This window comes from Rhinoderma darwinii, chromosome 2 (genome assembly GCF_050947455.1).
Source record: "Rhinoderma darwinii isolate aRhiDar2 chromosome 2, aRhiDar2.hap1, whole genome shotgun sequence".
In the NCBI taxonomy this organism is placed as follows: domain Eukaryota; kingdom Metazoa; phylum Chordata; class Amphibia; order Anura; family Rhinodermatidae; genus Rhinoderma; species Rhinoderma darwinii.
In genome coordinates, this window is record NC_134688.1 from 218,417,010 (window position 1) to 218,489,098 (window position 72,089).

A 72,089-nucleotide genomic window follows, 5' to 3' on the forward strand; every position below is an offset into this window, starting at 1 on the left:
GAGTGCCTATTAGATCAGTTAGGAGATTGGCCATTACTAAACTTGTGATAGATCCTCTTTAAAGTTATTTAAGAAAGAAAAATAATATTCTAGTGAACCAAAGTCTTTTTCCAGAGCTAAAGGGAGCTTTCATATGTAATGACAAGAATGAATAAAAACCTTCCGTTTAAATGTAACAAAAGAAGAGTTCCAAATATGATCTTTGTTTAAATTGTAGTTCTACATACGTTGTATACCTCATAGATTTCAGCTGTGGACGCCGGTATCATGTTTTGGTAACGCCATATTCTGAGAGCCATAACTTTTTTTTTTTCAATAATAAAGGACTTGATCAGGCAAAAAAGGGGATTTTTGTTTTTATTACTTAAAACTTTTATTTTTCTAAAACAACTTGGAGGCCTGAACTTCTGAACGCAGGTATAATAAATTGCACTACTTGTTTCACACTGAGAGGCAGCCTATTAGGCCTAAGTTGTAGAACCTTTTTGGCTATTATTTTTTAATAAAGGCAAAGGTGGTTTAACCCTTGGACGGCGTCCGGCTGGGAATCTGCACTGGAAATAAAAAGAGCAAGACCAAAAGTTATTTTACAATTTAGTTTATGGTTGTTGAGCGATTTGATTTGATAATAGTTTTATGTACTGACTCATTTGTTTATTTATATGTACTACTTTTAGTATATTTATTACACTGAAAGCGTTTTTAGACCAACTTTTTATGTATACGAAGGACATCATCCTTGTCCGTCTCCTTGTCACCATTTTTTTAAATATTCAAACCAAATCTGTCAGGTTTTAATGCTGCAGCCTAAAGTAGTGCACAGAAACCCTGATTGCACTTGTTTAACAGAAATTACAGAACGACTGAACATTACTAAGGCCTTATTCACACGAACGTGTTATACGTCCGTGTGACAGCCGTTAAAACATGTCCTATTTTTTTGCGCTTCACGCATCCCTCCATAGACTCTATTGGGGATGCGTGATAACGCATCCCGCAGGGAAAAGCATGGATGCACCTCGGTCATGAAAAATTTAAATTTTTCACGTCTGAGATGCGCAACGTCCGTGTGACAGACCATTGAAATCAGCGTGTCAGTCACTAATTTATGCTGCCCTCAGACAGGGCAACATAAAAACCTGACAAGTCCTCTTTAGGCCTTATTCACACTACCGTATCAGATTTGCATCTCCAAAAAATGGACCATTTGTCGTGCATATGAATGTGCGTGTTGCGTCCGTATGGTTTGTTTTTATCTCTTCCATGTTTCTACTTTACAAGCACTACCTGGCTTAGGCTTCGTTCACATCTGCGCTAGGGCTCTGTCGGAACGGAGCCCTGAGAGACACAAATGGAAACCATAAGTTTCCCTTTCCATCACCATTTCAATGGTGACGAATCCGGTGCCAATGGTTTCCGTTTGTCCACACTGTGCAAGGTTTCCCTCGTTTTGACGGAATCAATAGCGTAGTCGATTCCGTCAAAACGATGGAACCCTTGCACAACGGAGACAAACGGAAACCATTGGCACCGGATCTGTCACCATCGAAACCAATGGTGATGTTAACGGAAATCTATGGTTTCCATTTGCGTCTGTCAGGGATCCGTTTCGACGGAACGTAGCTCTAGTGCAGATGTGAAGGAACCCTTAACTTTTCTCTTTGTCTGCATTTCAGGAGAAATATAAGAAATAAAATGTGGTAGAAAAGTGTCAGAGAGGCCATTTAAAACACATAACACAAAAGGAGCCCAAATTCATTAATAAAGTATATTACAAAATATATTTATATTACACATGCTGCTAGAAAATAAAAAGTTGATCGAACGTTTAGTTACGCTTTAATGAAATACTAATGTTAAAAGGCATTGCAATTACTAAATTTGTATAATGGTAACATCGGTCTGCCCGCTCTTCAATGAACTGTAGCACAGTCTAATTTATTCTTTAAGTAAGCACCAGTCAAACAGTGGGTTGCAGTCTTTATATTCCTTTAGGGAAGGATTATCTAGATCTCCCCGGTCGTTAAGTTCTCCAGAGTCTGGATTTTCTGATGGGCCACTGGTTGTCCTTACACATACACACCGATGTCCATCATATCCAGCGAGATACAATTTTCTGGGGACACCAACCCAATCTCTTTGTATTCCACCACTACAAAGATAAAAAAAAGAAAAAAGATACTAGATAAGTTATAGCTGGCTTCAAAAAGTAATTGTACAAAAAGTTACACATATAGTCCAGCTGCCCCTGATTTTTAACAACCATGTGCTTTTTGCTGATATTTTTAGCAAACCGCAACGTGTGAACACAGCTTTAGGCCCATTTCAATCTATACAGGAACATTTTAGCGCCTGAACACCGCAGTGCCTGGGCCTCCCACAGTTCCACTGAACCAGACTTCGATAACCATTGGCAAACAGCAGCATAAACTGGTCCCTTCTTGTATTTAATATGCCTTTTATACAAAGTAAAGAAATAGTCATTCTTTTTCATGGCAAACCAAAATATGTGTTGTCATCTTTTATAGGTAGCTGCTTACACTAGAGAAAAATTCAGCTGGATTAAATTTATCTGCAATGGTGTCATGACAAACTGCTTGACCATAAGTTAGGATGTATCATTTTAGGCGGATACAGAGTGCCTACTAAAGTTACGCTCAATCCTGGGTATGAGCACCACTGCTCATTAATTTCAATACACCACCCAAATCATCGATTATTTTTTCGAAATGAACGAAAATAGCTAGTTTGTGATGAATATGGATTTACTGTATATAGGTAGATAAACATGTTTTGTACTCATGAACATTGTTTACAAATGAATTCCTTGATTTCCTTACAATTTTCTCTTATCAAAGATTCTACTCTTAGCAGCGATCACAGTAGTGCAAACGTGGGGCATTCTGTCCGTCAACTTGTCTTCTTTCAGCGCCAGTTGCAGCCCACTTCTTCTGTAGGAACTCCAAAAGGTGATTTCAGCTCGTAACTTGTACATTTCAAACACACCTGTCCAGATGATCCCAAAGGAGTTCAATTGGATTACAATCGGGTCTCTAGGGTGACCAAACCATGTTCTGCAGCACCAGTTGCCATTCTTTTGACTGAACACACTTTTTGCAAAGACAGGAGGTATGTTTTGGGTTGTCCACTTGCTGTACTGGAAACCACAACCAATAAGTGTGCGTTCACCTATATCAGTTGCATCAGCATCAGTTATTTTTGTCTCTCAGTGATTACAACTGATGCAAAAATTTGTCAGTTGCCATCAGGCTTTTTCACAATTTTTTTACTACAGAACCATCAGTTGTTGTTAGTTGTCATCAGGTTTTACCTTCTGTTTTTACCACAATGGTCCACCAAAAAGGGTAGTCATAGTGGTACATAGTTTGTGATAATTTGTATACGATAGATTAGATTGGCGCTACACTGAAGTCTGACACACATTTTAATGTCACATGTCATATTCAGTGCAGTGATTAGGGCATGGGTGGCACTATCTTCAACAGGAGCAGAATCCCAGCCAGAGCGTCGGTAACACTCTGGATTCTGGTCCAGGAGGAACCCTGAAGTCACTGTCTATATATACAGTGAAGGAAATAAGTATTTGATCCCTTACTGATTTTGTAAGTTTGCCCACTGTCAAAGACATGAACAGTCTAGAATTTTTAGGCTAGGTTAATTTTACCAGTGAGAGATAGATTATATAAAATAAAGGACTGAAAATCACATTGTCAAAATTATATATATTTATTTGCATTGTGTACAGAGAAATAAGTATTTGATCCCTTTGGCAAACAAGACTTAATACTTGGTGGCAAAACCCTTGTTGGTAAGCACAGCAGTCAGACGTTTTTTGTAGTTGATGATGAGGTTTGCACACATGTTAGATGGAATTTTGGCCAACTCCTCTTTGCAGATCATCTGTAAATCATTAAGATTTCGAGGCTGTCGCTTGGTAACTCGGATCTTCAGCTCCCTCCATAAGTTTTCGATGGGATTAAGGTCTGGAGACTGGCTAGGCCACTCCATGACCTTAATGTGCTTCTTTTTGAGCCACTCCTTTGTTGCCTTGGCTGTATGTTTCGGGTCATTGTTGTGCTGGAAGACCCAGCCACGAGCCATTTTTAATGTCCTGGTGGAGGGAAGGAGGTTGTCACTCAGGATTTGACGGTACATGGCTCCATCAATTCTCCCATTGATGCGGTGAAGTAGTCATGTGCCCTTAGCAGAGAAACACCCCCAAAACATAATGTTTCCACCTCCATGCTTGACAGTGGGGATGGTGTTCTTTGGGTCATAGGCAGCATTTCTCTTCCTCCAAACACGGCGAGTTGAGTTAATGCCAAAGAGCTCAATTTTAGTCTCATCTGACCACAGCACCTTCTCCCAATCACTCTCAGAATCATCCAGATGTTCATTTGCAAACTTCAGACGGGCCTGTACATATGCCTTCTTGAGCAGGGGGACCTTGCGGGCACTGCAGGATTTTAATCCATTACGGCGTAATGTGTTACCAATGGTTTTCTTGGTGACTGTGGTCCCAGCTGCCTTGAGATCATTAACAAGTTCCCCCCGTGTAGTTTTCGGCTGAGCTCTCACCTTCCTCAGGATCAAGGATACCCCACGAGGTGAGATTTTGCATGGAGCCCCAGATCGATGTCGATTGACAGTTATTTTGTATGTCTTCCATTTTCTTACTATTGCACCAACAGTTGTCTCCTTCTCACCCAGCGTCTTACTTATGGTTTTGTAGCCCATTCCAGCCTTGTGCAGGTCTATGATCTTGTCCCTGACATCCTTAGAAAGCTCTTTGGTCTTGCCCATGTTGTAGAGGTTAGAGTCAGACTGATTAATTGAGTCTGTGGACAGGAGTCTTTTATACAGGTGACCATGTAAGACAGCTGTCTTTAATGCAGGCACCAAGTTGATTTGGAGCGTGTAACTGGTCTGGAGGAGGTTGAACTCTTAATGGTTGGTAGGGGATCAAATACTTATTTCTCTGTGCACAATGCAAATAAATATATATAATTTTGACAATGTGATTTTCAGTTTTGTTTTTTTGTTTTTATATAATCTATCTCTCACTGGTAAAATTAACCTAGCCTAAAAATCCTAGACTGTTCATGTCTTTGACAGTGGGCAAACTTACAAAATCAGCAAGGGATCAAATACTTATTTCCTTCACTGTATATATAATCAATCAACAACTCTCTGGCCGAGGATACCCACGTCAGGTGCTGCCAGAAGGTGTACCCGGCGTTCACGCTGCAAATAGTGCATTAAGATAGGATACGGCGCCAGACCTCCCAGGGAGCCAGACACAAAAACACTGCAGGTAATGTTTTTGGATCCGGCTCATGCACAGGTCCGGCGCCACAACTTATGTCCCATGTGCCAGAACAGATCCCAAAGAAAGCTATGAGAACTGTTTTAGCATCAGTTTCCATCCAGCTTTTCTGCAACACACGGGAGGGAAACAGACAGGAGCAATGGATATATGTGAACAGCCCTTAAGGCAGCTGCCAGAAGGGATGGCATGGTGCACTGGGATGTTGTAGTAGCACTTGGAGTCAATGATTTCTTTGATTTTTAGTATACAATGTTAAATACTTTTGTGTCAAAAAAAGACAAAAGTAATGTAAGTATGATACCTTTAGGCCTCATGCACACAACCGTAATATACGGACCACATGTGGGTCACATTACCAGGGTCGAACATAGTTCAGGGAGCAGGGGCTCCTAGCATCTTAGTTAGTTATGTGAGACGCTGTGAGTCACTGCCTCCCCACGGAAATGTTCCAGTACAGGACAGTGTTGCCAAGAGGAGGCAGGGACACCTAGCGTCATACATAACTATGATGCTAGGAGCCTGGCTCCCTGAACCGTGTTCGGTCCCAGAAATGCGGTACGTATATAATGGACAGAACACGGTTGGGTGAATAAGGCCTTATTGGCGAACGAGAAAAATTATATATGCACACAGGCTCCTTCAGGCGAGTGTATACAAATGAAAGCACATCATTTAAGATGTTACACAAAGACAATTAGTATATGAGGTGATACATCATTAAAGGGGTTCTCCCACAAAACACAGCGATGAGAACAGGGGACCTAAAGTCCCCCGAAGTGTTCCATGAGCATGGGATTTCCGGGGTCTGTCTCCGGCTTGTGTGTTTGGCAGCTCCAAAGAAATGAATGGAGCGCCGGTCGCGCTTGTGCACATTGATGATTGACGCACTGTAGTATAGAACTGTAACACTTTATGCTAATTGAATTGAGAAAAATATTTGCTAAGAGTCTGTATGCGGAAATTTAAGGGTTTTTTGTTCTATAAAACCAGTGATACACATCAACTTTAGATTTTCTTCACTTCTGTTCATTATAACAGAGCCTGACCACATATTAGTGGCCATTGCTTCATTGCTAGTAGGGACAACATCTATGATTGATATGTCATAAAAATGTATTACAGTACAAGCCATTTGTTGCTGATGCAGGGCAGAAGGGATACCACTGTGCCAACAGACGAATGAAGTGGTAGTAAAACCAGACTACAGTAAATTTAGAGTGTATTCCTCTATACCAGGGCAACTTTTTGGCTTCGACATGGCTGAAGACTCTGTGTGCTCCACAATATTGCTCTACTATTGATGCATAAAGCACATGTACCCCTCCACAGGATAGGGGATACATTTGTGAGTGCTGGGGGTCTGACCAGTCTGAAAGTCCCCTAAAATTCTGCATGAGAGTGGAGCACTGGTGTGCATGCCTAACCAGCACTCCATTCATTTCTATAGGACATCCGGGACTGCTGTCTCCGGAAGGTCCATAGAAATTAATGAAGCACTGGTCAGGAATGTGCACAATCGCTCCATTTTCATGAAGCACTTCAGGGGACTTTCGGCTCCCCGTTCTACTTATCGCTAGGGATCCCAGCGGTTGGATCCCCAGCGATCACACATGTATCTCCTATCATGTGGATAGGGGATACAGGTGGTTTGTGGGACAACCCCTTTAAGATAAGCCGGGGCAATAAAACGGAGGTTATAGGGGTGATGACTTAGGAGTTAAGGGATCTGGCGACAGTCTGATGGGTGATGTGACGTGTGTCCACGTAGTGGCTCACAAATCCAGGTGTTAGATTGAGGCCTTGTGTCAATGAATGTTATCAGCTTGATCTCCCAAATTTTTGATCATTCTTAAAATTACCCTTCAATATTAGGACCTTTAAATCGGACATACTGTGGTCTGGTCTAGAGAAGTGTTTTCCCATGGGTGTATCCACCTCCTGTTTTATTGTATGTCTGTGGAGATTCATCCTGGTTTGTAGGTTTTGTTTTGTTTCTCCAATGTAGATTCCTTTATTGATGCACCTTGTACATAGGATCATGTACACATTGGTCCACACATTGGAGGATGTACCAGTGATTTTATAGTCCTGCTGCGTGTTTGGTATCTGGATGGTGTTTGGTGACAAGATGTTGGTACAGGCCTTGCATTTTCTACTGTTGCAAGGAAAAGTGCCAGTCTTTGATGGTGATCAGTTAGGGTATGTTCACACGCAGTGTTTTAAGGCGTATTTCGGGGAGTTTTTATGCATTGAAAAACGCCTACAAACATCTGCCCATTGAAATCAATGGAAAAAACAGCATTTAGTTCATACGGGGCATCTTTACGCCTCTGTTTTAAAAAAAAGAGCATAAAAAGAAGTAGCCTGTCACTTCTTGAGGCGTTTTTTGGAACGGATTTTCCATTGAACAGTATGGAAAAATGCCTCAAAAAACACCTGAAAAGAAGCCTCAAAAGAAGCTCCAAATACGCCTGAAAATCAGAGGCTGTTTTCCCTTGAAAACAGCTCCGTATTTTCAGACGTTTTTTGCTAAGCGTGTGAACATACCCTTAAAGTCCCAACACCAGAAATGATTGGTCTCCCTGGATTGCCTTTTTATTTTTTAAAACTCTTTTTATTGAAAAGTAAGTGATACATGTATATGATACTCATAACGTGTTGGGTGACATACAAGAAACCCATTTTTTTTTTTCATGTAACAAAAAAACAACGTTGATCTCCTTGTACAATACGAATGAGATGTGGAACATCAATATACTGCACTTCACAGAATATAAACAGTACATTTAGAGGGAGAAGTTAGACAAATGCAAACATCAATACATTAAAAGAACTGTACATTCCAGGTCTGATCTCTCTTTACATCCAGACGATGCAGCCGCCCACTCTATGACACACATCCTCACCACTTCAACCCACATATATCTCCCCTGTATGGAGAGGGAGGCCCACGTTAAAAGATGCAAGGGGCGATGAGCACCTCCGGCCCCAAACCTCCATAAACTTATACTGACATCCCCGATGTTTATACACTAGGTTAGCATAGGATAGTACCGAGTTAATCAACTTCTTCCATTGTGGAAGTGTTGGATGGAGGTCTCCCATCCAGCGAAGTGAAATAGCCTTCCTGGCCATGAACAGGGCCTCACGTAGAAATATACCTTCATAATGTGTCCAGGAGTCCAACGGGAGCAAACCCAATAAACATATACCAGGCTCGCAGGGGACTCGTTTATCCGTTATGGAAGAGAGGAAATCTGTAACCCCTCTCCAGAAACTGGCAATTACCGGACAGTGCCACATCATATGGTCAAAGTCCGCCCGATCATGATGGCATCTTTTACATTTTGCCGAGGAAGTTCTACCCATATGCAATAGCCTGGTTGGGGTAATATAGCATCTATGAATGATATATAGCTGCGTCATTTTATTATTCGCCGCAGGCGATACCAAAAGGTGTGAAGACATTGCTTCAATCCAATCCCCCTCAGTCAAGGTAGGGTTCAGCCCCTTCCATCTGAGTTCCACCGCACATTCAGCGCGAGCTAACCTTCGAGACAGAAGGAATGTACATACTACAGATGTCAACCCCCGTGGGCCTTGTGTTCGGAGTATCCCTATAAAAGTGGTAAGGAAGATATCAAGGTCTGAGCGTGCCTAAATTGGGACCCAAGTACATGGTGTAGTTGTACGCATCTAAATGTGTCCCTCTCTGGTACCTGGAATGCGTCTTGTATCTCCCTAGCTGACAAAGCATGACCATCATCAGTACTCAAATGTTTCATTTGTCTCACCTCTAGACCTTCCCAGAATGCATGATCCTGAAAACCCACAAAGTGCAGCAGACCGTGGTTGGACCAAATAGGCATTTCAGCAACAGTATCAGTATAATTCAACAATGTTTTTGCATGAGACCACACATGTTTCGCTAGTTTAATCAGTGGTAGAGTATGTCTAGGACTAAAAGTCATGTGGTTCTAAAACAGGCCACAAATTAGGAACTCTGAGGAAATGGGCTACATGATATTCGGCGTTGGGCAAAGGGTCATCTAAGAGCCAAAGCCTAATATATCGTAGCTGGCCTGCCAAATAATAAAGAAACACATCCGGTAGTGCCGCACCAGCCATCTGTTTAGGTCTCTGCAGGGTATCAAGTTTGAGTTTATGCCTACTCTTACCCCAAATAAACGGAGAGAATAGAGAGTTGACCAAATGAAAGAACTTTTTAGGTACCAGTGTGTCCACATGTTCCAAGATATATAACAGTTTAGGTAACACAACCATTTTAAGGAGGTTGATCCTACCCGCTACCGATAAGGGGAGGAGTCTTCCAGATTGCAAATTTATCTTTCAAATAGGACAGTAAGGGGTAAACATTTATATCATAAGAATGTGAGCTATCCCAAGCTATCCATATACCCAAATATTTGAAACTATGCACAACCTGTAGGCCCTGAAAATGTGAGTCCCACCCACAGTTATTAGAATGGAGAGGCATGAGGTAGGACTTACTCCAATTAATATGTAGGACAGAAAAGCTGCTAAACACCTCCATCAATTGGCCAAAAATAGCAACATATCATCGGCGTATAATCCTATGCGATCTTCTCGCGGGCCAATCCGAATTCCCTGAAGGGCCGCATCACTCCGGATGCAGATAGCCAAGGGTTCTATGGCTAGTGCAAACAGCAGAGGTGACAATGGGCACCCCTGCCTCGTGCCTCTATGGAGAGAGAGAAGGAAGGGGACAAAATCCTATTGACCACCACCGAAGCCCGAAGGTCTTTATATATGATTTTAATCCACTTAATAAAAGTAGTCCCAAACCCAAATCTCCTAAGCACCTCAAAAAGGTAAGTCCACTCAACAGAGTCAAACGCCTTGGCTGCGTCTAAGGATGCCAATGCCCAATCCTGCTGCTCCCACCATCCTATCTGAGTAACCACCTGAGCTCTACGTATACTATCCGAGGTGGATTTCCCCGGTATAAATCCAGATTGATCCGAGTGTATTACTTCTTTTATAACCCGAGCCAGTCTATTGGCCAGTAGTTTGGTCAGTATCTTATAGTCTATGTTAAGCAATGAAATGGGTCGGTAAGAGCCACATTCCTCTGGGTTCTTTCTTGGTTTTAGAATAAACTACAATTGTAGCATCTTTCATAGAATCCGGCAGGTCACCCGCCATCAAGCACGCCTCAAACAGAGATAAGAGTTGGGCCGACAATGTATCAATATATTGAATGTAAACTTCCAAAAGGAATCCCATCAGGGCCCGAGGCCTTACCCTTAGTCATGTCCAGTATGCACTCCGAGATCTCTTCCACTGTGAAGGGAGACTCGAGCAAAGTACTTCCATCAGCCGACAACTGTGGATATTGAATGCCATCTAGATAACCCTCCAGATCTTCCATAGAGTGTCCAACCCTGGAAATATATAGGTCCCTATAGAAAACGGCAAATTGCACCATAATCTCCTGGGAGGTATTAACCAGATCTTTCTAGGCATTACGAATACCCAGCACTGGTGGAGACATAGTATTTTGTCTCACAACTTGAGCCAACAATTTGCTGGATTGCTTTCCCAATTCAAAAAAGGATTGGCCAGTGAAGAAAATTCTACAGTCAGCCTTCTCCTGCAATAACAGCAGATATTCCCTACCCGCCAAGAGCCAAGCCTCTCTGTTATGTGAAGAGGGGTCACCTACAAACACGGCCTCCAATCCCCACACCTACCCGCCAGATCAGTTTCCCGCTGAGCTGAGGAACTCTTCACGTAGGATATCGATGATTTCAAACAGCCTCTTAAATATGCTTTCAAAGTATCCAACAATAACAACCCATTCTGCTCTTGCCTGTGTACCTCTAGAAAAACATCGAGTTGATCTGGGATCCTATCATTCGGTTTAATTAATTGAAGCCAAAATGGGTGAATCTTAATAGCTCCCATCCTGCCCACATCTGGTGTCAGCAGTTGGAGTATCGGGCTGTGATCAGATATCGCTCTAGGGAGATGTTCAATGTTTTCCATAGAATAAAAGACAGATGGTGTACCAAAAATATAATCTATACGTGCATCAAACAGCGGTGTGTGACATGTGTATTCACGAACACCTGGATGACTACTTCTCCATAAGTCTATCCAGCCCATCTCATCCATGAGGGAGGCCAATGGAGAGGTGCCCTGTCGCACCTCAGCTTCCCCCCTCAGCATGAACCTATCAATAGAATGATCCATTGTAAGGTTAAAATCTCCCAGGAGGATCACTCTGGCCTCTTGATAAGCAGAAACAAAAGCAACAGCTTCCCCAATTAGTGCCAAAGACCCTGGTGGTGGGTTATATACGCCCATTACAACATAAGGTGTGGAGTTCATGTTAGCATGAACGAATACTTATCTCCCCTCATGATCAATTTCGGTATGCAACTCTTCCCACCTGAGTGTTCTATGTATTAATAAAGAGACCCCCCTAGAAGCAGAGGATCTTATAGAGTGTCTGCTCCACTGAATCCAGGGCTTACATAAAAATTGTACTGTGTCGGCTGTCAAATGAGTCTCCTGTAGACATATTATATGCAGATTCACTTTCTTAAGCATAGAGAAAATCATATTACGTTTCTTTGGAGTCCCCATGCCCCTCACATTCCAGGACAAAAACTTAAGTGATGCCATACTGAGCAATCTTTCTATATAGTAATGTCAGCCCTATTTCTACCCATCTCCCCCTCCCCCAAAGTAGTACCTGCCTCGCATATTCAAATCCCAATCTGTATCGTACCTGTCGCCTGACAAATTCTAGTACAGAGATCAGAAACTTTAAACATACAAACACCCAGTAAACCATCAGGAGCTCAACAGGAGCTGTAGAATAAATATATATATATATATATATATATATATATATATATATATATATATAGGTAGTATCCACCGTTAAGGAATACACACAGTGAATTCACAAAACAGCCTGCGTACTCCAGCAGATTCCCCCCTATAATATGCTTTAGGCCTCATTTACACGAGTGTAATATACGCGCGTGCGACGCGCATGCTTTTCACGCGTGTCGTACGCACCTATATTACTCTATGGGGCAGTGCAGACGATGCGTGAAATTTGCGCAGTGCGTGAGCGTTGTGTAAAACTCAGGACATGTTCTATAATCGTGCGTTTTTCGCGCATCACGCACCCATTGAAGTCAATGGGTGCGTGAAAACAACACATGCCACACGGACGCTCCTGCGTTGCATGCGCGAAAATCACGCATCCCTTGTTATGTCCATGAAAGACAGTCTATAAAGCTTGACAAAGCAAACAAAAACCAGGAAGTGCTTGCGTTTCCACTGCGAGTGGGCAAGGCTAGTGACTGGAGACTGAAGTTATCTTTCACTGAACATCTGCTGCCATGCCGCGTGGGATGGACGTGGAGCGCCTCTTTGTCCTGGTCCAGGGACATCCTGCAATTTGGGACACTCGCTCGGAGGCGTACCACGACCGCACGGTCAAGGAGGACGCCTGGGAGGAGGTCGCGAGGGAGCTGTTTGGCTAGGAGTGGGAGAGTGGCCAAACCCGGGACCGCAGTCGGTTGGGTGAGTACCAGGCTTTTTCTGTCAATGCATGACATCCCTATTGAAGAACTGGGGCCCTGTATGTGTCTTCTGCGCATTTGCCCGAGGAACTTTGGTGCAGCAGGCGCATCACCGTGGACCACGTAATTGGCAGTGCAGGGCCCCTGATTTAAGTGAGAGGGCATAGTTCTAATCGCGTGATATTTGTTTTTTACTCCAACAGTCCAAGAGATCAAAACACGGTGGCGGAGCTGCCGTGACCAATTCCGCCGTGAAATGGGTGAAAAGGGACGCAGCGGAGATGGCGGATCTCGCAAGCGACCCTATATGTACACAAAACAGCTGATGTTCCTGAAGGATATCATGGAGATGCGCACGTAAGAGTTTCTGCTTTTGCATGTGTCTAATGTGTGTTCGCCCATGTCCTGTTTGCCATCGTGTTGTTGTGGGCATTGTTCTATATTCTGTTCTAACGTAATTTTCTCATTATAAAACAACCGACAATTTGGAGGATACCACAGAGGAGACAGACGTTGGAGAGTCTCTGCCGGAACCTCCTGCTGCCCATGTCCTGCCCCCTAGCCCAGAGCCGACACCCCTGGAGCCCGCCCCTGGCCAGTCTGCACGGGCCGTCGCCTCTCCGGCAGAGGAGCGCCCCGTGCGTGCCCGCACTCGCCGGGCCGGTGCTCAACAGGCCTCCGCAGCTGGGCAAATAGATACCCGGGTCCTGGAGTATTTGAGGCGAGCCGCAGATGAGGACGGGAACGACGCCTTTGGGCGAAGCATCGTTCCCCTACTCCGGCTGGTCCCCATGGACCGTATGGGCCGTCTGCAAGCGTCGATCGTAACGTTGATCGAAGCTTCCAGACCGCCCCACAATCCCAACCAGTGCTTCACGGCCATTGAGCAGTGGCGCAGTTCAGCCATGCCGGCCACCACGCCCCAGGTGCCGGGCCCATTCCATCCAGCCCCCCAGATGCCACATCCGCATCCTTATATGCGCCCTATGGCTCCCTACTTCCCTGTCCCAACATACCACGGGCAACATCAGCACCACTATGCTGGCGAGGAACAACCTCCACAGCTCCAGGTCCAGCATAGTGGTGCTGAAATGCCGGCGTATTCGTCCCCGGGCCACCAGTACCAACACATTTGAGTGTGTTGGAGGACTGAATATTTGACGTTAGAGTTGTTTTTGCTGCAGGGATGGCAACTCGCCGTCCTCCGTTTTTTGGATGTATATTAGACACCATGTTGGCGTTTTTGGGTTGAAGCAAAATGTTTGTGTTTTTGCAAAACACAGTATTAAAAAATTGGATGTTGATTGGTTAGATTTCGTGTGGTTTTTCATTGATACCCCTCAACACAATGTTTGTGCCACATTTCATTTGCCTATACCCTCTCACACTTCTGGGCTTTGGGTCCAATGCATACACACGTGATATGAGGTTTTAGTTAATCAATCGGGGTTTGATATGGTTTGCAAGAGGTGCGAACGTTTAGGTGCGGTCATGGGCCCCGAGGCAAACTATGTACACTAGCAATTGGACTTTCCAAACTTTAGCCCACACAACATTCTATCTCCAGAAAGAAGGTTGCCAAATTGCAAAAGTCCTGCTCAAACCCCGACAGATGTAAGCTCGCAACCCGCGTCAAGACTCCTCTTGTTTTGCAAGTCCCTAACCCAACACAAACCCCTAAAAAAAGAAAAACCACAGGCCACATGTGACGTGTGTAGGGAAGCCGACAAACAACAGGGAAGCCGACAAACAACAGAGAACCCTTCAAAGGTCATCACGCACCCATGGTGCGGCTCCAGTTCGACACTCAAAATATGCCACCAAAGTATCCCTCACGCGAAGGCCGGATGAGAGAGATCGGCCGAGAGGAAGAACCGGGACAGTGAGGCTGCTGCCTGCATGTGTAAGAATATATTCTGCATCAAAGGTAGCATCATTAATGCGGCAGAAGTTATGCAGCCCGACACACAATTCTATAACACGTGTCACATTCTGCATGGACAATGGCATTGTCGTCAGAAAGACACGCCACCTGCTCGACATAATGCCAAAGGCACATTTTACACATCGGCGAGCTCGGCAGAGGCGGAGATTAAGGTGCTAAACCTGCTTCTCCTAGCAAGCAGGGGTTGGGCCAGCTGGCCTATTTGTAGGCGGGCTTGCCATGAATCCTCTCTGCGTTTTTGACGTGCGTGGCAAACGCTAGTCGTGCGCGCATTAAAAACGCAACAACGCAGCGTATACGCTGTCAAAACGCAATGCCAACGCGCGCAACACGCTGCGTTTTTGCACGCGCAAAACGCACACGCTCGTGTAAATGAGACCTTACTGTGAGTAGACTTCGAGGGGAAACGTCCCCCTAGTCAGACTCCTCCCGATGAAGCCAGAGGAACCTTATGCGTGCACAAATTCTTACAGGCGCTGTACATAAAATTGCAACCATTCTGATCATAAGGAAGCAAGCAGAGGTATATGACAACATCAGAAAGGTAAGACAATATGCATTAAACAGAGAACCTTGTCCTCCCCATGTGCAAAGGCCACAAATATATAACAGCGAATGTCCGTTCAGGATACATATTCACCATTCCTGTGCGTATGTCCCCAAAAATTTTCCTTCAGCGTCTAGGCGATCTCTTATTCCTCAGCAGCCATTCATCCGCTTCCTCAGGGTTGGTGAAAAATACCGCTCGATCGCCATCTACAACTCTCAAGCGAGCCGGATATGCCATAGAATAGGCTATTTGTCTGTCCCGCAGTTTCCCTTTAATCATCACAAATGATGCTCGTTGGCGTTGTAACTCCGGGGAGAAATCGGGAAAAATCGAAACCGTGGCGTTATCCACCTTAATCGCTCCCTTGCGTCTGGCAGCTTGTAGGACCAGGTCCCGGTCCTTGCAATTTAACAATCTCGCCAGGAATGGTCGAGGATTCGCTCCTGGAGGTGGCGGCCTAGCTGGAACCCTATGCGCCCTTCCCACCGCAAAAGCCTGTGAGGATTGCCTTCTTTATGTATTTTGAGTAACATGTAGAATATACCTATTCTGGGATTGTGCGGTATAAGGTCCAGTATGCTGTCTGACACAGCATTGAAACTATTGAGGCTATGGACAAGTTCCTCTGTATATTGTTTGGTGGGGTCTTCTTTAACCCCTTAATGACCAGCCTATTTTAAACCTTAAAGGGGTATTCCGGAACTAAAAAATTACATTTATTTAAATAAAACAATGAAAATGATATAACTTTACAATGTACTTACGTTTCATCAGATGGCTGTAGCGTCGTATATCCTCCTCCGTCACCGCCCCCTTAGTGAAGCAAAATCTGCACTTCCTGTGCAGACCCGTCCATTTAGTCTTCTGCCTTGCTTCCGGTTTCCGGCTTTCACACTGTACGGTTACGTCACAAATGACGTAACCGTACCACGTGCTTCTTTATCTCAGAGCATGCGTGGTTAACACACTCCACCGCGCATGCTCTGTGAAATTATAACCCCTTATAAATTACCGACGGAATACGAAGTTGCGGGAATAACGGCCGTTTCGGCCGTCTTCCCGACAGGTGCAGGAGCTGTGACAGCTGCTGTCTCGTACAGCAGCTGCCGCAGCTCCTACAGCGGGGACCGATCGCTGTGTCCCCGCTGTCTAACCCCTTAAAAGCCGCGTTCAATAGAGATCGCGGCTTTTTAGGGGTTAAGTTACCATCGCCGGCCTGCTACACGATAGCGGCCGGCGATGGTTACTATGGCAACCGGACACCAAACAATGGCGTCCGGCTATGCCATCGACGGAAGCCTAATGGGTCCTGACAAAGTCAGGACCCACTATGCTTGCTGTCAGTGAATAGCTGACAGTTCTAATACACTGCACTACGCATGTAGTGCATTGTATTAGAATAGCGATCAGAGCCTCCTGCCCTCAAGTCCCCTAGTGGGACAAAGTAATAAAGTAAAAAAAAAAGGTGTAAAAATAAGAAAATAAAAGTTAAAAAAAATCCCCTTTTTTTCCCTTATCAGTCCTTTTTTATTAATAAAAATATATAAATAAATAAAATATACATAATTGGTATCGCCGCGTCCGTAACGGCCTGAACTACAAAATTATTTTGTTATTTATCCCGCGCGGTGAACGGCGTAAAAGAAAATAATAATAAACCGTACCAAAATCACAATTGTTTGGTCACTTCACCTCCCAAAAAATTTATTAAAAATAGATCAAAAAGTCGCATGTACCGAAAAATGGTCCTGATCGAAACTACAGTTCGTTACGCAAAAAATAAGTCCTCGCACGGCTTTATTGATGGAAAAATAATAAAGTTCTTGCTCTTAGAATAAGAGAACACAAAAAGTGAATGATTTTTTACAAAACGTATTTTATTGTGCAAACGCCATAAGACATAAAAGAACTATAAACATCTGGTGTCACCGTAAGGCCGAGTTTACACGAGCGTGTGCACTTTGTGCAAGCAAAAAGCGCGGCGTTTTGCGTGCGCAAAAGGCAATTAACAGCTCCGTGTGTCAGCCCTTTATGATGCGCGGCTGCCTGCCATCATTATGACACTCCGTTTGGATGTTTGTAAACAGAAAAGAACGTGGTGCTTTTCTGTTTTCATTCATCCTTTACAGTGCTGTTGCGCGAATCACGCGCGTCCCACGGAATTGCTTCCGTGCCACATGCGTGGTTTTCACGCACCCATTGACTTCAATGGGTGCGTGATGTGCGAACAGCGCACAAATATAGGACGTCGTGCGCTTCACGCAGCGGACATACGCTGCGTGAAAATCACGCACCTGGCTGCACGGCCCCATAGACTAACATAGGTCCCTGCGACGCGCGTTGCACGGATGTATAACACGCTCGTGTAAATGAGCCCTAATCGTATCGCCCCGCAGAATAAAGTGAATATGTCATTTATAGCGCACGGTGAACGCTGTAACAAAAATAGAATAAAAAAACAATAGTAGAATTGCTGTTTTTTTAGTCACCACGCCACCTAAAAATAGAATAAAAACTGATCAAAACGCCGCATGCACCCCAAGAAAACTACAATGAATTCCTCAAGGGGTCTAGTTTCCAAAATGGGGGCACCTTTTGGGGGTTTCCACTGTTTTGGTACCACAAGACCTCTTCAAACCGTTTAACCCCTTAATGACCGGGCCATTTTGCACGTTAATGACCAAGGATTATTTTTGTTTTTTTCACGGTCGCATTCCAAGAGTCGTAACTTTTTTTTTATTCCGTCGACATAGCCGTATAAGGGCTTGTTTTTTGCGGGACGAGTTGTATTTTGTAATTGTACCATTTTTAGATGCATATAATATATTAACTTTTATTAACTTTATTTTAGGAGAGAATTGAAAATAAGCAGCTATTCCAGTATTGATTTTCACGTTATAAATTTACGCCGTTTACTATGCAGCGTAAATAACATGTTAACTTTATTCTATGGCTCGGCACGGTTACGGGGATACCAAATATGTAAAGGTTTTATGTTTTGCACAATAAAAACCCTTTTAGAAAAAAATTACTTGTTTTTGCATCACCGCATTCCAAGAGCCGTAACGGTTTTATTTTTCCGTCTATGTGGCCGTAAGTGGGCTTGATTGTTGCGGGACAATGTGTAGTTTTCATTAGTACTATTTTGGGGTACATAGGACATAGGAATTTTTTATGGTGGGAATGGGAGAAAAGAGCGAATTTTGCCGTTGTTTTTTTGGACGCCGTTCATCCAGCGGTTTAATTAATGTGTTAATTTTATTGTTCAAGTGGTTACGATCGCGGGGATACCATATATGTGTATGTGTGATTTGTTTTGACACTTTTACTTTAAAAAAGTATTTCACTGTTATTTTTTTTTTGTTTTTTCACCAACTTTATTTAACGGATTGCCATTTTTTTTTTAGTCCCACCATGGGACTTCACTATGCGATGTGCCGATCGCATATATAATGCTTTGGTATACTTCGTATACCAAAGCATTATTGCCTGTCAGTATAAAACAGAGGGAGCTCCCTCCCTCTGTCAAACACATTAGATGCCGCTGTCACTATTGACAGCGGCATTTAATGGGTTAAACTGCCGGAATCGGAGCGCGCTTCGATTCCCGCAGTTGCAGCAGGAGCCAGGCTGTGTATAACAGCCGTGCTCCTGCCGCTGATCGTGTGGGTACACTGGCAGTACCCGCGCGATCACAGGACGGATATATCCCTCCTCCTGCGCGAACTAGCAGCTGCAGAGGACTGATATATCCGCCCTTCGACGTTAAGAGGTTAAAAACGCAGATATCCAGTGATTTCAGCTTGTGCTATCAGTAATAGAATGAGAGCACCAAAATGAAGACTGAGATTGCAGAAGTTAGTAGAGCTGGGTGTAGTAGGCGGAGCAAGTGCACTGCTGCATGCACATTGCATGCTGGGACTAGAGCAGTGCATGCAGGGATGAGAAACACAGGAAGAGAAGAGGAATGAACTTACTGAGCAAAACAAACCTCTCAAGGTAAACAATAGGGAGTAATGTTACTAAAACCATTTATTATCAAGAAAAAGATAGTCAGAGCGCACTAATATATTAATAGAGGAACATTGCATTGATTTAAAAAAAAAAAAAAAAGGATTGGAAAACCCCTTTAATGACCAAGCCATTTTTTAAGTTTTTCCATCGTCGCATTCCAAGAGCTATAACCTTTTTATTTTTGCGTCTACATAGCTGTATAAGGTCTTGTTTTTTGCGGGACAAGTAGTATTTTTTAATAGCAACATTTTGGGGGACATATTTATTCATTAACTTTTATTTGGGGGGGGGGGGGAAATAGAAAAAAACCTGACATTTCGCGACTCTTTTTCGCGTCTTAAATCTACACCGTTTACCGTGTGATATAAATAACACAATAACTTTATTCAGCGGGTTGTTACGATTGCAACGATACCAAATTTGTATAGTTTTTGTATGTTTTACTACTTTTACACTGTAAAAACGCTTTTTTTTTCAAAATTATTTGTTTTTGTGTCTCCATATTTGAAGAGCCGTAACGTTTTTATTTTTTCGCCGATGCGGTTGTATGAGGGCTTTTTTTTTGCGGGAAGACTTGTAGTTTTTATTGGTACCATTTTGGAGTAGATGCAACTTTTTGATCACTTTTTATCACATTTTTTTAAAGTCAGTATTCACAGAAAACAGCAATTTTTCCATAGTTTTTTATTTAATTTTTTACGGCGTTCACCGTGCGGGTTAAATAATGTAATAGATTTATAGTCGGGGTCGTTACGGACGCGGCGATACCAAATATGTGTAACTTTTTAACTTTATTTTGTTTTTTTAATAGTAAAGCATTTTGTAAGGGGAAAAGCTGGGTTTTTCATTTTTTTCACATTTTTTTTTTTTAAATTAACTTTAATAAACTTTTTTACTAGTCCCACTAAGGGACTTTAATATGCGATTCTGTGATCGCATTTATAATACACTGCAATACTAATATCGATCTCACCCGGCAGAGCAGGTACACCCCCAGCCCTCAGCTGCCTCTGGCAGCTGAGAGCAGGGAGATTTGACAGCTCCCTGCTCCGTTTACTTATTCCGATGCCGCGATGTAAAAAGACTATGGCATCGGAATAAGGCCCGTTAGTGACCGACGTAGAAACACGATGGGCCGGTCACTAACGGGTTAAGCAGGGTGTAGTATTTTCTGTCTGAGCATTGTCTGTGTGCCTCCTGGATGTAATCGGATGTATTCAGAATTACTACAGCGCCTCCTTTATCAGCGGGTTTGATGCTGTTGGATTTTAGTGATTTTGTTGCATTCCTTTCCTCCATGCTGAGATGGTGTGTTACTTTGTGCTGTTGGTCCAAGATCTCCGATTTAACTTTTTTTTTTTAAACAGTCAATCTAGTAATACATAGTTTGATTGTATCCAGGTTGTGGGGTCCAGTTTGTCTTCTTTCTTGATTTTTAGTAGGTCGCCAACTTTACCATCTCCGAAACATCCCCCGACCATAATGAAACCCCCTCCATGCTTGACTGCGGACTAAGTACAAACAGGAAGAATGCGCTAACCTGTCAAACGCTTGAACCCACACCTCAAATTTTGATTCATCTCTGAAAAAGAACCTTCTTCCACTGACTAGCAGTCCAGCTCATGTGCGGTCTAGTCTACAATAGCCTCTTATGTTATTTAATGGGCCTAAGCAACGGTTTTCCCTTCAAGCCACTGGCTTCAAGGCAGCATTTGACAAACGCGATCGACACATTTTTCTTCCTCGTTTCCATCTGAGCCTCACAGATCTGACGAGCTTCAATCTGTCCCTTTTGGAACACAATCTGATAAATTTGTCCTCCTGTTTTGTGGTCACACAAAGTTTTCCAGGACGTGATCGATCATGTACACGTCTGTTTTCAGCGTATTTCTTGAGGGTACTCTGCATACCACCAAGAGAAACCTTCTCCAGGCAAGCAATTTACCACAGTCTATGCCCTGCATGTCTCAAAGCGACTACGACATATCGCTTTTTGATTGAGAACTCCTTCCTAAAACAGTAGATAGACTAATTTCTGTGCAAAACACATTCATCCTTTACATGGAAATCTTCAAATCTTTTCCAGTTTGTCCCTCTACAGTAATGTAAAAAATTAAATAAAAAATTAACAAAAATGGTATTGCCATGTCCTTAAATGTCCAAGCAATTAAAATATAACTTGGCGGATGAACGCTGTAAAAAAATAAATAGTTCCCAAAGCCAGAAATGCTGTTTTTTGGTCAAGCCCTCACTCCACTCCATCGGCGAAAAAATAAAAAAAGTTATGGCTCTCAAAATATGGCGACAGAATTGTTTTTAACAAATTGCTTTTTCTTTGTAAAAGTAGTACATCATAAAAAAAAAAAAAACAGGATAAAATGAAAGGCTATGTATACCTTTGAGGGATTTTTTTTTTTTTTAATAAATAGATATCTGTGTTTAGTGTAACTTTGTAATTACACCATGTTCCAAATTATTATGCACATTGGATTTAAGTGTCATAAACATTTAATTATTAGTTTTCAATTACACTCATGGCTGGTATTGCGTCTTAGGGCTCTTTGGATCATTGTGATAAATCTCAGACACCTGTGATAATTAGTTTGCCAGGTGTGCCCAATCAAAGGAAAACTACTTAAGGGTAGGTTCACACACACACTAATTACGGACGTAATTCGGGCGTTTTTGCCCCGAATTACGTCCGAAAAATGCGGCTTGAAAGAGTTGATAAACATCTGCCCATTGAAAGCAATGGGCTGACGTTTGTCTGTTCACACGAGGCGTATATTTACGCGCCGCTGTCAAATGACGGCGCGTAAATAGACGCCCGCGTCAAAGAAGTGACCTGTCACTTCTTGGGGCGTAATTGGAGCCGTTATTCATTGACTCCAATGAAAAGCAGCGCCAATTACGTCCGTAATGGACGCGGCGTTCAAGCGCCTGCACATGCCGTTACGGCTGAAATTACAGGGATGTTTTCTCCTGAAAACATCCCCGTAATTTCAGCTGTTACGGATGCTGCCGTGTGAACATACCCTAAGAAGGACGTTCCACATTATTAAGCAGGCCACAGGTTTCAAGCAATATGGGAAAGAAAAAAGGAACAGGTTGACTGTTTGCGGGTCCTGCGTGTCTGTGGCATGCAGAATCCACCTGTAAACGATCGATTACAGGACCTGCCGACCCTGAACCCGTCAGGTCCGCGGGACTGACTGATTCAGTGTAAAACAAGCAAAACAGCTGTTCTGTATAAAGAATACATTATAGCTGTATCTCCAAAATTAAAACGATCTATTTATTAAAAAGTTCCCTCAAAAGGTGTTCATAGCCTTTAGGCCTTATTCACACGAACGTGTATTAGGCGCGTCGCACGGACCTATGTTAGTGAATGGGGCCATTCAGACAGTCCGTGATTTTCACGCAGCATATGTCCGCTGCGTAAAACTCGTGACATGTCCTATATTTGGCCGTTTTTCACGCATCACGCACCCCTTGAAGTCAATGGGTGCGTGAAAATCACGCACTGCACACGGAAGCACTTCCGTGTGACGCTCGTGATTCGCGCAACAGTAGATAAAGAAATTAAGGAAAAAATAAAAGCACTTCCTTCATTTATTTTTCTAAACGTCAAAACCGCGTGTCATAAGCATGGCATATGCGTGACAATCCCGCAGAGACGCAGCACATACTGATGACACACGCAACTGCAACACGCACACGTTCGTGTGAATAAGGCCTTAACGTGTTGTTTTTACCGCATGGTGAAAGACTATACAAAAAAAAATTAAAAATAAATAAACTATGTGGGAATTCGGTTTTTTTTAATTCTACCTCGCCAACATATTTTTTTTTTCGTTTCCCAGTACATTATGTGGTACTTTAAATGGTGACATTAAAATCTACAACTTGTCCTGCAAAAAACAAGCACTCATAAGGTCGAAAAATAAGGCTGGGTTCACACGACCTATTTTCAGACGTAAACGAGGCGTATTCTGCCTCGATTTACGCCTGAAAATACGGCTCCAATACGTCGGCAAACATCTGCCCATTCATTTGAATGGGTTTGCCGACGTACTGTGCAGACGACCTGTCATTTACGCGTCGTCGTTTGACAGCTGTCAAACGAAGACGCGTAAAAATACAGCCTCGTCAAAAGAAGTGCAGGACACTTTTTTGGACATAATTTGAGCCATTTTTCATTGAATTCAACGAAGAACAGCTCCACATTACGGCCGTCAATGACGCCTCGCAAAATGCGAGGACGAGCAATTACGGAGCTGTTTTTCGGCCGTATCGGACGCTGCCGTGTGCACATACCCTAAAAAAGAAAGTTATGGCTTTTGGAAGGTGGGGAGGAAAAAACAAAAATGAAAAACCTGAAAAAGGCCTGGAGTGCCAAGGGGTCAAATCTGCTGCTGGTAAAGCAAAATGTTTAAATTTGCCACAAATTGTGTCGTTTGATAAATATACTACTTTTCATACAGGACATAAACAATCAGCCCTCGTGCACACGACCGAGTGCCATTTGGGCCGTTTTTTTCACAGCATCCGACAGCTTTCACTTTAGTGGGTGAATCAGGTCCGTGAGAACGGACCCGGATCTCCGATCTGTGGAAAGATGGAACACATCCTATCTTTCCACGGATCACGGACGGGACTCGGGAAGCAGACACGGTCATGTGCATTGGGGCTAAAACTATTTATAGCAAGGGCCTGACAGGTCCCTTTGAAACCTCATTATCATATGGGACATCAAATTATAGTGGATTTCCTTACCTATTTTTGGAACACCACACTCTGCTGGTACCAGAGCTAAATTCCGAGTTACAGGGTGGAAATTGCTTATTCTCTTCATGTCTCTGCTCTTTTAATCTTAACCCAACATCAATGACTGCTAATGCATCTTCTAAAGCTTTGGTCGGATTTCCATCGTCATCATAAAAGTGTCCCATTAGTTTACCTTAAAGAAAAAAAGACAAAAATTACTATTTTCTAGAAAGATGTACCCAAGAGCTGATGACACAAGAGCCAATGTTATAGCTCGCTAGAACAACATTATTATCAGCACCGCAGTCTCGTATTGCCAAAAAGTTTATTTGACATTGCCAATCTAAAGACATACCAACGACTGCATAATTCTTATGATAAAAGCGCAGCCAGTTGTTGAGGTGTAGCATCTGCGAGGGTGAGAGTTCGGACACATCATCTACGAGGCCGCCTTCTGTGAAGTCACCGGTCACGTAGGCTCGAGAGGCATCTCTTGCTGTATAAAAGAAAAGTCAATTTTGGCTGTTTTAAGTTTGAATCCATAGGATTTCTACCTACGGTAAGTTTGTTTAGTTAGAAAAATCTCATTATCCCCTTAAAAAGTGTAGCTAAACGTTTGACAAACTTCTGACATGTCATAGTGACGTGTCAGAAGTTTGGATTGTTGGGGGGGGTCCGAGCATGGAGACCCCCACCAATCTCTAGAACGAAGAAGCCGAAGCACTCGTGTGAGCGCTCAGCTGCTTCATGTTTGTTTGGCTTTTTCCGGAAAGCCGATGTATCGGAGAACAGGCTCATAAACTTTCTATTGAGTCCGTACACCGATACATTTATTTCCGGAAAAAGCCGAACAGACACGAAGCGGCTGAGCACTCACACGAGCACTTCAGCTGCTTCCTTCTAGCGATTGTTGGGGGTCTCAGTGCTCGGACCCCCACCAATCCAAACTTCTGACATATCACTATGACATGTCAGAAGTTTGTCGAACGTTTAGCTACACTTTAAGGTCGCAGATAATTTTGGCCTGCAGGACACAGTATATTTTCCTGTTTTAGCCTTACCTCATTCCAAGAACTTTTTACTTTTTGTTGACATAGTTGGTTTTGTGGGACGAGTTGCATTTTTCAATGACATTTTAAGGCACATTAGCATTTAACTTTTAGAAAAAAAATATATAACAAATCTGTAATTATGTTTTGTTTTTTTTACTTTGTAGTATAAAAAAAACAAGTCAATTTGTTCTACAAGTCTATACGGTTGCGATGAACTCTAATATATTTTCTTTTATGTTTTGTTGCTTTTATTGAATAAAAAAATATTTTATTGAACAGAAGTGTTTTTTTCAAAAGTTTGTTTTTTCTTTTTTTGTCTGCCTTAAAGGGAACCTGTCACCAGCATTTTAGCTATAAAGCCAGCAATACTTGGTGAAAGTGGGTGAAAAATCATTGTCATCTAAGCTATAAATATGTTCTAAGGAAGTTCTGTACCTTTAGTATTCCGTTTTTCAGTGGTCCCACGCCGTATGCAAATGAGCAGAAGAGTCAAATCTTCATCTGAAAAGAGTCAGATTTTCATTCCTCCAGCATCTCAGAGTGGACTCCACCTCCTTCTTTTTGATTGACAGCTCCTTAGCCAGTCAGGGCCTGACAGGTGCCGGCGGTGGGCGGGGTTAAGAAGCGGAGTCCCAGAGGGAAAACTAATTACCATAAAAGGCGGGAAAAGTTTAAACGACTATATTTACAGACAGAGGAGGACTTCAGGAAAGAAGAGAACAGGAAAGAACTCTGGACAGCTGCGGCCATTGAGGGGTCAGGTGAGTTTGACAGGTAAGATGTTGATAACAGGATCCCTTTAACCCCTTCCCTCTTTAGCCACTTTTGACCTTCCTGACCGAGCCTCATTTTTCAAATCTGACATGTGTCACTTTATGCGGTAATAACTCCGGAATGCTTTCACCTATCCAAGCGATTCTGAGATTGTTTTCTCGTGACACATTGGACTTTATGTTACTGGCAAAATTTGCTCGATATGTTCAGTATTTAATTGTGAAAAACACCAAAATTTAGCGAAAAATTGCAAAAATTAGCATTTTTCTCAATTTAAATGTATCTGCTTGTAAGACAGGCAGTTATACCACACAAAATTATTGCTAATTAACATCCCCCATATGTCTACTTTAGATTGGCATCGTTTTTTGAACATCCTTTTATTTTTCTATGACGTTACAAGGCTTAGAACTTTAGCAGCAATTTCTCACATTTTCAAGAAAATTTCAAAAGGCCATTTTTACAGGGGCCAGTTCAGCTGTGAAGTGGCTTTGAGGGCCTTATATATTAGAAACCCCCAAAAAGTCACCCCATTTTAAAAACTTCACCCCTCAAAGTATTCAAAACAGCATTTAGAAAATGTCTTAACCCTTTAAACATGTCACAGGAATTAAAGCAAAGTAGAGGTGAAATTTACAAATTTCATATTTTTTTGCAGAAATATATTTTTAGTACAATTTTTTTTATAACACAGAAGGTTTTACCAGAGAAATGCAACTCAATATTTGTTGCCCAGTTTCTGCAGTTTTAGGAAATATCCCACATGTGGCCGTAGCGTGCTACTGGACTGAAGCACCGGCCTCAGAAGCAAAGGAACACCTAGTGGATTTTGGGGCCTTATTTTTGTTAGAATAAATTTTAGGCACCATGTCAGGTTTGAAGGGCTCTTGCGGTGCCAAAACAGTCAAAATCCCCCAAAAGTGACCCCATCTGGGAAACTACACACCTCAAGGAAATTATCTAGGGGTACAGTGAGCATTTTGACCGTACAGGTTTTTTACAGAAATTATTGGAAGTAGGCCGTGAAAATTAAAATCAACATTTCTTCAAAGAAAATGTAGGTTTAGCGATTTTTTTTCTCATTTCCACAAGGACTAAAGGAGAAAAAGCACCGTAAAATTTGTAAAGCAATTTCTCCCGAGTAAAACAATACCCCACATGTGGTAATAAACGGTTGTTTGGAGACACGGCAGGGCTGAGAAGGGAAAGAGCGCTATTTGGCTTTTGGAGCTCAAGTTTAGCAGGAATGGTTTGCGGAGGCCATGTCACATTTACAAAGCCCCTGAGGGGACAAAACAGTGGAAACCCCCCACAAGTGACCCCATTTTGGAAACTACACCCATTGAGGAAATTATCTAGGGGTATAGTGAGCGTTTTGACCCAACAGGTTTTTTGCATAAATTATTGGAAATAGGCCCTGAAAATGACAATCTAAATTTTTTCAAAGAAAATGTAGGTTTAGCTAATTTTTTCTAATTTCCACAATCACTGAAGGAGAAAAAGCACCGTAAAATTTGTAAACCAATCTCTCCCAAGTAAAACAATACCCCACATGTGGTAATAAATGGCTGTTTGGAGACACGGCTTGGCTTAGAAGGGAAAGAGCGCTATTTGGCTTTTGGAGATCACATTGAGCAGGAATGGTTTGCGGCGGCCATGTCACATTTGCAAAGCCCCTGAGGGGAAAAAACAATGAAAACGCCCAAAACGTGACACCATTTAGGAAACTACACCTCTTGAGGAATTAATCTAGGGGCGTAGTGAGCATTTTGACCCCACAGATGTTTCATAGAATTTATTAGAATTGGGCAGTGAAAATAAAAACAATCCTTTTTCTTCAATAAGACGTAGCTTTAGCGCAAATTTTTTCATTTTCGCAACAAAGAAAAAAAAGAACCCAACATTTGTAAAGCAATTTCTACCGAGTACGGCAATACCCCATATGTGGTCATAAACTGCTGTTTGGGCACACGGCAGGGCTCAGAAGGGAAGGACCGCCATTTGGAGTGCAGATGTTGCTGGATTGGTTTCTGGGCGCCTGTGGGCCCAAAACAGTGGAAACCCCCCAGAAGTGACCCAATTTTGGAAACTACACCCCTCAATGCATTTACCTAGGGGTGTAGTGAGCATTTTAACCCTGCAGGTGTTTTGTAGAAATTAGTGTGAACTCGATGTTGCAGAGTGAAAATGGGATTTTTTCCACAGATATGTGGACAATATGTGGTGCCCGGCTTGTGCCACCATAACAAGACAGCTCTCTAATTATTATGCTGGGTTTCCTGGTTTTAGAAACACCCTACATGTGGCCCTAATCTCTTGCCTGGACAGTCGACCAGGCTCAGGAGTGAAAGCGTACCATGTAAAATTGAGGCCTAATTTGGCGATTTACAAAGTATTGGTTCACAACTGCAGAGGCTCAGATGTGAAATAATAAAAAGAAACCCCTGACATCTGACCCCATTATGGAAACTGCACCCCTCAAGGCATTTATTAAGGGGTGTAGTGAGCATTTTCACCCCACAGGTCTTTTCCATAAATGAATGCGCTGTGGATGGTGCAAATTAAAAATTTATATTTTTCCCTAGATATGCCATTCAGTGGCAAATATGTCGTGCCCAGCTTGTGCCACTGGAGACACACACCCCAAAAATTGCTAAAAGGGTTCTCCCGGGTATGACGGTGCCATATATGTGGAAGGAAACTGCTGTTTGGGGACGCTGTAGGGTTCAGATGGGAGGAAATGCAATTTGGCTTTTGGAGCGTGGATTTTGCTTGGTAGTTATTTTTGTTTGGAGTCTTACTGGTGTTTCCGTTTATAATGTAGGGCATATGTAAGCCGGGCGGAGTATATAAGGGGCATAGTCAGGTGGTATAATAATGGGGTAAAAAAAACAATAAAATAATCCATAGATGTGTGTTACGCTGTGAAGCAATCCTTTCTGCACAGGCCGGTGTCGCACTGATATATGGCGTCCTTTATTATCCCCCTTTTGATCCACGCTCCGCGCCTTTGTAGTTTGGGGAATTTTGCTAGGAAGTGTTGTCCTGGTATAATACGGGCACCGTCGCTTCCAGCGGATATGTTTGGGCCCTCCCTTTCCTGGTTCCCTAATTTTAGGTCCTTGATAAATCGCCTCTTGAAACAGAAGAAATGTTCCCCTCGGGCACAACTGCATATTTTTTTATTTCCTGACTTATTGGAGCCATAACTAATTTTATTTTTCATAGACGTAGCGGTATGAGGGCTGGTTTGTTGCGGGACGAGCTGTAGCGATTATTGGTACCATTTTGGGGTACATGCAACTTTTTGATCACCTTTTATCCTATTTTTTGGGATGCCAAGTAAACAAAAAAACGCAATTCTGGCACAGCTTTTATCGTTCTTTTTTATACAGCGTTCACCACGCATTATAAACTACATGTTACCTTTATTCTGCGGGTCAGTACGATTCCGGCGATACCTAATTTATAGCACTTTTTTATGTTTTACAACTTTTTGCACAATAAAATTACTTTTGTAAAAAGAATGTCTTTTTTCTGTCGCCAAGTTGTGAGAACCATAACGTTTTAATTTTTTTGTCGACGGAGGTGTATGAGGGCTTGTTTTTTGCGGGACGAGCTATAGTTTTTATAGGTACCATTTTTCGATACGTGCAACTTTTTGATCACTTTTTATTCTAATATTTGTAGGGCAAAGTGACTAAAAAACAGAAACTCTGGTAAAGTTTTTTACGGTTTTTTTTACGCTGTTCACCGCGTGCAATAAATAATATAATATTTTGATACCTCAGGTCGTTACATATGGTTTATTATTATTTTTCAATAATAAAGGACTTGATAAGAGTAAAAGGGGATTGTGTTTTATTTGATTACTTGAAACTTTTATTGTTTTCAAACTTTTATTATTTGCACTTTTTTTTTACTTTTTTTTACACTTTTTCTCAAGTCCCACTAGGGGACTTGAAGGTCCAACGGTCATATTTTTTTTTTTCTAATACATTGCACTACCTATGTAGTGCAATGTATTAGATCTGTCAGTCATTCACTGACAGCAAGCCGATTAGGCTTCGCCTCCCGGCGGGGCCTAAATCGGCTTCCGTAATGGCAGAGCAGGAGACCACTGTGTCTCCTGTTGCCATAACAGCAGTCGCCAGTCCTGATTGCCTGTCAGGGCTGGCGATCTGCTAGTAACCGCTACGATGCAGCAATCGCTTTCGATTGCTGCATCGAAGGGGTTAATGGCAGGGATCGGAGCTAGCTCCGGTTCCTGCCGTTACAGGTGGATGTCAGCTGTACAGTACAGCTGACTTCCACCGCTGATGACGCCGGATCAGCTCCTGACCCGGCGCCATCTTGCCGGCAGCTACGGAAGCCGATCAGGCGGATCTTGACCGGCTTCGGTGCTAGGCAGACCGGGAGGCCAGTATTAGGCCTCCGGTTGCCATTGCAGCCACCGGAACCCCGGCAATTTCATTACTGGGGTTCCGATGAGCTGCAAACACCTTAAGTGCAGCGATCGCGTTTGAGCGCTGCACTTAAGGGGTTAATAGCGGGGATCTAAGCTAATTTTGGTCCCCGCCGTTACAGCCGGATGTCAGCTGTAAGATACAGCTGAGATCCGGTGATGATGGCACCGGCTCAGCTTCTGAGCCGGTCCCAAACATTCGGCGTACATGTACGGCAAGATGCGGGAAGTCAATGCTTTCCATGACGTACATGTACGGCAAATGTCGGGAAGGGGTTAATAATCACTTTAAATGTAATTCTATAATGCATTGAAATACCTTTGTATTAAGGCCGGATTCACACGAGCGTGTTTGGTCCTGGATATACAGTCCGTACGTCGGCCGCATTTCCCGCACTGCAGGGAGCCGGGCTCCTAGTATCATAGTTATCTATGACGCTAGGTGTCACTGCCTCTCTGCAGAACTACTGTCCCGTACTGAAAATGTAATATAAATCACTGTATAAATCCATATGTGAGAAGCTCTCCCTGGTGGTGGGTGCAGGCTTCCAGAGTGTCATCATTTAAAGGGGGTTCTGGAATTTTCAGATAAGGATCACATGGCTAAAAGTGGATAACAAAACAACTCAGTGTTGTTACCGCACCAACAGTCTTCGCTGTTCCCAAGTCTTTTTATCATTTTTTGCGATGACGAGACGTCATGTCACATGACTGTGGCAACCAATCACTGCTGTATAATGCAACATCCCCATGGAAAGACCATCGTAATGACATCATTGTGTGCAGATGACAAAAAGGTAGGATTGGAGAGTGGCGGGAATTACCCAGTTTCCTGCTGCATTGCAGATCTACTAGGCTCTGTTCACACTGGCCGAATGGATTTCATCTCTACAGGATACGTGATAGATATAGCATATTTGTTTTGCAACTGACTAAACATACCCTTGTCAGGAATCTGGCATTTTTGTTTTTTTTACAAGGAACTAAGAATAGTGCACTTTACTATATTATTCTGTCCACAAGGGACAACAAAAGCCTGACAGAACCGAACCATGACATGTGAACAGAGCCCTATAGAAATTGACTCTACATTGACCATACCCTGCTGACTGTCCCCTATAGCGAGTGACATTTACACTGCAGGATTCACCCATATAACTAGAGCCAGTAATAAAGATTTGTACCTGCAAAGAAGCTGTAAGAACCCCCAGGACCGTAGTGCTTTATGCCCTTCTGCACATTAAACACCTGCCCCAGCACAGCCAGGTACAAGCCAGGGCTGCCATGCCCCCCATGATAGCTGGACAGCTCCTCCTTACTCAGCAGTCTTCCTTCGTTCACCCTGCACTTCTCTGGAAAGATATAGCTCAACCCAGGGACTTCAACGAAGGACCATGGACCCGTCCACGCGAGTAGCAGCGCCGCCAGGCACAAAGCAGCGGCTGCCAGGTACCCGAGCATGGGTACTGCTGAGGGCACTGCACGCACACTTCACCCGCCTAGTGCAATGCGGCTCATAGCTTCTTCCGGGCGCCAGAGGGAGGAGGTAGAGTATTACATATACACATTGCGTGTGTGGACACTGCCCTCTTGTGGTGTCGATATGAATTACAGCTTGCATCAACGTGACGCTCTACATGGGCACATTTAGGGTATGTTCACACGGCGGGGGTCCGTAACGGCTGAAATTACGGGGATGTTTCAGCCTGAAAACATCCCCGTAATTTCAGCCGTAACGGCATGTGCAGGCGCTTGAACGCCGCGTCAATTACGGCCGTAATTAGCGCGGCTATTCATTGGAGTCAATGAATAGCGGCTCCAATTACGGCCAAAGAAGTGACAGGTCACTTCTTTGACGCGGGCGTCTAGTTACGCGCCGTCATTTGACAGCGGCGCGTAAATATACGCCTCGTGTGAACAGACAAACGTCTGCCCATTGCTTTCAATGGGCAGATGTTTGTCAGCGCTATTGAGGCGCTATTTTCAGACGTAATTCGGGGCCAAAACGCCCGAATTACGTCCGTAAATAGGCCGTGTGAACATACCCTTAGGGTATGTGCACACACACTAATTACGTCCGTAATTGACGGACGTATTTCGGCCGCAAGTCCCGGACCGAACACAGTGCAGGGAGCCGGGCTCCTAGCATCATAGTTATGTACGACTCTAGGAGTCCCTGCCTCCCCGTGGAACTACTGTCCCGTACTGAAAACATGATTACAGTACGGGACATTTGTCCTGCAGAGAGGCAGGGACTACTAGCATTGTACATAAGTATGATGCTAGGAGCCCGGCTCCCTGCACTGTGTTCGGTCCGGTACTTGCGGCCGAAATACGTCCGTCAATTACGGACGTAATTAGTGTGTGTGCACATACCCTTAGGGTATGTGCACACACACTAATTACGTCCGTAACTGACGGACGTATTTCGGCCGCAAGTACCGGACCGAACACAGTGCAGGGAGCCGGGCTCCTAGCATCATAGTTATATACGATGCTAGGAGTCCCTGCCTCTCTGCAGGACAACTGTCCCGTATTGTAATCATGTTTTCAGTACAGGACAGTAGTTCCACGGAGAGGCAGGGACTCCTAGCATCGTACATAACTATGATGCTAGGAGCCCGGCTCCCTGCACTGTGTTCGGTCCACTACTTGCGGCCGAAATTCGTCCGTCATTTACGGACGTAATTAGTGTGTGTGCACATACCCTTATCAATACAATTACGCGAGTTTTGTGGCATAATTGTTTTGAGGAGAATGACAATGCCTAGAAAATAGTAAACAATCCCAAGCAGTCACTACTGACTGACGTATACCAGCCCATCTCAATACAGCTTTATGGTATCAAAGCCGTGGAGTCCAGCTTTCATTAATTGAAGCTCTGTTTGCATGACGAGCAATTCTGCAGTATAACGTTCTCACTGGAATTACATCCTATATTTAGCGGCATAAAGATATTGTCCATGGCAGCCTGTATTCTGTGAATTAAATGCTCAAAGGGGACGCTGGGACAGCCAGCTCACAGAAAGTGGCATCAAAATGACTTCATATCACTGAAAGAGGCCAAGGCATAATGTCAAGTTTGGCAATATTTTGAGGAAAAAGACATGAACCGCACAATCCACAATATATACATTGATCTGAGCCGCTAGGCATAATTTAGAAATATGAACATGAGGTTCTTTGTAAACATTTTGATCAAACTGTATAAGCCCACTTGCCACTTCACGGCAACCTCTCTAAAGTGGGTCACTACTCTAGCGGTTGCAGCACCGCATGGCGGCTACTGCCACCACAGCACCGCTCCTGCAGAGGGAGCAACCCAAGGGCCCAAAAGCACCCATGCCTTCAGACCGTGCCAAGCCTACCACAGAGAGAGTAACAAAGTGCAGGGATTGTGAATAGACATCCCGTGGAATGTCTATTCACTGTCTAAACACTTCAGTATTGTTAATGTGTTAGTATAAGACAGCACATAGCGATCTAAAAGGATCCCTATGTGCTGAGGAAATCAATGGAGAGGAGTGCATGATGCTGATTGGTCAGTGTCATACACTCCCCTGTACAACGCCCACTTGGTCTAAAGTAAAAATACGCCCACTTGGGCATTAAGCAACTCATTAGCATAAATCTAGAATCGCTAATAAAGTGGTAAAAATAGATCGTTTTTTTAAATAAAAAACATTACTGTCACCTACATTACAGCGCCAATCTCCTTATGTAGGAAATAGGACACTTATAATGTGGTGACAGAGTCTCTTTAAATAGTCTATCTACCTTGCACTAAAATATGGCATAATACCATTAAACATGAATGATGGTATAGGAATTACAGTGGGGTACATTAGCCATGATCCTGGACCTTTGCACCGCGCCATGCCCCAATACGCGTTTCACGTCACCGCTTCCTCAGGGGGTACGTGTAAATTCTATTGAGAGCATTATTTCGGCATAGTGTGAAACTTATGTTGGAGCAGTATGGAAGTAAGTCAGTATTTTTTGGGCCCTGTATGGAGGTATTCTTTGAGCACTGTATGTTGGGATTATGTGGTTTCCGTGTGACAGTATTATTTGAGCACTATATTATATGACTTAAAGGAAGGGTGTTGCAAAAATAATTTTTTTTATATCAATTTGCTTTTAGTGTTTAATTAAAAAATGTTTTATTTATTTGTGTGTTTGTGTTTTACTTATTTTTCTTCCCTATGGGGGCTGCCATTTTATTTTCCATCTCTGTACGTGTTGATTAACGACACATACAGACATGGAATACGGCACATACAGCCCCATAGAGAATGCGAACGGGAGCCGTTCCATTCACTATGCTGTACGCCGTCTGTGTGGGAACGGCGCATGCGCCGCTCCCACACAGTCCAAATGGAAGGTCTTCGGCCGAGCGACGTCCGGCGCCATTTTCTTGTGGACCGGAAGCCGCGGCCGGACAGTAAGATTACTACTTCCGGTCGCGGCTTCCAGACATGTGTTCTGATGCAAGCACTAGGAGCGGAGGGAGCAGACGGAGCGGACGGACCGGAGGGAGCGGCAGCGGCAGGAGCAGGTAAGTTATGTTTGTGTTTGTTCATGTTTTAGTGCGTGATTACTACTGTATTTAAACCTACTACACTGTGTATTCGCTCAAAAAATGGCGACACACAGTGTAGGAGGTTTGACCGTTCAATCCCCTCCTTTCTCCTGGCACTAGCCTGGATAAGGGAGGGGGGATTCTGAGAGCTCACTAGAGCGAGTGTGTCTTCTCAAATTTTCCAGCATAAAGCAATGTGGTTGCTTTACCACATGCCAATGCTGCAATTTTGGGAATTGCTCCCTCTAGTGACCAGCACAGGGAAATATTATAAATTAGAATCGAATTTATAATATTTCCTGACTCGTGAAAAAATTAAAAAAATTAGAACAATGTTGAATCATTTATACACTAACTGTTTAACAAAAAAAAATTTTTAGCGACACATTCCCTTTAGGAACTGCGTACCAGGTTTAATTGATCTCTGTACAGTGGTATTATTCAAGCATTGTATGGCAGTATTATGGAGATATTGTATAAATAAGTTGATAAAATACCAAGTTTCACAACTTATTAGGTGCTAACCATGGTCGGAAGCCTTTTCACTGCTGTATACTGGGAGAACTGACAACTGTCCTGAACAATTTTTTCAGCTTCTCCCCAACCAATGCCAAGAAGATACCACAATGCAGTAAAGAAATTGTAGAAAAGATTGAGATCATACGGAATGTTTTGCTCGTGACTCACTGCTGCTGTAATGACCATCATTTTGATTCTGCTCACTAAACGTAGTTTACTTGACGCTCGTTGTTGGTAAAGCACTTATTCATAATACACAATTTTAACACAGTTGTCCATGCTTGAGAAATGTCACGTTGAAGTGAACTGGTTTTTGAAAGAGATGCACTGGCTGCACTTGCTGCATCTTTTAAAACTGGGTCATATCCCAAGAATTTTCCCAGAACTGCTTTTTCAAGAACTGCTACTATATAGTCTCATATCATATGACTTTTACAGCAATTTTTTATGTGTGGTTGTGACTGTGCGCATGCCAACCAGTATGATGGGGCAAGGGTGGATTATGACACCATTAATGAAAATAACACGACCGACAACCAATTCGAATTTTAAACATGGGTTGACACCAGGGTCGGCCACAGCTTTATTAATATAACCATAACAATTTGTTTTCCATTATTACCCGAATGCCAGCCCGCCTAAGGAAGGGCATGTGGGTAATACCTTTTACTAGACAATGCCACCTGCTGTGACATAAATTTCTTAAACAAAATTATTACTTCATGACACGAAAAACCACAGCCAAATGGCTAAATTTATATATACATCAATTAACAACATTGCACTGCCTCTAAAAGAAGCATATAAACGTATGTAAGTGCTTTCGTTTCTCTCTTCTTTTTTTTTTTTTAACTTATAGCATATATATATGTTTTGTTTTTTGTTTTGTTTTTTTGTTTTTATTTTTATATAAAAAATTCCAAACAAACAGCAAGTAGGGAGGGAGGGTGGGACAAGCAACGGCCAAAAGAGAAAGATGTCTTCCCGACCTCCCCTTATAAACCCAGAACGAGGAGGGTGGGTAAGACTGCCCCAGATCACCTCAAAAAACGCCCTGTAGGCGGGTACCCTATGTCCTATAGGCCCTTTTATATAAACAAGAACTTGAACCGTCCCCCTAGCAAAACGTGACTTCGTTAACCCCTTAAATGCCCCCCAGTCATGGGTACAACGGCTAATAAGCCTGAGTGCCTTCAAAGTACACTAGACCCATCTGTAAGCCGTCTTTATTCCCAATATTCATGAAGACATGCTTTCACTTTATAAATCTTAAGATAAGTCATTACTCATGCAGATTTTGTTTTAAGAGTCTTAGAGCATTGTAAGACTTTGACCCATACAACTATTATGACATATGCTAGGAAAATAAAAATTTGTTTCATAACCATAACAGCTGCTCAACAAGTCCACATACATAGTAGTAAAGTCCAAGTCCCCACCTACTAAGTCAGCAAACGTTCTGCTTTCCTCCGATATTTTATGACTTCAGATATTTTAGGTATCAAATGTCTATTCAAGTGAATAGAAATGATACACCTATTTATTAATCTTCTTAGAAAATGCTGTTATTAAGAGCCATATTTATGATAAGAGCATATAATCAGATCCTTATGGCGGCATTCTGCTTGCAGTGTGCTTATTTCATGTAAAAAGACAGCCTGTGTATGTTTTAAGTTATATATAAGTCTCATGAAATTCAGTTTGCGACCATGAAGAATTATTTGGAACAAACAGTATAATAAAGAACAGTAAAAGATGGGCTTATGGACATCATAGAGAGAGTCGTCGTCGTCCCCCTGCTCGGGACAGCTCTCTATGAGCCGGATTACAGAGCTGCTATAAAAGAGCAGCTCCTGATCTGGCAGACTCAGCTAGTCCATTTATCACAGTATATGGTTGGCCATTTGAGTAGCTAAGTGTAATAACGAACACTCACCCAGTGATAACAGCTTCAGCAAGTTTATATGATCTGCCAATAATTAGTGGTATGTCATGTACACCATACAGCCATACCATTAAACCCACTAACAGGTAAAGTGTATGACATTGATTATCTTGTTAAAATGGCACCTGACAAGGAAGGGGCAAGTTTAAGGATCATAGCGGCTTTGACAAGGGCTACATTGTGGTGGCTAGACGAGTGAGTAAGAGCATCTCCAAAAGGGTAGGTCTTGTAGGTTGTTGCCAGTATGCAGTGATTAGTACCTACCAAATGTGAACCAAGAAATTACAATCGGTTGAGCGACAGCAGGGTCATGGGCAACCAAGGCTCATTAACGCACGTGTGGTGCAAAGGCTAGCCTGTTTGATTCAACAGAAGAGCTACTGTAGCACAAATTGCTGAAAAAGTTACTGTTGGCTATAACGAAACATGTCAGAACACACAGTTAATCGCAGCTTGCTGTGTTTGAGGCTGGGCAGAAGCAGGCCGGTCATAGTGCCCATGCTGAGTCCTGTTCACCACCGAAAGCAAAATGGGCACATAGGCATCAGAACCGGATAATAGAAGAAGGTGACACCCCTAAACAATGCTCACAAGCAGAAACGGTTGCAGTGGGCTCATGAATACATGAAGACTAATTTTCAAACCGTGTTGTTTACTGATGAGTGCCGTGCAACCATGGATGGTCCAGATGGATGGAGTAGTGGATGGTTGGTGAATGGCCACCATGTCCCATCAAGGCTGCGACGTCAGCAAGGAGGTGGCAGAGTCATGTTTTGGACTGGAATCATGGGGAGAGAGCTGGTAGGCCTCTTTAGGGTCCCTGAAAATGTGTGAAAATTACCTCTGCAAAGTACGTAGAGTTTATGACTGAACACTTTCTTCTGTGGTACAAAAAGAAGAACCGTGCCTTCCGTAGCAAAATTATCTTCATGCATGACAATGCACCATCTCATGCTGCAAAGAATACCTCTGTGTCATTAGCTGCTATGGGCATAAAAGGAGAGAAACTCATGGTGTGTCCCCCATGTTCCCCTGACCTCAACCCTATTGAGAACCTTTGAAGCATCCTCAAGCAAAATATCTATGAGGGTGGAGGCAGTTCACATCAAAACAGAAGCTCTGGGAGGCTATTCTGACATCTTGCAAAGATATTCAAGCAGAAACTGTCCAAATACTCACAAATTCAATGGATGTGTGATGGCAGGAAGGAGGTGAAGGGAAAGTGAGCCCTAATCTACCCACCGCCCTGTCCCTGCCTACTTGCAACGACCCGCCCTAGGCGACGAGGTACAACTGGGCGGCGGTCCCTACGCTGTCTAAGTGCACAGGAAAACAAACAGGGAACACGCAAGGGAAGGGGCAGTAGCCACGGAACGCCACGAGGAAACGGAGCGGCGAACGAACAGTCAGGACCAGGACGAAGTGAGTAACCCGAGCGGGCACGGAGACAGAAGCAAGCCAGGGGCAAAGCAAAGCAAGCCAGTCAAGTCAAGGAGAACTGCAGCAAGGCAGAAGCACGGCAGAAGCAGGCTGGAGCAAGCAGCAGTGGGGCCAGGAATCCAAAAGAATAACAAGCAATGAGGAAGAGAAAACTGCAGGTATAAATGGACAGGGGGCGGAGCTAACTCTGACTGACCAGGCCGCGATAGGCTCTCCCACTCCTGAGCCTGCCACCCTGATTGGTGGGAGCCGGTGTCAGTCTAAGAGGTCTGGCCTCAGGTGTCGACTGATTAACCCTGGGAGTCTCCACAGACGTAGTGCCTGGCAGATCCTTTACAGTACTCCCCCTTTTATGAGGGGCCACCGGACCCTTACTAAGAGGACCCGGTTTAGTGGGGAAGAGAAGGTGGAACCTCCTGACCAATACCCCAGCGTGAACATCTCGAGCAGGTACCCAAGTCCTCTCCTCCGGCCCGTATCCTCTCCAATGGACCAGGTACTGGAGGGAGCCCTGGATCATCCTCTACCTCAGGATTATTGGAACAACCAGGGGAGACGGAGGAGAACCTTGGGTTAAACCCGAAATTACAGAAAAACGGGGAGACCCCTGACGAGTTACTGACCCGGTTATTCAGGGAAAATTCAGCAAGGGGAAGGAATGAGACCCAATCGAATTGACAGTCAGAGATGAAACACCTTAAATATTGTTCCAGGGATTGGTTGGTCCTTTCCGTTTGGCCGTTAGTTTCGGGATGGAAGGCGGAGGAGAAGGACAGATCAATCTCCAACTTTTTACAAAAGGCTCTCCAAAATAAGGAAACAAATTGTACCCCTCTGTCCGAAACGATATTGACTGGGGCCCCATGGAGACGCAGGATGTGTTTCACAAACAAAGAAGCTAACGTCTTGGCGTTAGGTAGCTTCTTAAGGGGCACAAAGTGGCACATCTTGCTGAAGCGGTCGACTACCACCCACACCACCGACTTGCCCTGAGATGGAGGCAAATCGGTGATAAAATCCATGGAGATATGGGTCCAAGGTCTCTGGGGAATGGGCAAGGGACGTAGTAGGCCCGCAGGTCGGGACCTAGGGGTTTTGGACCTAGCGCAAACCTCACAAGCGGCGACGTAAGCCCTAACATCTTTAGGCAACCCAGGCCACCAATAGTTTCTGGTAATGAGGTGTTTGGTGCCCAAGATGCCAGGATGACCAGATAGAGCGGAGTCATGGTTTTCCCTGAGTACCCTCAGCCGGTATTGCAGGGGAACAAACAGTTTGTCCCCAGGGACGTTCCCGGGAGCTGCACCCTGATCAGCCGCGATATCAGAAGCTAAATCAGAATCCGTGGCAGAGACGATTATACCAGGGGGTAAAATACAAGCGGGATCCTTCTCGGAAGGAGGATTGGCCATGAAACTACGTGACAGAGCATCAGCCTTAATATTCTTGGACCCAGCCCTATAGGTAACCAAGAAATTAAATCTGGTAAAGAATAGTGCCCACCGAGCTTGTCTAGGATTAAGCCTCCGGGCCGATTCTAGGAAAACCAGATTCTTGTGATCCGTAAGGACCGTTACCTGGTGTCTGGCCCCCTCCAGGAAGTGCCGCCACTCCTCAAAAGCCCATTTAATGGCTAGAAGTTCGCGGTTGCCAATATCATAGTTACTCTCCGTGGGCGAAAACTTCCTAGAGAAGTAAGCACAGGGGCGGAGATGGGTGAGGGAGCTGGTACCCTGGGACAAGACGGCCCCCACTCCCACCTCGGAAGCGTCAACCTCCACAATAAATGGCTCCTCTTGGTTGGGCTGAATCAGCACGGGGGCCGAGATAAAGCACTTCTTGAGAGTCTCAAAGGCCTGGACGGCCTCAGGGGGCCAATGGAGGACATCAGCACCCTTGCGGGTAAGGTCCGTAAGAGGCTTAGCGACGACCGAGAAGTTGGCAATAAATCTCCTGTAATAGTTGGCGAACCCTAAAAAACACTGTAACGCCTTAAGGGAGGCAGGTTGGACCCATTCCGCCACAGCTTGAACCTTGGCAGGGTCCATGCGGAATTCATGAGGAGTGAGGATTTGCCCTAAAAATGGTATCTCCTGTACCCCAAAGACACATTTTTCAGTCTTAGCAAACAGATTATTCTCCCGAAGGACCTGGAGCACCTTCCTGACATGCTCCACGTGAGAGGACCAGTCCTTGGAAAACACCAGTATGTCATCAAGGTACACAACAAGAAAATTACCCAGGTACTCTCTCAGGATTTCATTAATAAAATTCTGGAAGACAGCAGGGGCGTTACACAACCCAAAGGGCATGACCAGGTATTCGAAATGACCCTCGGGTGTGTTGAACGCAGTTTTCCACTCATCCCCCTCTTTGATGCGGATAAGGTTATATGCCCCCCGTAGATCGAACTTAGAAAACCATTGGGCTCCCTGAACCTGATTAAAAAGATCCGGAATCAAAGGAAGTGGGTACTGGTTCCTTACAGTGACCTTATTCAGGTTACGATAATCAATGCACGGCCTAAGACCACCATCCTTCTTCCCCACGAAGAAGAAGCCAGCACCTACAGGAGAAGTCGAGGGGCGAATGAAACCCTTGGCCAGGCATTCCTGGATATACACCCTCATGGCTTCACGTTCAGGACATGAAAGATTAAATATCCTACCTTTAGGAAGCTTGGCACCAGGCACCAAATCGATAGCGCAATCGTAATCTCTATGGGGGGGCAACACCTCGGAGGCCTCCTTAGAAAACACATCGGCGAAGTCCTGAACGAACTCAGGAAGCGTGTTTACCTCCTCCCGGGGAGAAATAGAGTTAACAGAAAGACATGACATAAGACATTCATTACCCCATTTGGTGAGATCCCCAGTATTCCAATCAAACGTGGGATTATGCAACTGCAACCAGGGAAGGCCTAAAACCAGATCAGACGATAATCCCTGCATTACCAGTACAGAGCACTGCTCCAAATGCATGGAGCCAACCAGGAGTTCAAAAACAGGAGTATGCTGAGTAAAATAACCATTAGCAAGGGGAGTAGAGTCGATTCCTACTACAGGGATAGGATAAGGTAAATCAATACAAGGCATCTTTAGAGACATAGCAAATTCCACAGACATGATATTAGCAGATGAGCCAGAATCCACGAAAGCACTGCCCGTGGCAGACCGGCCAGCAAACGAGACCTGAAAGGGAAGCAAAATTTTATTGCGTTTCACATTAACGGGAAATACCTGTGCGCCCAAGTGACCTCCCCGATGATCACTTAGGCGCGGAAGTTTTCCGGCTTCTTATTCTTGCGCCTGGGACAGGTGTTCAGTAGATGCTTGTCGTCCCCACAGTAGAAGCAGAGACCGTTCATTCTGCGAAACTCCCTACGTTGTCGAGGGGACATGGAGGCCCCGAGTTGCATAGGTACCTCCGAGTCCTCCGTGGAGGGGCGAGGAGGCGGGACCTCGGGGGGGATCTCAGAAAAGTCAGAGGGGAGCACACTGAAGCGTTCTAGCTGACGTTCCCTGAGACGTCGGTCAAGTCGTACTGCTAGGGCCATAACCTGGTCAAGGGAGTCAGACGAGGGGTAGCTAACCAGCAGATCCTTCAGGGCGTCAGATAATCCTAACCTAAACTGGCACCTTAGGGCCGGATCGTTCCACTGAGAAGCTACGCACCACTTCCTAAAATCAGAACAGTATTCCTCAACCGGTCTCCTACCCTGACGTAAGGTCACCAACTGACTCTCGGCTAAAGCAGTCCTGTCAGTCTCGTCGTAAATGAGTCCGAGGGCAGAGAAAAAACGATCAACAGAGGAAAGTTCAGGGGCGTCAGGAGCCAAGGAGAAGGCCCACTCTTGGGGCCCTTCCTGGAGTCGGGATATGATGATACCCACCCGCTGGTTCTCGGAACCTGAGGAGTGGGGCTTAAGGCGGAAATATAGTCTGCAACTCTCCCGGAAGGAGAGAAACGTCTTACGGTCCCCTGAAAACCGGTCAGGTAACTTGAGGTCGGGTTCTAGAGGTGAGGTGGTGCGCCCAACCCTTTGGGCCAGGGCCTGGACCTGTAGGGAGAGGCCCTGCATCTGCTGGGTCAGGGTCTCAAGGGGGTCCATGATAGCGACAGCGTAGGAGAAATGGTAGACTAGGTAAGGGCTTGTTATTCTGTGATGGCAGGAAGGAGGTGAAGGGAAAGTGAGCCCTAATCTACCCACCGCCCTGTCCCTGCCTACTTGCAACGACCCGCCCTAGGCGACGAGGTACAACTGGGCGGCGGTCCCTACGCTGTCTAAGTGCACAGGAAAACAAACAGGGAACACGCAAGGGAAGGGGCAGTAGCCACGGAACGCCACGAGGAAACGGAGCGGCGAACGAACAGTCAGGACCAGGACGAAGTGAGTAACCCGAGCGGGCACGGAGACAGAAGCAAGCCAGGGGCAAAGCAAAGCAAGCAAGTCAAGTCAAGGAGAACTGCAGCAAGGCAGAAGCAGGCTGGAGCAAGCAGCAGTGGGGCCAGGAATCCAAAAGAATAACAAGCAATGAGGAAGAGAAAACTGCAGGTATAAATGGACAGGGGGCGGAGCTAACTCTGACTGACCAGGCCGCGATAGGCTCTCCCACTCCTGAGCCTGCCACCCTGATTGGTGGGAGCCGGTGTCAGTCTAAGAGGTCTGGCCTCAGGTGTCGACTGATTAACCCTGGGAGTCTCCACAGACGTAGTGCCTGGCAGATCCTTTACAGGATGCAAGAATTGTGGAGGTGATATCAAAGAAGGGGTCCTATGTTAACATGTAACTTGGCCTTTAAAAAAAATTTTCATTTGATTTCTGTAAATATGACCTCCTGATGCTGCAAATTCAACAAATTACCATTTTAGTTCTCATTACAACCTTTAAAATGTTTTGATCTCTGTTGTGCATAATAATGTGAAACAGTGCATTTTGAGTTTTTTACTTCTAAAAAAAAATCTGTTATCATTAGGAGATTTGTTCAATAAAATTCACATTATACTCCAACGGTTGATGGCTTGAAGATTATAGTGACTGTCATTTGCATCGACTATTTAGGAAAATCAGCGAAAAATAACATTTGCATAATAATTTGGAATGCGGTGTATACATACCGTACATACACACATATATATATATATATACACATATATACATACACCCCACCCCTCCATCTCCACTAAAGGGGGAAACAAATTTCCTTTTACAGGGCCACTATGTACAGAGGGTGTATGGGGAGCCACTATCTACAGGGGGCCCTATGTGGGGCATTATCTACAGGGGAAACTATGTGCGTGTGTGTGGTGCTTTATTTTACAGTGTGTGGCACAATTATATTCAGGAGTGCAGTGTATAGTGTTATTATATTTAGGGGTACTGTATTACTATAAGATGCATGTGACTATAAGATGCACCCAGGTTTTAGACAATAGAAAATAGGGAAAAACGATTTCATATTTTACTACTTTTACAAAGAAAAAACTATTTGTTAACATTTTGTTTGCTCTGTTTCACCATAACTTTTATATATATTTTATATATTTTCATCATTTGAGTGGTGTGAGGGCTTATTTTTTGCGGGACGAGCTGTAGTTTTTATTGGCACCATTTTTTGGTACATACATTTTGGTCACTCTTTAGTTAATTTTTTTTTAGCCCTAAGGTGACCAAAAAAACAATGATTCTTGTGTTTTAAATGAAAATTTTTTGATGCAGTTCGCTGTGCGAGTTAAATAATGGTATATTGTAATAATTCAGGCTTTTACGGATGCAGCAATACCAATTTTTTTATTTTTTTACATTGTGCTTAGGGAAAAATGGGAAACGTTTTTTTTAAAATAACTTTTAATATTTTTTTTTTTACACTTCGGAAAATGTATCTGTTTTTTTTTACACATTTTATTAGTTCCCTTAGGGGACTTAAACCAGCGATAATTAGATCGCTGGTACGACACTCTGCAATACAAATGTATCGCAGTATATTGTCATTTCTACAGGCTTCTGATAAGCTCTGCCTTAGCAGAGGCAGACAGAAGGCAGACCTGGGGGTCTTCATTAGGCCCCCGGGCTGCCATGACATCCATTGGCGCTCCCCGATCACATTGCGGGGGGGGGCACGTTGGGACCTCTGGGACCCACACCTATGCCTAGAATGGGGCCCCCGTAAACCCTGTTCAATCTTTTTGTGCTCACGCTGACTCCTGGCCATTTACTAATTACATGGTCCAGAGCTACGGAAACAGCGTGACTCGCTGAGCTATGCTGTTTCCGTAACTCCCATAGAACTGAATAGTAGTTTAGTAGTTACGGGAACAGTGTAGCTCGCATGCTACGCTGCTTCCGTACTGCCATTTGCTACTATGAAAGTTCCGGAAACAGCGTAGCTCAGCGAGTTGCGCTGTTTCCGTAACTCCCGACCACACAATCAGTAAGTGACTAGGAGGCAGCATGAGCACAAAAACCTAGAATGGGGTTTAGGGGCCCCGTTCTAGAGAGAGTTGCGAGTCTCAGAGGTGGGACCCACATCTATCTGACATTTATGACATATCCTGTGGGAAAACCCATTTAGTTAAACAGCCAGGAACATCGTGATCGCTGTTCCCGGCCGTTAGAGCAGTGGGTCAGCTGTAAAACACAGCTGATACATGAAGTGTATCAAGCCCGCTCCAAAAATCACAACCCCTCCATGCCATGCCAGCTTGTCATGGGTTAGGATGTGGTTAAGGAAGCGGTCAGGGGGGTGTGGCGCCGCCGTGCCCCTTGACTGCCGACTATAAGACGCAGGGACTTTTTAGCAAGATTTATTCTTGCTAAAAAGTGCATCTTATTTTCAGAAAAAGACGGTAATTTGTGTGGCTGCATGAGAATTTTATCTGTTTATAGGTATGGAAATGTTTGAAAGTGAGGTCATAGACATCTGAGCGGCAAACTCTGCAGAAATGGGTCATGACTGGGAGAAGTTGTCATGGAGGTCTGGATCGGATGGAGAAGAAAAGGGAAGAAAAACGATGAGAATTTGAGAAGATGTCACCTGTGAGACACTAAATGTAAATGTTTATTCTACCTCTGACGTAGTTATGATCTGCAGCGAGATGATGGGTGATATCATTCTTTTTTGTGGAACAGCAATTCCCAGCATATCCTTACCATTGTTAAGACCATACTGAGAGCTATAGTTTTATGCCATACAAACCTATATGGCAGGGGTAAAACGGAATTTGCAAATGATCTCTTTACGGGGCTGTATTTGTGCTGGTGCTGTATATAAGTACTGAGCTTTGTACTTTAAAACATGTACTGAGCTTGGTGCTAGATATATGTTCTGAGCTTGGTTCTGGTGCTGTATTTATGTTCTGAGCTTGGTTCTGGTGCTGTGTTTATGTACACCTCTTGGTTCTGGTGCTGTATTTATGTACTGAGTGTCACAATCTAGGGGTATGTGGACCCACTAGGCCACTCCGCCATAGCGGAGTGGCAGCTGGCCAAATCACAGTCTATATAAAGTCTATTCAAAGTCTTTAGCACAAGAGTACCTGTAAGATTCCAGACAGCAGCAGAGGCTTTGGCTCAGATGGAGCTTGACATGGCAGATGATGCCAGATGTGGCGGATGATACCAGACGTGGAGGATGACAGCAGACGTGGCAGATGATAACAGACATGGCAGATGACAGCAGACGTGGCAGATGACACCAGACATGGCAGATGATACACATGACTCCAACTAAAGGCTTAGGTACAGGAAACAACACAGGATACAGGATACAGGGAGCAGGATACAGGAACACTGGGAGCAGAATACAACTAAGGGACCATTTGCAATACGAACATGGGTAGACCACAACTACGTTCAGGCAAGGATTGGAACAGCGGAGCCCTTTTTATAGTCCAGGGTGATCTGGGGTTTGGTTAGGGAATTTTTAGTATGCGCGCGCTGGCCTTTTAAGGCTAGGACGATCGCGCCCACCTTAGAACACAGCCCAAGGCAAGACGGTCACGCAAACTGACATTTCCAAGGAGGGACGTCAGCAACCACAGCCATTAAAGTAGAATTACAGTACATTACAGTACATCTTCTTAGGTCCAGAGGGTAAGAGGAATTTTAATGAGGGTAGGAGCATTAAGATTCTCTTTTTGGCTCCCAGGACCTCTCCTCAGGACCAAACCCTTTCCAGTCCACTAAATAGAAAGTCTTTCCTCCTACTCTCTTGTAGTCCAGAATCGCTTTCACCTCTTACACATAAAAAGAACGGGCAACTGCAAAACTAAGAGCTTTACTGTAGCAGTTCAGAACCAAGGCTAAAGGAGAGACATGTGGAATGAGTTGGGAATCCTGAGAGTAGGAGGCAGCTGAAGTTTATAGGACACAGGGTTTATCCATTGCAGAACTTCGAAAGTACCGAGGAACCTGGGAGTGAATTTGTGAGAGGGCATTATGAGACAAATGTTTCTCGAGGATAGCCAGACCTTGACTGCAGGAGAGAATTGTGGAGGAACTTTTCTTTTTTTTTTTAAGACATCCGAAAATGCAGAATAACGACCGGGCAATCCTGCCAAGGACCGTGACAGAGGAGACTGAGCCGAAAGAATCCATACCAGGCAACGGTTGAGACACTCGGAGCCCCACTTGAGAACCTCTCCAGAATTCCAGTCCAGGACTGGGACATGTAGTCGGAGCCAGGGCAGGCCCAGCAGCACAGGATGGATGGCATTAGCCAGGACAAAGAACGAGAGGAGCTCGGAGTGGAGGGCTCCCACTTGAAGCCTCAGTGGCTTGGTCACAGCTACAACTGGGTCTGGCAGATGCAGTCCGTTCACAGATGCAACCATCAACGGCCTCTCCATAGGGGTAGTGGGCAATTGGAGAAGATCCACCAGGTCTCTACGAATAAAATTAGCAGCGGATCCAGAGTCCAGATACACGTTTTTTCGCCAGACACTATGGTCACGGGAATGGATAATTTAGACAAAAGTACTTCTTTACCCAAGGTTGTCTCTCCCACCAACCCTCGGCTCTGGGGCTTTTGAGATCACAGACGCACAAGATAGACAGAGTCCCGAGGTGGGTCTGCCTTGTCTCTCCTGGGTAGACAGCATAAACTGGTCCGTCCTCACAGACTCCTTAGGAGGATCGGCATCTGAGGACAGCAGGGGTTGCTGCAAAGTAGGAACCGGGCTGGCTAGTCCTCCCTCCCGATGAGCCTCTTGGAGCCATTCTCGGATCCTTATATCAATCTGGGCGGCCAGAAGGATGAGGTCATCCAGGGTAGACGGTAGATCCTGGGCGGCAAGCTCGTCCTTAATCTTAGGAGACAGTCCCTGCCAGAATGTAGCCACCAGGGCCTCATTGTTCCACAACAGTTCTCCTGCCAGGGTGTGGAAGTGGATGGTGTACTCGCCCATGGAGGTCTCTCCCTGGCGTAGGTTCAGCAAGGAAGCGGCTGCAGACGAGACTCATCTAGGCTCCTCAAACACCATGCGAAATGTTCGTAGAAACCCCTGGAAGTCACGAGTTTCTGGTCCTTGTCTCTCCCAGATAGGGTTCGCCCATATAAGGGCCCTGCCAGTGAGTAGAGAGACGATGAAAGCGACCCTTGCGCCATTAGATGAAAATGCCCTTGCATACAGGCTAAAGTGGATCTGGCACTGGTTCAAAAATCCACGGCAGGTCCTTGCGTCTCCATCATAGCGGTCAGGAAGTGGCAAAGAAAATTGGGGATCAGCACTGACAGGAGGTGTAGTCGGAGGGTCCGTACTGCCAGGAGGTGTAGTAGGAGGAACAGCAGCTTGCACCTCCAGCCGACGTGTAATAGTGTTCAAGGTCTGGAGGAGTTGGTCCTGTTGAGACCGGAGGTCTAGCATCTCCTATGACGTCATCATGGTCTTGGATTGACCAGCGGGGTCCATGGCCTGAGTGTACTGTCATGTTGGGTACGTGGACCCACTGGGCCATACCACCTATATGTATGGCAGCTGGCCAACAGGACACAGGACACAGTCTATAGCTCATATAGTGTACCTTCGGTAGCTCAGACAGTAGTAGGGCAGGCTCGGCTGGGATTAGGCAGCAGGCAGGCCCCAGGCGTGGTGTAGCAGGATAGGCGTGGTATACAGTACAGCTCAACACGGTACTTGACCAGGATAGCACGGAATACAGGTTACAGGTAGCAGGAACGGGCAGGAACGGGAAACACTGGGAACTGGAAAACACTAGGAGACTATTTGCTTAGACAGACTAGGGTAACGACAACGAGGCTCAGGCAAGGCAGGAAGGGGCTTGGCCCCTCTTATAGTCCAGGGTGCTCATGGGCTAATTTTGTACATTAATTCAGGTGTGCACGCTGGCCCTTTAAGGGCGGGTACGAGCGTGTGCATGCACCTTACGGGACCAGGCTGGAAGAAGCGGAAGTGAGCGCTGGCGTCTCCTGAGGAGGAAACGGGGACCAGCGCTCACAGTTCCATGGCTGCGGGTGCCAGGAGGTGAGTGAGCCTGACGGCCCACGGCCATGACAGCACTCTTGAGGTTGGTAAATGCTGACTCTGCCTCCGGAGGCCAAACCTTGGCATTTGCCCCCTACTTTTCGAGTTTAGCATATAGGTGATTCCCTCAACCGCAACAGAACTTGGCGAACATGCTTCCGATGCGTCGTCAAATCGGGTGAGTAGATCAGGATGTCGTCCAGATAGACCACCACAGTCATACAGCAGATACCGGAAGATGTAATTTACAAATTCCTAGAACAAAGCTGGAGCGTTACACAGTCCAAAGGGCATCATAAGATATTCGTAGTGACTGTCTCGGGTGTTGAATGCGGTTTTCCACTCGTCACCTTTGAGGATATGGATCAAGTTATAAGCCCTGCATTGATGCAGCTTTGTTAACACCTTGGCCCCACTAATTCAGTCAAAGAGTTCTGAGATGAGCGGCAAAGGGGTATTTGTTTTGACCGTGATTTGATTCAAGAATCCGGCTATGGCCGGGGAGGAAGACTTCCAGATGAACCCTCTCTCAAAGTTATCCTTAACATAAGCAGACATGGCTAGGGTCTCTGGCAGTGAGATAGGATAGATTTGTCCACGAGGTGGTGAGACCTCAGGAACCAATTCAACAGGGCAATCGTAGATGCGATGGGGAAGAAGGGTCTCTGCCTCCTTCTTGCTGAAGATGTCTGCAAAACTGGCATAATGTGAGGGTAGATTGGAGAGAAACAGAGGCAGTGGAGGGAAAGCAGGATGAACCTGTGGCAGATGGCGGTGAAGGCAGTTGGACCCCCATTGGAGAACTCCGGAACTCCAGTTGAGTACCGGAGCATTTAGACGAAGCCAAGGCAGGCCCAGCAGAATAGAGTTGATAGCTTTAGGCAAGACGAGAAAGGCAATCTGTTCCTAGTGAAGAACTCCGACTTCTAGTTTCAGAGGTTCAGTGAGGGACACAATAGGATCGGGGAATGGAAGTCCATTCATAGAGGCAACAGCCGAAAGTCTCTCTTAGGTAGAGGAAACAAAACCGCAATAGGATACAGGAAGCATGCCTATGATGCTGAATGTGCACAAATAGGTCTATAGCAAATAAATGTAATATAGTGAGTGGAGGTAGTGCAATGTATACACTGCAGATTATATGCAGCGTCTGATCAGGAGTTTTATAAATCCTACATACTTGTATTAAACAGATTTGCATAACATGTGAACATAAAAACATTTTATTTTTTTTCTTTGCTATCCGTCCTCTATCACCCTATAGGGCGTGTGGAGGCGCGATTTCACTGTTCACCTCAGGCAGCAGAAAGGCTAGGTGCACTCCTGGCGCCACTGATACATAGTGACGACGCCGCTGGCGCAGGGATCAGCTATACAATGCAACGGTCAGTGACCCACCGCGGTAATGCACCCTTTGTCCTGTCCTCCTTCTCCTCTCTCCCTTTTGGACTGGAGGCGAAGGCGTAGAGGAGATAGTGAGGAGAGGACTCTTGCGTCCTACCCAGGCCGGACATTTCTACACAGCAGCCTTAGCCCACTACTAAACAGGACTAGATTTGCAGAGTAAGAAGAAATATTTCCTAGTTGCGTATACTTTTTTAAAGAAACACATTAAAATGACGGTCCAGGATTAGAAACAGCACCATTCTTGCCTTTGAGCTATGTATGTGATTTCAGTCTATCTTTTATACACAGGTGCTTGCTCTGCTCTTATTATTAATGTTGTAAGCATTATTTGATTTTTGAGAGAGAGAGAGGGGGGGCGCTTTTTTGATGTTTGCCCTGTTGGCCAAATTCCCCTTGAAACTGCCCTACTCCCTTTAAGGTCTTATTCACACAAACGTGTTATACGTCCGTGATACGTGCATGATTTTCACGCGCGTCGTTAATGAATGGGGCCGTTCAGCCTGTCAGTGAATTTCACGCAGCGCATGTGCGCTGCGAGAAACTCATGACATGTCCTATATTTGCCCGTGTTTCGCGCTGCACGCACCCATTGAAGTCAATGGGTGCGTGCAAATCGCGCTCGGCACACGGAAGCACTTCCGGGTGGCGCGCGTGATGCGCGCAACAGTAGTAAAATAAATAAATGAAAACAGAAAAGCACCACATGCTTTTCTGTTTGTAAACATAAGACCAGAGTGTCATAATGATGCCGGCTGCGCGAAAATCATGCAGCCGCGCACCATATGCTGATGACACACGGACCGTTTGCGCGCGAAAACGCAGCCTTTTTTTGCGCGCGCAAAACGGACACGTCCGTATGAATAAGGCCTAAAGCTGATCGATGTATATAATACTAGCTTTAGGACTATGTTGCCATTTTTAGAAAATTCCAGCTTGTGCTATCCATTGTTGGGATGTTACTTATCTTATTAATGTGGCAGCAAATGTTGTTGTTTTTTCTAGGAGATTTACATTTTAACCCCTTCCCGCCACAGCCATTTTTCAGATTTTCATTTTCGTTTTTTCCTCCCTACCTTCCAAAACTCATAACTTTTTTTATTTTTTTCGTCGCTATAGTCCTATAAGGGCTTGATTTTTGCGGGACAACTTGTAGTTTTTCATAGCACCATTTATTGTGCCATATAATGTACTAGAAAACGGGTAAAAAAATTATTTGTGGGGTAGAAAATGAAAAAAACAGCGATTCCTCCATTGTTTTTTTCGTTTCGTTTTTATGGAATTCACTGTACAATTAAAACAACATGTTAACGTTATTCTGTGGGTCAATACGATTACGGCGATACCAAATATATATAGTTTTTTCTATAGTATACTACTTTTGCAAGTAAAAACCAAAGTGTAAAAAATAAAAAAAGTTTTGTGTCGCCGAATTCTGAGAGCCATAACTATTTTATTTTTCTGTCGATTAAGTGGTATGAGGTTTATTGTTTGCGGGATTAGCTGTAGTTTGTTAATGATACCATTTTAGGGTGCATGTGACGTTTTGATCACTTTTTATTTCATTTTTTGTGGGAGATGAGGTGACCAAAAAATAGAGATTCTGGCGTTTACAATTATTTATTTTTTACGGCGTTCACCGTGCGGGTTAAATAATGATATATTGTAATAGTTCAGACTTTTACGGATGCGGCGATACCAATTATGTTTATTTATTTATTTTTTTACTATGCTCTAGGGGGAAAATGGGAAAAGTTTTTTTTTTTAACTTTTAATTATTTATTTATATTTTACATTAAAAAAAAACCTTTATATTACTAATTTTTACTTTTTTTATTAGGGGACTTCAAACAGCGATGGTTAGATCGCTTGCACTATATACTGCAATACTAATGTTTTGCAGTATATCGTAATTCTGACAGGCTTCTATTAAGCCCTTCATTAGGCCCCCAGGCAGCCATAGCAACCATCGCCACCCCGCGAATGCATTGCGGGGGGGGGGGGGTGCGATGAGCTGTTAGAGGGGGTCGCCCACCTATATCTAACGATTTAAATGCTGCAGTCGCTATTGACCGCGGCATTTTATGAGTTAAAGGAGCGGGATCTTGCTCAAGCGAGATCCCACTCGTTACTTTGAAGTGTCAGCTGTAACATACAGCCGACACCGTATGGAGCGGGTTCACTCCGTGAGCCCGTTCCATACTTCCCCTACCCGACTTTGGCGTATGGATACGTCAAATGTCGGGAAGGGGTTAATGGTCAATAGCCGTCAAGATAAAAACTGTCGCTTCACACTTCAACGCAGTAGCAGCTGTTGTCAAAACCCAAACTCCCTCAGTAAGTGCTCTGCAGTTATTGGCTATAGCTACAACCACCGCAATCACTCATCCGCTATGGCGCCTGCCCACTCTATAATATTATGGACAGTGACATCAGGGGCTCCTCCTGAAGCGTAATACCCGACTAGAGCGTTGCCGATGCTCTGGCTGGGGATTCCGCTCCTAGAGGGAGCCCCTGACGTCACCTTCCATATATGAACATTGAAGTCAGGGGCTCTTCCTGGAATGGAATCCCGGGCCAGAGCGTTGCCAACTGCCCGTCCGCTACGGCGATTTCCCACTCTGTATAATATTATGGACAATGACCTCAGGGGCTCCTCCTGAAGCATAATCCCCGGCCAGAGCGTTGCCGATGCTCTGGCCGGTGATTCCGCTCCTGGAGTAGCACCTGATGTTACTGTCCATATATACACTCTGGCTGGGGATTCGACTCCTAGAGGGAGCCCCTATGGCACTGTATACAGGGAGGGAGGGGTATGGCACTATCTACAGGGTTGTGTGTTGGTCACTATCTACAGGGGTGTGTGTGGCACTATCTAAAAGGTGGGGTGTGGCACTATCTACAGGGGGTTGTGTGGCACTTGCTACAGAGGGCACTGTGGAATTATTTACAAGGTGTGTGTGTGTGTGTGGCACTATCTACAGAGGGCACTGTGGCACTATCTACAGAGGGCACTGTGGCATTATATATATGGGGGCACAAACTGAGGCCTAACTTCTATATGGGGACATAACATGGGCCTAACATTTATATGGGGGCACAAACTGGGTGCCTAACTTCTATATGGGGGCATAAACAGGGCCTAAATTCAATATGGGGCCACAAACATTTTACTGACGCCATGAGTTCCCACGCAAAGAAGCTGGCCCTGTGTAATAATAATATGTTATATTTACATACCTCCCAACAATCCCGGATTCAGCGGGACAGTCTCACTGTTTGGAAACATCCATCTCCCTTTAAGATTGCCATGACTACTAGTCTAGCTTCTGGGCGGCTCTGGTTTTAGTTGCAGAACTTATCTCACTTCCTTGTCTTTCTTCCTATCAGATTGAAGGGTGGAGTATTTAAATCTGGGTTAATTCTGTATTTTTTGCTTGTGATTCTCCTTGTTTGCATGTGTTTGATCAAGCTTCTGATTATACCCTTTACATTTGACTATATGGACTTTTGGAACTGGACCCCGGCTTGTCTCTGGATTTACACTTTGATTACTGATTTGGACATTCTGCTCCCAGCTGGTTTTGACCTCGGCAATTCCTCTAGCTTTGTGATTTGGGTTTTCTGTTTTCCCTCTGGCTGTCTTGTTATCTGTTCTGGTATTGCCTGCATTGCATCTCTTGTCCAACACCGTACTCTGTTAAACCAACCTGGGTTCTATGCAGCCAATTCCAACCTGCCTTGCAGTGGGCTCTGGTGAAGACCATGGAGTAGCCTTAGACTCTGCTGATCAGAGTTGTGACGGATTTGAGGTAGTGAATGTACTAGCACGCTTGTTCCAGTTCTCCAGCTGCCTTTGGGGAATTGCTCACATAGCAGTATCAACACTCACATCAACGTTAACTCTGGGAATTGCTCAACCAGTGATTCCATAACAAAATAATAAGCCTTTAAAAATGATATTTTTTCACTATGGAACCTATGCACACCCTGGTAGAACAGATGCACAATCTGACACAGCTGGTACAATGTCTGGCCGAAAGGGTTCGTCATCATGAAATTGCACAGGTCCAAGCAGTCGTTCCAGTCGCAACTCCGGTTGAACCTAAAGTGAACTTACCTGATCGTTTCTCTTTTGATCGTAAGTGTTTTATTAATTTTCAGGAGAGTTGTAAGTTGTATTTTTGACTAAGACATTTTTCCTCTGGAACTGAGCAGCAGGGAGTTGGTCTCGTTATGTCACTTTTGCAGGGAGATCCTCAAACCTGGGCCTTTTCGCTGAGACCTGATGCACCTGAACTTTTTTCTGTGGTCACCTTCTTTGAGGCCCTAGGTGTAATGTCAGGATAGGGAGACAGACAGGTGAGCCCTACTCTACCCACCACTCAGTCCCTGCCTACTTGAACAGCCCGTCCTAGGAGACGGCATACAACTGGGTGACGGTCCCTACGCTCAATATGTGCACGACAGACAAACAAGACAAGGGAACACAAAAGCAAAGGAATGTGGGGGGTTGCCCACGCCAACACCGTGAGCAACAGAGTGGTGGACGAGCCGAGTCAAACCAGGAGTGTACGTGGTAACAAATGCAGAGCAGGAGAATAGTCAGTCAAGCCAGGGTCAATATGAAGCAGAGGTCAATAGTAACAGCAGGAACAGCAGAGCCAGGAAACGGAAGAATCACAGGCAAAGGACAAGCAGCAAATGAAGGTATAAGTGGACCAAGGGCGGGAGCTAGAACTGTCTGGCCAGGCTGCGATAGGCTCTCCCACTCCTCAGCCTACCAGCCTGAGTGGTAGCAGATCGAGTCACTCTAGCAGACCTAGGAACAGATACAGGCTGATTAACCATTGGTGTCGGCACAGAAGCTGTGTCAGGCAAATCCTTCACAGTACGCCCCGTTTTATGAGGGGCCACTGGACCCTTCCTAGGTGGACCTGGCATGTTGGGGAACCGAAGATGGAACTTCCTGAGTAATAACCCGGCGTGAACATTCCGGGCGGGTACCCAAGTCCTCTCCTCAGACCCGTATCCTCTCCAATGGACCAGGTACTGGAGGGAGCCTTGGACCATCCTGCTGTCCACAATCTTGGCCACCTCGAATTCTATCCCTTCAGGGGTAAGAACAGGGACTGGAGGTTTTGCTCGAGGTAGCCAAGGACAGGGAGCAGCGTTTCAGGAGGGAGGCATGGAACACGTTGTGTATTTGAAAAGACAGGGGTAACTCCAGCCGGAAGGAAACAGGGTTAATGACCTAAATGACCTTGTATGGCCCTATATACCGGGGATGGAACTTTAAGGCGCACATTTTTTTAAGACAGCCACACCCGATCCCCGACCACAAACAAGGGGTTAGCAGAACGTCTCTTATCTGCCTGAGTCTTTTGTATGCTCTGGGACGCCACAAGGTTCTTCTGAACCTGGGCCCAGACTGTGCACAGTTCCCGATGAACGACATCTACCTCGGGATTGTTGTAACCACCAGGAGAAACGGAGGAGAACCGTGGATTAAATTACAAAATTACAGAAAAAGGGGGAGACCCCTGAAGAGTTGCTGACCCGGTTATTGAGGGAAAATTCGGCGAGGGGAATGAAGGAGACCCAATCATCTTGGCAGTCAGAGATAAAACACCTTAAATATTGTTCTAGAGACTGATTAGTCCTCTCAGTTTGGCCATTAGTTTCAGGATGGAAGGCTGAGGAGAAGGACAGAGCAATCTCCAACTTCTTACAGAAAGCCCTCCAAAACAATGAAACAAACTGTACCCCTCTGTCAGAAACAATATTGACAGGAACCCCATGGAGACGCAGGATGTGTTTGACAAACAAGGTAGCTAACGTCTTGGCATTGGGTAGGTTCTTGAGAAGCACAAAGTGGCACATCTTACTGAAGTGGTCTACTACAACCCACACCACCATCTTGCCTTGGGATGGAGGCAGATCGGTGATAAAATCCATGGAGATATGGGTCCGATATCTTTGCGGAATGGGCAAAGAACATAGTAAGCCCGCTGGTCGGGACCTGGGAGTCTTGGACCTAGGACAAATTTCACAAGCGGCGACGTAGGCCCTAACATCTTTAAGCAACCCAGGCCACCAATAGGTTCTAGAAATGAGGTGCCTGGTACCCAGGATGCCTGGATGGCCAGATAGTGCAGAGTCATGATTTTCCCTGAGTACCCTTAGCTGGAATTGCAGGGGAACAAACAGCTTGTTCTCAGGAAGGTTCTCGGGAGCTGAACCTTGATCAGCCGCAATTTCGGAGACTAAGTCAGAATCAATAGAGGATATGATTATACCTGGGGGCAAAACACAAGCAGGATCCTCCTCCGAAGGAGAGCTGGCCATGAAGCTACGCGACAGCGCATCAGCTTTAATATTTTTAGACCCAGCCCTATAGGTGACCACAAACTTGAATCTAGTAAAAAAACAACACCCATCGAGCTTGTCTCGGGTTTAACCTCTGGGCAGATTCTAGAAAAAACAGATTCTTGTGGCCGGTAAGGACCGTTACCTGGTGCCTAGCCCCCTCTAGAAAGTGGCGCCACTCTACAAATGCCCATTTAATGGCTAAGAGTTCGCGGTTGCCAACGTCGTAGTTACTCTCAGTGGCGGAGAACTTCCTGGAGAAGTAGGCACAGGGACGGAGATGGGTGAAAGACCTAGTACCCTGGGACAAGACAGCACCCACTCCCACCTCGGAGGCATCAACCTCTACGATGAATGGCTCCATCTGGTTAGGCTGAATCAACACTGGGACAGAGATAAAGCACCTCTTAAGGACCTCAAAAGCCTGGACCACCTCCGGAGGCCAGTGGAGGAGATCGGCACCTTTGCGGGTAAGGTCCGTAAGAGGCTTAGCGATGACCGAGAAGTTACCAATAAATCTCCTATAATGATTAGCAAACCCCAGGAAGCACTGTAAAGCCTTCAGGGAGGCAGGTCGGACCCATTCAGCCACAGCCTGAACCTTGGCAGGGTCCATGCGGAATTCATTAGGAGTGAGGATTTGACCCAAAAATGGTATCTCCTGCACCCCAAACACACACTTTTCGGTTTTAGCAAAGAGTTTGTTTTCCCGAAGGGCCTGGAGCACCATCCTGACATGCTCAATGTGGGAGGACCAGTCCTTGGAAAACACAAGTACATCATCAAGGTACACTACAAGAAATACCCCCAGGTAGTCTCTCAAAATCTCATTTATGAAATTATGGAAGACCGCGGGAGCATTACACAACCCAAAGGGCATGACGAGGTATTCTAAATGACCTTCGGGCGTGTTAAATGCAGTCTTCCACTCATCCCCTTCTCTGATTCGGATAAGGTTGTAAGCCCCCCGAAGATCAAACTTAGAGAACCACTGGGCCCCCTGAACCTGATTGAAGAGATCAGGAATCAGAGGAAGAGGATATTGGTTCCTTACAGTGACCTTATTCCAGTTTCGGTAATCGATGCACGGCCTAAGACCACCACCCTTCTTCCCTACGAAGAAGAAGCCAGCACCTACCGGAGAAGTAGAGGGACGAATGTAACCCTTAGCCAGGCTTTCCTGGATATATTCTCTCATGGCTTCACGTTCGGGACAAGAGAGATTAAATATCCTACCTTTAGGGAGCTTAGCTCCTGGTACCTAATCGACAGCGCAATCGTACTCTCTATGAGGAGGTAACTCTTCGGAAGCTTTTTTTTAGAAAAAAACATCAGCGAAATCCTGAATAAACTCAGGTAGAGTGTTCACCTCCTCAGCGAGAGAAACCAAATGAATGGAAAAACAGGACGTCATGCATTCATTACCCCATTTAGTAAGATCCCCGGTATTCCAGTTAAACGTGGGATTATGCATCTGCAACCAAAGAAGGCCTAAAACCAAATCGGACGATACTCCCTGCATCACCAACACCGAACACTGCTCCGAATGAATGGAGCCCACAATGAGTTCAAAAACAGGGGTATGCTGCGTAAAATAACCATTAGCAAGTGGGGTGGAGTCGATACCCACTACCGGGACAGGTTTAGGCAAATCAATCAAAGGCATGGCTAGAGACATAGCAAATTCCACAGACATAATATTAGCAGAAGACCCTGAATCCACGAAGGCACTGCCGGTGGCAGACCTACCGAAAAAGCAGACCTGAAAGGGAAGCAAGATCTTATTAGGTTTCATGTATACGGAAAATACCTGTGCGGCCAAGCGACCTCCCCGATGGTCACTTAGGCGCGGAAGTTTTCCGGCTGCTTATTCTTACGTCTAGGACGGTCGTTCACTTGATGCTTGCCATCCCCACAGTAGAAGCAGAGACCATTCTTCCTGCGGAACTCTCTATGTTGTTGGGGAGATATGGAGGCCCCGAGTTGCATTGGTTCATCCGAGTTTTCCGTGGAAGAACGAAGCAACGGAGCCTCGGGGGCCATCATAGGGGAGCCAGAGGAAAATGCACCAAAATGTTCAAGTCGTCGTTCCCTGAGACGTCGGTCAAGAAGTACCGCTAAAGCCATAACCTGATCTAGAGAGTCAGAAGAGGGATAACTAACTAACTAACAGGTCTTTCAGAGCGTTCGACAGACCCAATCTAAACTTGCACCTCAAGGCAGGGTCATTCCACCGAGAAGCTACACACCACTTTCTAAAGTCAGAACAGTACTCCTCAACGGGTCTCTTACCCTGACGTAAGGTCACCAGCTGACTCTCGGCAAAGGCAGTCTTGTCAGTCTCGTCATATATGAGTCCGAGAGCCGAAAAAAAAAGGTCAACAGAAGAGAGTTCAGGGGCGTCAGGAGCCAAGGAGAAGGCCCATTCCTGGGGGCCGTCCTGGAGCCGGGACATAATTCTACCCACTCGCTGGCTCTCAGAACCTGAGGAGTGGGGCCTTAGACGGAAATAGAGCCTACAACTTTCCCGAAAGGAGAAAAAAGTCTTCCGGGCCCCTGATAACCGGTCAGGCTACTTAAGGTGGGGTTCAAGAGGTGGGGTGGAGGGCACTACCTGGGTAGCATCACGCAGATTGCACCTCTGAGCCAGGTCTTGGACCTGTAGTGAGAGACCCTGCATTTGCTGAGCCAGGGCCTCATGGGGGTCCATAGTGTGTCAGGGACCGGGGTGGAAAAGGTATATGGGCCTGTGATTATATAATGTCAGGATAGGGAGACAGACAGGTGAGCCCTAGTCTACCCGCCACTCAGTCCCTGCCTACTTGCACAGCCCGTCCTAGGCGACGACGTACAACTGGGCGACGGTCCCTACGCTCAATATGTGCATGACAGACAAACAAGACAAGGGAACACAAAATCAAAGGAATGTGGGGGATTGCCCACGGCAACACCGTGAGCAATAGAGTGGTGGACGAGCCGAGTCAAACCAGGAGTGTACATGGTAGCAAATGCAGAGCAGGAGAATAGTCAGTTAAGCCAGGGTCAAAATGAAGCAGAGGTCAATAGTAACAGCGGGAACAGCAGAGCCAGGAAACGGAAGAATCACTGGCAAAGGACAAGCAGCAAATGAAGGTATAAGTGGACCAAGGGCGGGAGCTAGAACCGTCTGGCCAGGCTGCGATAGGCTCTCCCACTCCTCAGCCTACCAACCTGAGTGGTAGCAGATCGAGTCACTCTAGCAGACCTAGGAACAGATGCAGGCTGATTAACCACGGGCGTCGGCACAGAAGCTGTGTCAGGCAAATCCTTCACACTAGGTTTAATGTATGCAGAACCAGATATAATCTCTCCAGCAGGGACTGCGTCCTGTAGAAGATTATTGTTATGAATTTAGACAGTGGTCCGTCTCTTCACAGTGGAATGACGCAGCCTTCTGATGACAATTCCGCCGAGGCCTTTCTGAAACCTTGAAAGATCTCCTAATAAATTACCCTCCGCCCTTGACTTTAGAGGATACCATGACTCTAGTTGTGCGTCTTGACCGACGACTACATGAGCGCAAAAATGAAAGATCAGCAATGGCGTCTGCCCTTTCCTGCGCTGAGGTCCCTTCACCTGATGCACAAGAGCCCATGTAGTTGGGCTCCACTATGTCTTCTCAAGAATGGAAACTTTTTCGGAAAGACAGAGGGCTGTGTTTCTATTGCGGGGACGCTGGTCATATGCTCAAGAACTGTTCCAAACGTCCAGCTCCGGAAAACTTCAGAGCCTAGATGGTCCCCGGGAATGCCATCTGGTCAGCCACATTTTTCCCACATTTTCTCAAAAATATCTTTTTGCCTGTTAATGTATGGTTTAATAATATTTGTATTTCTGGTGAATCTCTTGTAAATTGTGTTCTGCGGCTAATTACTTGGATTTTCAGGTTGCAAAAAAGATTGTCTATCCCCCTTGTTCAGTTGAGTTCCCCAGTCAAAGTCTCTGCTATTGATAATACTCCTCTCACTCAGGGGTTGGTCAAGTTCTCTACTTTGCCTGTTACATTGGAAGTGGGTACTTTGCATACTCTCTTTCTTTATTCTAGAAAATTTGCCTTCTGAGGTAATGTTGTGTATTCCATGGTAGCAGACACATTATCCGGTTATTGATTGGGTAAAAGCAGATTTGATTAAGTGGATGTCACGAAGCGGGTTAGTGGACCCACTAGGCCGTACCGCCGTAGCGGGAAGGCAGCTGGCCAAACCACAGGAAACCCCAGAAATTCAATGTCCCGCACAAGGGTACCTGAATAGTCCGGGTGGTGGCCGCAGCTCCAGGACAGATGAGATGGGTGCAGCGGATGGCGCCAAACGTGGCGGATGACACAGGAGCCGCAAGTTGCGCCAGACGTGGCGGATTCCTCCGGACGTTGCAGCGCGTCGGGTCTGACGGTCTCTCTTTGCAGAGATATCATTATGGGTATGTTACTGGTTTCATTCCTCCTATGCTGCTCTTTTCAATAATACTCATTTAGAGTGATACCTACCTGTATTTTTCTGCTCTTTAGCGGCATTTATAGGATAATGGTCGGCAACAGACTGTCGGTGTCTGTAACATTATAGACTTTTTTACCAATCTAGTACTATTATACATATTGCTATATCTTACATGTCATTACCTGTACCACTGTTTTGATTATATAACTAATCAGTCTGTTTGCCCTAGTACATTAACTATATACTGTTCCCATTTTTTGTACATGTATCTCTTGCAATTGTTGAACGTTTTTATTCATGCTTTGCATGACTCATCTTTTAATATTTGTGAAATATGTCAATAAAGTTTGTGATTTTTTCTGCCATACATGTTGTGTTAATTTTACCCCACACTTTATAGGCTTGACACAGGACGGGGTGGATTCCTCCGGACGTGGCCGATGACACAGATGTGGCAGATTCCTCTAGTTGTGGCAGATGACACAGGACGTGGCAGATTCCTCTGGACGTGGCAGATGACACAGGACGTGGCAGATTCCTCTGGACGTGGCAGATGACACAGGACGTGGCAGATTCCTCTGGACGTGGCAGATGACACAGGACGTGGCAGATTCCTCTGGACGTGGCAGATGACACAGGACGTGGCAGATTCCTCTGGACGTGGCAGATTTCTCTGGACGTGGCAGATGACACAGGACGTGGCAGATTTCTCTGGACGTGGCAGGTTCCTCTGGACGTGGCACGACTTGATACTAAGGCAAAGCACGGGAAACAGGAACGGGGAACAAGGCACGGTTAACAACAGGAACGGGAAACACTAAGGGACCATTTGTAAGACAGACTGGGAAAACTAACAACGCTCAGGCAAGGATTAGAAGGCCAGGGGCCTTCTTATAGACCAGGAAATCATGGCAGTTGATGATGATGACGATTTCCTTATTGCGCGCACTGGCCCTTTAAGGCCGGGCGCGAGCGTGCGCGCGCACCCTACGGGACACAGCCGAATGGAGCGGAAGTGAGCGCTGGCGTCTCCTAGGAGGGAGACGGGAACCAGCGCTCACAGATCCATGGCTGCGGGCGTCGGGAGGTGAGTGAACCCGACGGCCCGCGGCCATAAACGCTACAGTATCCCCCCTCTTACGCCCCCTCTTCTTGGGGCCAGAGTGAGAAAGAAACTTTTTAATAAGAGCAGGGGCGCTGAGGTTCTCTTCTGGCTCCCAGGACCTCTCCTCAGGACCAAACCCTCTCCAGTCCACCAAATAGAAAGTCCTTCCTCCTACCCTTTTGCAGTCCAGGATCTCCTTTACCTCAAATATATCAGAGGGACCGCAGGAAGCAACTGTGGAACTAGAAGTCTTGCTGTAGCGGTTCAGGGCCACTGGTTTCAGGAGGGACACATGGAAGGAGTTAGGGATTCTGAGGGTAGGAGGCAGCCGCAGCTTATAGGAGACAGGGTTGATTTGTTGCAGGATCTCGAAAGGACCAAGGAACCTGGGAGCGAACTTGTATGAAGGCACCCTCAAGCGAATGTTCCGAGAAGACAGCCAGACTTTAGTCCCAGGAGGATACTAAGGCGGCACTCTTCTCCTAGTATCCGCCTTACGCTTCATGCGATCTACCGCCAGCAAAATAGAGGACCGGGTCTGTTGCCAGATTTGCAGGAAGTCCCCATATGCAGAGTCAGCAGCGGGTACCTGAGATGAAGTTGATGCAGGAAGAGGGACTCTGGGATGTTGACTGTACACGATGTGAAACGGAGTGGAAGTGGTGGACTCGTTTGTGTGGTTGTTGTAAGAAAACTCGGCCCCTGGAAGAAGCTGTACCCAGTTATCGTGCTGTGAAGAGATGAAGTGGCAGAGATAATTTTCCATGATCTGGTTGATCCTTTCAACTTGCCCATTGGACTGGGGGTGATAGGCAGAGGAAAAGTCCAAACTCACATCCAGGAGTTTACAGAGGGCTCTCCAGAACTTAGAGGTAAACTGAACACCCCGATCTGACACGATGTGAAGAGGTAAGCCATGCAAGCGGAAGATGTGCTGAATGAAGAGACTCACAAGACGAGGAGCTGAAGGTAGGCCGGTCAGCGGGATAAAATGAGCCATCTTAGAGAACCGGTCCACCACCACCCAGACAGTGTTACATCCTGCTGAGGGGGGAAGGTCTGTGACGAAGTCCATCGCAATGTGCTGCCAGGAGGTGTTGGGTACAGGCAGAGGTTGAAGTAGGCCGGCAGGCTTGCTGTGAGTCACTTTGTTAGAGGCACACACCGTGCAAGCAGAGACAAAGTCCAGAACATCTTTAGGCAGCGTGGGCCACCAGAAGTGACAAGCAATCAGGTCTTGGGTTTTACGGACACTGGCGTGCCCAGCCAGTTTAGAACTGTGTCCCCAGCGGAGAATTCTTTTTCTGTCTGCCAACCGAACAAAAGTCCTCCCAGGAGGGATGTCTCTAACCTGCAGAGGATTAGCAGTGACAATGCAGGACGGGTCTATGATGGTCTGAAGGGACTCCACCGAGCCTTCCGTCTCAAACGATCTGGACAGGGCATCGGCCCTCACATTCTTGTCCACGGGACGGTAGTGGAGCAGAAACTGGAAACGGGTGAAGAACAGCGACCACCTGGCTTGACGAGGATTCAGTCTTTGAGCGGACTGAAGGTAAGTAAGATTCTTGTGGTCGGTGAAGATCAGGATGGGGTGAGCAGCGCCCTCCAGAAGATGTCTCCACTCCTCCAGAGCCAACTTGACGGCCAGCAGCTCCCGATCTCCAATGGAGTAATTGCGCTCAGCAGAGGAAAACAGTCTTGAGTAATAGCCACATACTACTGCCTTTCCTTTGGAGCTCCTCTGGAACAGAAGTGCACCTGCACCAACAGAGGAAGCGTCCACTTCCAGTGAGAACTGCCGAGATACGTCAGGATGATGGAGGATTGAGGCTGAAGTGAAGGATTTCTTGAGGCTAATAAATGCGGACTCTGCCTCTGGAGTCCACACTTTGGCGTTCACACCCTTCTTGGTAAGGGTCGAGATGGGAGCCGTCAGAGAAGAGAAGTTAGGAATAAACTGCTGGTAGAAATTGGCGAATCCCAGGAACCGCTGTATGGCCCTTAAGCCTTGGGGACGTGGCCACTCCAGGACAGCCTTCACTTTCTCAGGATCCATTGGGGCCTTGATCCGAGATGATGTAGCCCAGGAAGGGCAGAGAGTTCTTCTCAAAGACGCACTTTTCCAACTTGGCGTATAAATGATTCTCCCTCAATCGCAGTAGAACCTGACGGACATGCCTCCGATGAGTCGTCGGATCTGGGGAGAAAATCAAATTATCATCGAGATAAACAACAACACAGACATAGAGTAGATCCCGGAAGATATCGTTAACGAACTCTTGAAACACTGCGGGAGCATTACACAGTCCGAAGGGCATCACCAGGTATTCGTAGTGCCTGTCCCGGGTGTTAAATGCTGTCTTCCATTCATCACCCCGGCGAATCCGGACTAGATTGTAAGCCCCACACTGGTCTAGCTTAGAAAAAATTTTGGCCCCTCGTATGCGATCAAACAGCTCAGAGATGAGAGGCAGCGGGTATTTGTTTTTGACTGTGATCAGGTTGAGGCCCCTGTAGTCAATGCAGGGACGAAGGGATCCATCTGTAAAGGATCTGCCAGGCACAGCTTCGGGGTTAACTCCCTTAATTAATCAGTCAGCACCTGAATCTACATCCCTGAGACTGACTCCAGCTTCCACCACTCAGGCTGGCAGGCTTAGGAGTGGGAGAGCCTATCGCAGCCTGGCCAGACTCAGCTAGCTCCCGCCCTCTGTCTATTTATACCTGCATTTCCTGTTCCTCCTTGCTTGTTATTCTTTTTCGTGTGGTTTCCTGGCCCAGCTACAGCTCCTTCTATTTTGTTCCTGCTCCATACAGACCCTGGCTTACTGACTACTCTTCTGCTCTTCGTTTGGTACCTCGCACACTCCTGGCTTGACTCGGCTCGTTCACCACTCTGGTTGCTCACGGTGTTGCCGTGGGCAACTGCCCCTTTCCCTTGCTTGTATTCCCTTGTATGTTTGTCGTGTTTGTCGTGCACTTACTGAGTGCAGGGACCGCCGCCCAGTTGTACCCCGTCACCTAGGGCGGGTCGTTGCAAGTAGGCAGGGACAGAGTGGCGGGTAGATTAGGGCTCACTTGTCCGTTTCCCTACCCCCCGGTCATTACATAATAACAAGCCCATACCTAGTCTACCCTGGTCCCTGACACCACTATGGACCCCCGTGAGACCCTGGCTCAGCAAATGCAGGGTCTCTCCCTACAGGTCCAGGCCCTGGCTCAGAGGGTCAACCAGCCTGATGCTACCTTGGTAGTTCCCCTCACCGCACCTCTTGAACCCCACCTCAAGTTGCCCGACCGGTTCTCAGGGGACCGGAGGGCTTTTCTCTCCTTTCGGGAGAGTTGTAGGCTTTACTTTCATTTAAAGCCTCATTCCTCAGGTTCTGAGAGCCAGCGGGTGGGTATAATTATGTCCCGGCTCCAGGAAGGGCCCCAAGAGTGGGCCTTCTCCTTGGCTCCTGACGCCCCTGAACTTTCCTCCGTTGATTGTTTCTTTTCTGCTCTCTGACTTATTTATGACGAGACTGACAGGACTGCCTTTGCCGAGAGTCAGCTGGTGACCTTACGTCAGGGTAAGAGACCTGTTGAGGAGTATTGCTCTGACTTTAGGAAGTGGTGCGTAGCTTCTCGGTGGAATGACCCTGCCTTAAGGTGCCAGTTTAGGTTGGGTCTGTCGAATGCCCTGAAAGACCTGCTAGTTAGCTATCCCTCTTCTGACTCCCTAGACCAGGCTATGGCTTTAGCGGTACGACTTGACCGACGTCTCAGGGAACGACAACATGAACGTTTATGTGTTTTCTCCTCTGACTCCCCCATGATGCCTCCCGAAGTTCCGTTGCTTCGTTCCTCCAGGAAAGACTCAGAGATACCTATGCAACTCGGGGCCTCCGTGTCCCCCCAACAACGTAGAGAATTCCGCAGGAAGAATGGTCTCTGCTTCTACTGTGGGGATGACAAGCATCAAGTGAACAACTGTCCTAAGCGTAAGAATGCAGCCAGAGAACTTCCGCGCCTAAGTGATCATCGGGGAGGTCACTTGGGCGCACAGGTATTTCCAGTAAATAGGAAACGTACTAAGATCTTGCTTCCCTTTCAGGTCTCTTTTGGTGGTAGGTCTGCTACCGGCAGTGCCTTCGTGGATTCAGGGTCCTCTACTAATATTATGTCTGTGGAATTTGCTATGTCTCTTGCTATGCCTCTGATTGATTTGCCTAAACTTGTCCCGGTAGTGGGTATCGACTCCACTCCTCTTGCTAATGGTTACTTTACACAGCATACCCCTGTTTTTGAACTCCTTGTTGGCTCCATGCATTTGGAGCAATGCTCTGTACTGTTGATGCAGGGATTATCGTACGATTTGGTTCTAGGCCTTCCCTGGTTGCAGTTGCATAATCCCACGTTTGACTGGAATACTGGGGAGCTAACCAAATGGGGTAATGAATGTTGTACGTCATGTTTTTCTGTTAATTCTATTTCTCCCCCTGAGGAGGCGAATACGCTACCCGAGTTTGTTCAGGACTTCGCTGATGTTTTCTCTAGGGAGGCCTCCGAAGTGTTACCTCCTCATAGAGAATACGATTGCGCTATCGAATTGGTACCAGGAGCTAAGCTTCCTAAGGGTAGGATATTTAATCTTTCTTGTCCCGAACGTGAAGCCATGAGAGAGTATATCCAGGAATCCCTGGCCAAGGGTTACATTCGTCCCTCTTCTTCTCCGGTAGGTGCTGGCTTCTTCTTCGTGGGGAAGAAGGATGGTGGTCTTAGGCCATGCATTGACTACCGTAGCCTGAATAAGGTCACGGTAAGGAACCAGTATCCCCTTCCTTTGATACCTGATCTCTTTAATCAGGTTCAGGGGGCCCAATGGTTCTCTAAATTGGATCTACGGGGGGCGTATAACCTTATTCGCATCAAAGAGGGGGATGAGTGGAAGACTGCGTTTAACACGCCCGAAGGCCATTTCGAATACCTCGTCATGCCCTTTGGGTTGTGTAATGCCCCTGCGGTCTTCCAGAATTTCATAAATGAGATTTTGAGAAATTACCTGGGGATATTTCTTGTAGTGTACCTTGATGACATACTGGTGTTTTCCAAGGACTGGTCCTCCCACATTGAGGATGTCAGGAAGGTGCTCCAGGTCCTTCGGGAAAACAAACTGTTTGCCAAAACCGAAAAATGTGTGTTTGGGGTACAGGAGATACCATTTTTGGGTCAAATCCTCACTCCTCATGAATTCCGCATGGACCCCGCCAAGGTTCAGGCTGTGGCGGAATGGGTCCAACCTGCCTCCCTGAAGGCGTTACAGTATTTTTTGGGGTTCGCTAATTATTACAGTAGATTTATTGCTAACTTCTCGGTCATCGCTAAGCCTCTTACGGACCTCACTCGCAAAGGTGCTGATCTCCTCCACTGGCCTCCTGAGGCTGTCCAGGCTTTTGAGGTCCTTAAGAAGTGCTTTATCTCGGCCCCGGTGCTGGTTCAGCCCAACCAAATGGAGCCATTTATCGTGGAAGTTGACGCATCTGAGGTGGGAGTGGGGGCTGTCTTGTCCCAGGGTACCAGGTCCCTCACCCATCTCCGCCCCTGTGCCCTACTTCTCCAGGAAGTTTTCGCCAACTGAGAGTAACTATGATATTGGCAACCGCAAACTCTTAGCCATTAAATGGGCATTTGAAGAGTGGCGCCACTTCCTGGAGGGGGCTAGACACCAGGTAACGGTCCTTACCGACCACAAGAATCTGGTTTTCCTAGAATCTGCCCGGAGGCTAAACCCGAGACAAGCTCGATGGGCGTTATTTTTTACTAGATTCAATTTTTTGGTTACCTATAGGGCTGGGTCTAAAAATATTAAGGCTGATGCACTGTCGCGTAGCTTCATGGCCAGCCCTCCTTCGGAGGAAGATCCTGCTTGTATTTTGCCTCCAGGTATAATCATTTCCTCGATCGATTCTTACATAGTTACATAGTTACATAGTTAGTACGGCTGAAAAAAGACACATGTCCATCAAGTTCAACCAAGGGAAGGGAAAAGGGAAGGAAAAATTTCTACACATAGGAGCTAATATTTTTTTGTTCTAGGAAATTATCTAACCCTTTTTTAAAGCCATCTACTGTCCCTGCTGTGACCAGCTCCTGCGGTAGGCTATTCCATAAATTCACAGTTCTCACTGTAAAGAAGCCTTGTCGCCTCTGCAGCTTGAACCTTTTTTTCTCCAGACGGAGGGAGTGCCCCCTTGTTTTTTGAGGGGGTTTTACAAGGAACAGGATTTCACCATATTTTTTGTATGTGCCATTAATATATTTATATAAGTTAATCATGTCCCCCCTTAGTCTTCTTTTTTCAAGGCTAAATAGGTTTAATTCTTTCAATCTTTCCTCATAACTTAAATTCTCCATGCCCCTTATTAGCTTCGTTGCTCTTCTTTGTATTTTTTCCAACTCCAGGGCATCCTTTCTATGAACTGGAGCCCAGAACTGAACTGCATATTCTAGATGAGGCCTCACTAATGCTTTGTAAAGTGGCAATATTACATCTCTGTCCCGCGAGTCCATGCCTCTTTTAATACACGACAATATCTTGCTGGCCTTTGAAGCAGCTGATTGACACTGCATGCTGTTATTGAGTTTATGATTTACAAGTACACCCAGATCCTTCTCAACAAGATTCTGATTTAGTCTCTGAAATTGCTGCTGATCAAGGTTCAGCTCCAGGGAACCTTCCTGAGAACAAGCTGTTTGTTCCCCTGCAATTCCGGCTAAGGGTACTTAGGGAAAATCATGACTCCGCACTATCTGGTCATCCAGGCATCCTGGGTACCAAACACCTCATTACCAGAAATTATTGGTGGCCTGGGTTGCCTAAAGACGTTAAGGCCTACGTCGCCGCTTGTGAGGTTTGTGCTAGGTCCAAGACTCCCAGGTCCCGACCAGCGGGCTTACTGCGTTCGTTGCCCATTCCCCAGAGACCTTGGACACATATCTCCATGGATTTTATCACCGATTTGCCTCCATCCCAAGGCAAGTCGGTGGTGTGGGTGGTGGTAGACCGCTTCAGTAAGATGTGCCACTTTGTGCCCCTCAAGAAACTACCCAACGCCAAGATGCTGGCTACCTTGTTTGTCAAACACATCCTGCGTCTCCATGGGGTCCCTGTCAATATTGTTTCGGACAGAGGGGTACAATTTGTTTCATTGTTTTGGAGAGCCTTCTGTATGAAGTTGGGGATTGATCTGTCCTTCTCCTCTGCCTTCCATCCTGAAACCAATGGTCAAACGGAGAGGACTAATCAATCTCTAGAACAATACTTAAGGTGTTTTGTCTCTGACTGTCAATATGATTGGGTCTCATTCATTCCCCTCGCCGAATTTTCCCTTAATAACCGGGTCAGTAACTCATCAGGGGTCTCCCCCTTTTTCTGTAATTTTGGGTTTAATCCACGGTTCTCCTCCGTTTCACCTGGTAGTTCCAACAATCCCGAGGTAGAGGTCGTTCATCGGGAACTGTGCACAGTCTGGGCCCAGGTTCAGAAGAACCTAGAGGCGTCCCAGAGCGTACAAAAAACTCAGGCTGATAGAAAACGTTCTGCTAACCCCCTGTTTATGGTCGGGGATCTGGTGTGGTTGTCGTCTAGGAACTTGCGTCTCAAGGTTCCGTCCAAGAAGTTTGCTCCCCGGTTTATTGGGCCGTATAAGGTCATTGAGGTCCTCAATCCTGTCTCCTTCCGGCTGGAGTTACCCCCGTCTTTTTGTATACACGACGTGTTTCATGCCTCCCTCCTTAAACGCTGCTCCCCGTCCTTGGCTCCCTCGAGGAGACCTCCTGTTCCCGTCCTCACCCCTGAGGGGGTGGAATTCGAGGTGGCCAGGATTGTGGACAGCAAGATGGTCCAAGGCTCCCTCCAGTACCTGGTCCATTGGAGAGGTTACGGGCCCGAGGAGAGGACGTGGGTACCCGCCCGGGATGTTCACGCTGGGGTATTGGTCAGGAGGTTCCACCTGCGTTTCCCCAGTAAGCCAGGTCCACTTAGAAAGGGTCCGGTGGCCCCTCATAAAAGGGGGGGTACTGTAAAGGATCTGCCAGGCACAGCTTCGGGGTTAACTCCCTTAATTAATCAGTCAGCACCTGAATCTACATCCCTGAGACTGACTCCAGCTTCCACCACTCAGGCTGGCAGGCTTAGGAGTGGGAGAGCCTATCGCAGCCTGGCCAGACTCAGCTAGCTCCCTCCCTCTGTCTATTTATACCTGCATTTCCTGTTCCTCCTTGCTTGTTATTCTTTTTCGTGTGGTTTCCTGGCCCAGCTACAGCTCCTTCTATTTTGTTCCTGCTCCATACAGACCCTGGCTTACTGACTACTCTTCTGCTCTTCGTTTGGTACCTCGCACACTCCTGGCTTGACTCGGCTCGTTCACCACTCTGGTTGCTCACGGTGTTGCCGTGGGCAACTGCCCCTTTCCCTTGCTTGTATTCCCTTGTATGTTTGTCGTGTTTGTCGTGCACTTACTGAGTGCAGGGACCGCCGCCCAGTTGTACCCCGTCACCTAGGGCGGGTCGTTGCAAGTAGGCAGGGACAGAGTGGCGGGTAGATTAGGGCTCACTTGTCCGTTTCCCTACCCCCCGGTCATTACACCATCCTTCTTTTTAACAAAGAAGAATCCAGCCCCGGCCGGGGAGGAAGATTTTCGCATAAAACCCCTCTCCAGATTCTCCTTGATATAGGCCGACATGGATAGAGACTCTGGCAAGGAGAGAGGATATACCCGTCCACGGGGTAGAGAGGTATTAGGAACCAGTTCAATGGGGCAGTCATAAGTTCGATGTGGAGGCAGCGTCTCAGCCTCCCTTTTGCTGAAAACATCTGCATACTGAGCAAATTGGGAAGGCAATCCCGGCAACGACTGAGGCAGAGGAGGCTTGACAGGATGGATCTGCAACAGACAACGACCATGGCACTTGGCGCCCCATTGGAGAACCTCTCCAGAATTCCAGTCCAGGACTGGGGCATGTAGTTGAAGCCAAGGCAAGCCCAGCAGAACAGGATTCATGGCCTTGGGCAAAACAAGGAAAGAAATATATTCGGAATGAAGGACTCCAACCTGGAGCTTCAACGGCTTGGTTTTAGAGATGATGGGATCAGGCAGAGGCAGTCCATTAACTGAGGCAACAGCCAAAGATGTCTCCAGGGGAACTGTGGGCAACTGAAGATGATCCACCAGCTCTTTCTGGATGAAGTTTGCAGCAGAGCCAGAGTCAAGATAGGCAA

The 72,089-nt window shown here is 45.8% G+C and overlaps 1 protein-coding gene across 3 annotated transcripts; it reads right to left on the minus strand.

The window, feature by feature from the left end:
* Positions 1–1,762: 1,762 nt before the first annotated feature.
* Positions 1,763–32,037, minus strand: CYB5D2 (cytochrome b5 domain containing 2). 3 transcript variants are annotated; one of them, XM_075852851.1, is made up of 5 exons: positions 31,688–32,037; positions 25,700–25,765; positions 24,568–24,708; positions 24,222–24,405; positions 1,763–2,152 (listed from the first exon to the last, which is right to left on the minus strand). In XM_075852851.1, the coding sequence occupies exons 1-5, from the start codon at positions 31,962–31,964 to the stop codon at positions 1,939–1,941; spliced, it is 882 nt and encodes a 293-aa protein (XP_075708966.1). In that variant the 5' UTR covers positions 31,965–32,037; the 3' UTR covers positions 1,763–1,938. The 3 variants fall into 3 exon arrangements, with proteins under 3 accessions (XP_075708966.1, XP_075708967.1, XP_075708968.1); XM_075852853.1 differs by lacking the exon at positions 1,763–2,152 and adding an exon at positions 20,543–21,540; XM_075852852.1 differs by lacking the exon at positions 25,700–25,765.
* Between the last annotated feature and the right edge of the window lie 40,052 nt (positions 32,038–72,089).

What these genes read in the sequence shown, in the direction of transcription:
- CYB5D2 (XM_075852851.1), bottom strand. Translation starts at nt 31,964, where the DNA reads ATGCTCGGGTACCTGGCAGCCGCTGCTTTGTGCCTGGCGGCGCTGCTA. An exon ending in TTCTTACAGCTTCTTTGCAG is followed by an intron (nt 25,766 to 31,687) that starts GTACAAATCTTT and finishes GACTCTTTTCAG; the next exon opens with ATGAAGATTTGACTCTTCTG. An exon ending in GTGTGGTGTTCCAAAAATAG is followed by an intron (nt 2,153 to 24,221) that starts GTAAGGAAATCC and finishes TTATCTTTGTAG; the next exon opens with TGGTGGAATACAAAGAGATT.